At 45.5% G+C, this 70770-nt stretch overlaps 4 protein-coding genes across 10 annotated transcripts in view; 2 read left to right on the top strand and 2 right to left on the bottom strand.

Annotated features, from left to right (window-relative positions):
* nr2f6b (nuclear receptor subfamily 2, group F, member 6b) overlaps nucleotides 1–13723 on the bottom strand; it is an 18403-nt gene extending 4680 nt beyond the window's left edge. For both annotated transcript variants that reach the window (XM_071346409.1, XM_071346410.1), the window contains exons 1-2: nucleotides 10351–13723; nucleotides 819–913 (exon numbers count right to left, since the gene is read on the bottom strand). In XM_071346409.1, the coding sequence (XP_071202510.1) occupies nucleotides 819–913; nucleotides 10351–10616 (361 nt within the window). In that variant the 5' untranslated portion in view covers nucleotides 10617–13723. The remainder of the gene's footprint in view (nucleotides 1–818; nucleotides 914–10350) is intronic.
* Nucleotides 13724–23359: 9636 nt separating this feature from the next.
* On the bottom strand, nucleotides 23360–44959 carry ushbp1 (Usher syndrome 1C binding protein 1). 3 transcript variants are annotated; one of them, XM_071346407.1, is made up of 15 exons: nucleotides 44725–44959; nucleotides 43497–43708; nucleotides 43249–43385; nucleotides 41858–42021; nucleotides 41363–41572; nucleotides 40801–41129; nucleotides 40485–40625; nucleotides 38365–38453; nucleotides 38076–38229; nucleotides 37662–37905; nucleotides 36663–36821; nucleotides 28494–28591; nucleotides 26981–27103; nucleotides 26422–26597; nucleotides 23360–24057 (listed from the first exon to the last, which is right to left on the bottom strand). In XM_071346407.1, the coding sequence occupies exons 1-14, from the start codon at nucleotides 44728–44730 to the stop codon at nucleotides 26432–26434; spliced, it is 2232 nt and encodes a 743-aa protein (XP_071202508.1). In that variant the 5' UTR covers nucleotides 44731–44959; the 3' UTR covers nucleotides 23360–24057; nucleotides 26422–26431. The 3 variants fall into 3 exon arrangements, with proteins under 3 accessions (XP_071202508.1, XP_071202507.1, XP_071202509.1); XM_071346406.1 differs by having other exon boundaries at nucleotides 23360–26597; XM_071346408.1 differs by having other exon boundaries at nucleotides 23360–26597; nucleotides 38100–38229.
* A 919-nt stretch (nucleotides 44960–45878) lies between these two features.
* Nucleotides 45879–58879, top strand: babam1 (BRISC and BRCA1 A complex member 1). Its single transcript, XM_071346404.1, has 9 exons — nucleotides 45879–46012; nucleotides 46807–47238; nucleotides 47420–47478; nucleotides 52002–52122; nucleotides 52288–52366; nucleotides 52482–52506; nucleotides 52855–52984; nucleotides 54594–54680; nucleotides 58007–58879. The coding sequence occupies exons 2-9, from the start codon at nucleotides 46819–46821 to the stop codon at nucleotides 58205–58207; spliced, it is 1122 nt and encodes a 373-aa protein (XP_071202505.1). The 5' UTR covers nucleotides 45879–46012; nucleotides 46807–46818; the 3' UTR covers nucleotides 58208–58879.
* A 3724-nt stretch (nucleotides 58880–62603) lies between these two features.
* plvapb (plasmalemma vesicle associated protein b) lies at nucleotides 62604–68073 on the top strand. Of its 4 annotated transcripts, none has more exons than XM_071346400.1 (6): nucleotides 62604–63801; nucleotides 64093–64198; nucleotides 64349–64770; nucleotides 65162–65458; nucleotides 66035–66586; nucleotides 66824–68073. In XM_071346400.1, the coding sequence occupies exons 1-6, from the start codon at nucleotides 63412–63414 to the stop codon at nucleotides 66878–66880; spliced, it is 1824 nt and encodes a 607-aa protein (XP_071202501.1). In that variant the 5' UTR covers nucleotides 62604–63411; the 3' UTR covers nucleotides 66881–68073. The 4 variants fall into 4 exon arrangements, with proteins under 4 accessions (XP_071202501.1, XP_071202502.1, XP_071202503.1 ...); XM_071346401.1 differs by having other exon boundaries at nucleotides 62605–63801; nucleotides 66819–68073; XM_071346402.1 differs by having other exon boundaries at nucleotides 62606–63801; nucleotides 66095–66586.
* The last annotated feature ends 2697 nt before the right edge of the window (nucleotides 68074–70770 follow it).

The raw sequence follows: 70770 nt of genomic DNA, 5'->3' as shown, positions 1-70770 counted from the left end.
TTAATGCCCATGATTTTGGAATAAGATGTTCGACGATCAGGTGTCCACATACTTTTGGTCATGTAGTGTATTTGTGGCCGTAAACACTATTGTGAGGGAGAGTGTCCAATTTCTTTTTTAGTACAAGGGGAGGGTCATGTCAAAATATTTTTTACGTTGGGGAGGGGGGGGGGCTTTTTTTTAATGACACCTCAAGTTGGACCCACCAAACGGCGAAGGTGATCCAAGCGTTTCCAGGTAATGTGGAAACACTGTGGCCTGGCTGCGTCAGTGCTGTCGTTGGGTCACTCAGACCCCTGCATGAATATCCCTGCTGAATATAGCTCTGGGCTGGTGTCAGCTCAAAACAGAATACAGGCTGGGTTATTCAACCTTCACACTGCCTGGGAAATGCCTCTGGCACCTAGCCCTGAATGATACGTACTACGTAGTGGTACTTAGAGACTAGGGGTCAACAGTGTGTTGGTTAGAGGATAGAGCTAAACTGCTTTACAAATACTTTGCAACATGAATTAAGTATAAAACACGTTTGCATTTATATGAAACTGAGACAGTTTTCCTCACCCATTAACACCTTAAAATAGCTTCAGGGGTTTTAAAATTGAGCTTGATGTAGTTTACAGTGTAAATATGCAAATATTTTGGCCACCTGACAAGAGTTGTGAAATGTCAGCTCTGTTTATAACGGCAGGGGCATGTTTTTGAAAAACGATCTTGATGCAGTCAGTTACGATATATGGAACATTTGGATTGGCCTCTGCTTTAGGCATGGTCTGACTGGCAGAGATGTTGTGCAATAGGTAAGATAGGATAGTTACCTTCTTTGCGCATGCCAACACGGAAGCATTTCTTCAGCCGGCAGTATTGGCACTGGTTGCGGTGATGCTGGTCTATCTGGCATTCTCGATTCGACCTGCACAACAGAACATTAAACATAGAACTTAGAACGTGTTATCATAACGAACTTAGAACATAGAACGTGTTATCATAATGTGATTCTCTACAATTTCTCTCTCTCGCTCTCTTTCTGTCTCTCTCACTCTCTCTCTCTCTCCCTCTCTCTCTCTCTCTCTCTGTCTCTCTCTCTATCCCTGTATAGCTGTGTAGGCCAGTATAGCTGTATCCAGCTGGGCATACACTGGTTGAATCAATATTGTTTGCACATCATTTCAATGAAATTGAAATGAGGGAGGCAAAAGGGGGCTTAGCCCGCACAGTTGAAACTTGTGCCCCCTCAGTTTTAGTTTTATGTCGCTCTATAAAAATAACTAAAAAGTTCAAATGATTGAGTGATAGGTTGGCACAAAATCTGTATCTCCACTGCGCTGTGTCAGCACAATGGACATGGTGTGTGTAGTGGGGTTATGGAAAGCCACTGGGGCGGGTAGGTATGATTCCTTTGGGTTTCCACAAAAAGCGGGGGGAAAAACACTTCTCATCTGTGGTAGGCTAAGTGAATAACGAGGTCGGACTCCGCCTGTAATATTATGATTTTGATTTATATAGGCGTTTTTTTTTAAACGCCATGTAATGTGTCAACGATTGTGGACATTATTGAGTTGCTTGTTTCAAACCAACAACCACTGAGGGAGGCATTGGATGTGACAAACGTGTTCAGTCAGCACAGAAGAAGAAGCTACACCCGAGGGAAAGCTCAACTAATCCCCAACCGGCATCTGACGGGCGATCTTACAAGAAGATTTCGGGGAGAGCATCAAGGACGCTGCAACTCTTCTGAAAAGGTAAGAAACAATCTAGCTGGTTGGTTTTCGATCAACATCTTGCTTTTAGCGTGCAGGATGCTGTCTGTGGTGCTGATAGAGCGCAGGGAGATTTCACGCCATTGAACCTGTCACTTCTAGGTTAATAGCATTTTAACTTTTATGTTTATTGTGTTAATAGCGTGATATAAGCAGAATTCAATATAATTCCAATGCAAGAACCTAAATGACGCTCCTGGGCAGTAGCTACACATCGTTATGTTTCATCATAGAAACACAATCATCCTGGCATCCCGAGTGGTGCTGCGGTCTAAAGAACTGCATCGAGGTGCTAGAGGCGTCACTACAGACCCGGGTTTGATCCCAGGTTGTGTCGCGACGGTGAGGACCCGTGAGGCGGAGCACAATTGGCCCAGTGTCGTCCAGGTTAGGGGAGGGTTTGGCCGGCTGGGATGTCCTTGTCCCATTGCGCTCTAGCGACTCCTTGTGGCGGGCCAGGCGCATGCACGCTGACTTGTGTTGTACAGCGTTTCCTCCGACACAATGGTGCGGCTGGCTTCCGGGTTAAGCTGGCAAGTGTTAAGGAGCGCGGTTTGGCGAGTCATGTTTTGGAGGACGCATGACTTGCCTCTCCAGAGCCCGTTGGGGAGTTGCAGCAATGAGACAAGATCGTAATTGGATATCACGAAATTGGGAAGAAAAAGGGAGTAAAATAAAAATAAATAAAACATTTCATTCATTGTATTATGGTATTCTTGGTACACTGTTTGTTTTCACGGTTGTAAATGGAACTGTGTGCCATATCCCAACATGTTGCTGAAGAGGGCCTATAGGCCTATTTACCTGGCAAGACCGCTGTGCATGTCTAGGCCTGTATAGATGTCTAGGCCTGTATAGCTGTCTAGGCCTGTATAGATGTCTAGGCCTGTATAGCTGTATAGGTCTGTATAGCTGTCTAGGCCTGTATAGCTGTCTAGGCCTGTATAGCTGTCTAGGCCTGTATAGCTGTATAGGTCTGTATAGCTGTCTAGGCCTGTATAGCTGTCTAGGCCTGTATAGCTGTCTAGGCCTGTATAGATGTCTAGGCCTGTATAGCTGTATAGGTCTGTATAGCTGTCTAGGCCTGTATAGCTGTCTAGGCCTGTATAGCTGTATAGGTCTGTATAGCTGTCTAGGCCTGTATAGCTGTCTAGGCCTGTATAGCTGTCTAGGCCTGTATAGCTGTCTAGGCCTGTATAGCTGTATAGGTCTGTATAGCTGTCTAGGCCTGTATAGCTGTATAGGTCTGTATAGCTGTATAGGTCTGTATAGCTGTCTAGGCCTGTATAGCTGTCTAGGCCTGTATAGATGTCTAGGCCTGTATAGCTGTCTAGGCCTGTATAGCTGTCTAGGCCTGTATAGCCGTATAGGCCTGTATAGCTGTCTAGGCCTGTATAGCTGTATAGGTCTGTATAGCTGTCTAGGCCTGTATAGCTGTCTAGGCCTGTATAGCTGTCTAGGCCTGTATAGCTGTATAGGTCTGTATAGCTGTCTAGGCCTGTATAGCTGTCTAGGCCTGTATAGCTGTCTAGGCCTGTATAGATGTCTAGGCCTGTATAGCTGTATAGGTCTGTATAGCTGTCTAGGCCTGTATAGCTGTCTAGGCCTGTATAGCTGTATAGGTCTGTATAGCTGTCTAGGCCTGTATAGCTGTCTAGGCCTGTATAGATGTCTAGGCCTGTATAGCTGTATAGGTCTGTATAGCTGTCTAGGCCTGTATAGCTGTCTAGGCATGTATAGCTGTCTAGGCCTGTATAGCTGTCTAGGCCTGTATAGCTGTCTAGGCCTGTATAGCTGTATAGGCCTGTATAGATGTCTAGGCCTGTATAGATGTATAGGCCTGTATAGCCGTATAGGCCTGTATAGATGTCTAGGCCTGTATAGCTGTCTAGGCCTGTATAGCCGTATAGCCTGTATAATCTTGGTTACCCAGAAATAAAATTATCTTGAGAAAGTTTGTCATTTCATATTTTACTTCTGGGGGGAATGTCCTGTATGATTCAAAATGTAGGAAACAGATTAAGAGCATTTTAACCACTGTGTAGTAGACTGTACAGTAACAGGTCAATGGACAGAGAGAAGGGAAAGTTAACCATAGGAACGTTGTCATTTGGGTAATTTGTAAAATGGCGGTATTCAATCTGAACTGGATAACAAGAAGTAAGCGTACATCTTCTCATGCAGCATTTTTGAGACAATGTGCAGTTGAGCTTATTTTCCCTTCACACTGTAAACATAGAGTAAACATAGAGTAAACATAGAGTAAACACTGTAAACATAGAATAAACACTGTAAACATAGAGTAAACACTGTAAACATAGTGTAAAGAACTGTCAACATAGAGTAAACACTGTCAACATAGTGTAAACATTGTAAAAATAGCGTAAACACTGTAAACATAGAGCAAACACTGTAAACATAGTGTAAACACTGTCAACATAGAGTAAACATAGAGTAAACGCTGTAAACATAGTGTAAACGCTGTAAACATAGTGTAAACACTGTAAACATAGAGTAAACAAAGTGTAAACACTGTAAACATAGTGTAAACATTGTACAAATAGCGTAAACACTGTAAACATAGAGTAAACATAGTGTAAACGCTGTAAACATAGAGTAAACACTGTAAACATAGAGTAAACAAAGTGTAAACACTGTAAACATAGTGTAAACATTGTACAAATAGCGTAAACACTGTAAACATAGCGTAAACACTGTAAACATAGTGTAAACACTGTAAACATAGAGTAAACATAGTGTAAACACTGTAAACATAGTGTAAACACTGTAAACATAGAGTAAACACTGTAAACATAGAGCAAACACTGTCAACATAGTGTCAACACTGCAACCACCAGCTCCATGAATCTAACATGCATTCTTACAGCAAAGGACCAATATGTGTTTATCCCTGACAGCACTGAAACCAGTTTGGCGGCTTTTTAATTGAATATAGCCCTTAGATAGTAAACAATAAACAAAGGGTCATATTCATCAGGAGTGTGATGTGGTAGTGCAGTCAATATATTATTGACTATAAACTAGGTGGGAGTGGGAAAGGCACATTTGTATGGTTCTGATTTAAAAAAATATGTATTTTGCCATGTGTATATTATACACCTGAAAATGTAAAACATAAACCTGAGTTAAAGCTGCAACACAGCCTAGCCCAGAGTGGAATCCCCTAAGGGAAATATGATCTAACAAGTTACAGGTTCTATATTTATTATGTACATATGATTTATACAAAGGGTGTGTCTAATCCTGAATGCTGATTGGTTAAAACCGCATTCCAGCCGGTGTCTATTCTACAAGTTACCACAGGCTAAATCTATGACGTTAAAATGCCTATTTACTCTGTTCCATCTGACTGCGCAATCCACTGTCTCATCATTATTTGAATATGTTGGTAACCCGTTGTATAAAGGTGATAATGCACTCATAGCCGGTGTTTGGAGGATATATTGGTACGGTTTGCAGCACCCGTGCCAATATGTCCTCCAAACACCGGCTTCGAGGGCATTTTCACTTAAATGAACACCATGAGCAGAATATGAATTTTTGAGATCCATTAAAGTACACAGTAACCTTTGACATTAACTTATGACTAGCACACAGCTCAGACACCCATGCGTACCCTACAAGACATGTCCCCAGAGGTGTGTAACAGTGATAACACCAAGTAAAAGTGAAATGATAACTTAAAACACAAAAATTGTGGCACTAGGCGCCATTTAAAAAAAATGATGAGCATGGCCTTATTTGTATTTGTATTGATTATGGATCCCCATTAGCTGCTGCTCTTCCTGGGGTCCGGAAAAATTTAAATAGTTATACAACTTTAAAAACATTACAATACATTCATAATATATTTCACAACACACTAAGTGTGTTCCCTCAGAACCCCTACTCCAATAACACATTCTACTGCTGGCATCAGTTACCAGATGTGGAATAGAGTTCCATGTAGTCATGGCTCTATGTAGTACTGTGTGCCTCCCATAGTCTGTTCTGGATTTGGGGACTGTGAAGAGACCTCTGGGGACATGTCTTGTAGGGTACGCATGGGTGTCTGAGCTGTGTGCTAGTCGTTTAATTAAACAGACAGCTCAGTACTTTCAACATGTCAATACCTCTCACAAATACAAGTAGTGATGAAGTCAATTTCTCCTCTACTTTGAGCCAGGAGAGATTGACATGCATATTATTAATGTTAACTCTCTGTGTACATCCAAGGGCCAGCCGTGCTGCCTGTTCTGAACCAATTGCAATTTTTCTAAGTCCCTCTTTGTAGCACCTGACCACACGACTGAACAGTAGTCCAGGTGCGACAAAACTAGAGCCTGTAGGACCTGCCTTGTTGATAGTGCTGTTAAGAAGGTAGAAACTAGGGCCTGTAGGACCTGCCTTGTTGATCGTGCTGTTAAGAAGGTAGAAACTAGAGCCTGTAGGACCTGCCTTGTTGATAGTGCTGTTAAGAAGGTAGAAACTAGGGCCTGTAGGACCTGCCTTGTTGATAGTGCTGTTAAGAAGGTAGAAACTAGAGCCTGTAGGACCTGCCTTGTTGATAGTGCTGTTAAGAAGGTAGAAACTAGGGCCTGTAGGACCTGCCTTGTTGATAGTGGTGTTAAGAAGGTAGAGACTAGAGCCTGTAGGACCTGCCTTGTTGATAGTGCTGTTAAGAAGGTAGAGAAGCTCTTTATTATGGACAGACTTCTACCCATCTTACTAGTTTTGTATCAATATGTTTTGACCATGACAGTTTACAATCCAGGGTTACTCCAAGCAGTTTAATCACCTCAACTTGCTCAATTTCCACATTATTTATTACAAAATTTAGTTCAGGTTTAGGGTATAGTGAATGATTTGTCTTAAATACAATGCTTTTAGTTTTGGAAATATTTAGGACTAACGTATTCCTTGCCACCCATTCTGAAACTAACTGTAGGTCTTTGTTAAGTGTTGCAGTCATTTCAGTTGCTGTAGTAGCTGATGTGTTTAGTGTTGAGTTATCCGCATACATAGACACACTGGCTTTACTCAAAGCATGTCGTTAGTAAACATTGAAGAAAGTAAGGGGCCTAGACAGCTTCCACAGCTGCCTTGTGGAATTCCTGATTCTACCTGGATTATGTTGGAGAGGCGTCCATTAAAGAACACCCTCTGTGTTCTGTTAGACAGGTAACTCTTTATCCACAATATAGCAGGAGGTGTAAAGCCATAATACATGGGTTTTTCCAGCAGCAGACTATGATCGATAATGTCTAAAGCGACACTGAAGTCTAACAAAACAGTTCCAACAATCTTTTTATCATAAATTTCTCTCAGCCAATCATCAGTCATTTGTGTAAGTGATGTGCTTGTTGAATGTCCTTCCCTATAAGCGTGCTGAAAGTCTGTTGTCAATTTGTTTACTGTAAAATAGCACTGTATCTGGTCAAACACCATTTTCCCCAAAACTTTACTACGGGTTGGTAACAGGCTTATTGGTCGGCTATTTGAGCCAGTAAAGGAGGCTTTACTACTCTAAGGTAGAGGCCTGAGGGCACACACTTTCTAGTACGCTTAAATTGAAGATATGGCCAATAGGAGAGGCAATATCGTCCGCTATTATCCTCAGTAATCTTCCATCCAAGTTGTCAGAACTGGTGGCTTGTCATTGTTGATAGACAACAATACTTTTTTCACCTCTTCCGGACTCACTTTACGGAATTCAAACTTACAATTTTTGTCTTTAATAATTTGGTCATATATACTTGGATGTGTAGTGCCACACAAGCTCACAGAACGGGACCTCCGAGTGCTGAAACGTGTAGCGCATTAAAATAGTCTGTGCTCGGATACAACAAAATGTTCCAAACTGCCTCTGGAAGCAACGTCAATACAAGAACTGTTCGTCGGGAGCTTCATGAAATGGGTTTCCATGGCCGAGCAGCCGCACACAAGCCTAAGATCACCGTGCACAATGCCAAGCGTGAGCTGGAGTGGTGTAAAGCTCGCCGCCATTGGACTCTGGAGCAGTGGAAATCCGTTCTCTGGAGTGATGAGTCATTCTTTACCATCTGGCAGTCCGACGGACGAGTCTGGGCTTGGCGGATGCTAGGAGAACGCTACCTAACCAAATGCATAGTGCCAACTGTAAAGTTTGGTGGAGGAAGAATTATGGTCTGGGGCTGTTTTCATGGTTCGGCCTAGGCCCCTTAGTTCCAGTGAAGGGAAATCTTAACGCTACAGCATACAATGACATTCTAGACAATTCTATGCTTCCAACTTTGCCCTTTCCTGTTTCAGCATGATAATGCCCCCATGCACAAAGCAAGATCCATACAGAAATAGTTTGTCGAGATCGGTGTGCAAGAACTTGACTGGCCTGCACAGAGCCCTGACCTCAACCCCATCGAACACCTTTGGGATGAATTGGAACACCGACTGCGAGCCAGGCCTAATCCCCCAACGCCAGTACCCGACCTCACTAATGCTCTTGTGGCTGAATGGAAGCAAGTTCCCAGAGCAATGTTCCAACATCTAGTGGAAAGCCTTCCCAGAAGAGTGGAGGCTGTTATAGCAGCAAAGGGGGGGGACCAACTCCATAATAATGTCTATGATATTGGAATGAAATGTTTCACGAGCAGGTGTCCACATACTTTTGTAGTGTATCTCTCGCTCTCTCTCTGCTGCTTCTCCTTCATTTTTAAAGAAATGTATTTGTTCAAAGCTGTTCGACTATTGTTTTTCTCTCTCTTTGAGTCAACTACTCACCACATTTTATACAATGCAGTGCTAGCTAGCTGTAGCTTATGCTTTCAGTATTAGATTCATTTTCTGATGATTTGATTGGATGGACAACATGTCAGTTCTTGCTGCAAGAGCTCTGATAGGTTGGAGGACGTACTCCGGAAAATGCAATAATTATTCAATAAGTATATGGAAGGGGGTGAGAACCATGAGCCTCCTAGGTTTTGTATTGAAGTCAATGTACCCAGAGGAGGATGGAAAATAGCTGTTCTCTGGCTACACCATTATGCTACCCAGTGGTGTAAAATACTTCAAAGTACTACTTAAGTCGTTTTTTGGGGTATCTGTACTCTACTTTTACTATTTATTTTTTGGAAAACTTTTACTTCACTACATTCCTAAAGTACAGAATGTACTTTTTACTCCTTACATTTTCCCTGACACCCAAAAGTACTCATTACATTTGGAATGTTAAGCAGGACAGGAAAATGGTCCAATTCACACACTTATCAAGAGAACACGTGGTTATCCCTACTGCCTCTGATATGGCGGACTCACTAAACACAAACGCTTAATTTGTAAATGATGTCTGAGTGTCAGAGTGTGTCCCTGGCTATCCATACATTTTAAAAACAATAAAATGGTGCCATCTGTAAGTGATTTATACTTTTACTTTTGATACTTAAGTATATTTTGGCAATTGATTTACTTTTGATATTGAAGTATACTTAGAACCAAATACTTTTAGACTTTTACTCAAGTAGTATTTTACTGGGTGTATTCAACTTTTGCTTGAGTCACTTTCTTTAATAAGGTAACTATACTTTTACTCAACTATCACAATTGGGTACTTTTTCCACCCATGGTGCTGCCCTACAGAATGCTGTTGAGACTACTGTAGACCTTCGTTGAAAAACAGTGTCTTTTAATAAGTTATTTGGTGACGTGAAAATATTTAGTATAGTTGTATCGAAAAAGGAAAACTTTTTTTATGTTTCACTATTTTTATTTTAATGAAATTCACTGAGTAACATGGTCCTCCTCTTCCTTCTCTGAGGCGCATCCACTGCTGAGCAATATGATTGGCTATTCATTCAAGCACCACTTCGCTCCAGCGAATCACAATTTCTCGAGCACTGAGCAGTACGCTACATAAATTGATAGCTACGTTTACACAGCAAAGGTGAGCTGTCCTTAGCAAAAAGAAGTGCCCATCAATCTACTCGCCGAACTTATTTGATTTAGGGAAAGTGATTTACAAAAGTAAACATTCAATAGTGAACATACCAACAATGTGGTGGCTACTGTTGAAAGAAAAAGAAAAATCACTGTAGCGTTGATCTTGACTAGCCTACTGTAGACAGGTCAGTATCTATTTTGGAACGTCATTGTCTTAAAGGGGCAGCATCCTATTTTAAAATGTAAAAAAGAATACGTCTCAAAATGGCATACTTTAGAAACAAACATGAATGTGATTAATACCATGATATTCTAAAGAATAGAATAATGACTTGCATTGGTAAATTATACGAATCAGCTTTTTATCACAATAGCCAAATGTAGCCTATTAATATCTGAATATAGAGAGGAATCAGGCCAATCTATAGGGCCTGCATGACGCCAATCCATTTAAAAAATACACCATGTCCGCACCAGTAGAAATTCTGTTCGGGCCAGCAGATTTTTTGGCCAACTGGCCCGGTTGGGTTAACTTTGAACCCTGTCATAGCCTACGAATAGGACCCAGAGTTTTACACAAACAGGTCATGAGATCAAGAAAAACTCCAGGCCCCAGAAAAGACATGCACAGATTTTGCCACAGCACTTTTGATCCAGTGGTGCCACCTCTGCCTACCTGCAGGAGTAGTTGAGGTTCCTTCTGATGCTCCTCTTGAAGAAGCTCTTACAGCCCTCGCAGGTGAATACGCCGTAGTGTTTACCACTGGACTTGTCCCCACACACCACGCAGTCCACCACGCACACCTTGTCTTCGTCTCCCACCTCCACATCACTCCCGGCCTGGGGCGAGCCCTCCTCATCCCCACGCAGGTAAGCCTTCTCCCCACCCAGTCCGTTGGTCTCCCGGTTAGGATTGCCCCATCCCCCGCTCACCATGGCCATATCGGAGCTAAACGGCCGACACACACACTCTCTCTTACACACGCCTGTCCACTCACCAAGTGCTCTACTCTTTTCTCTGAAACTCTTCAGCTACAACACTTTAGTTTCTAATCATACAAAAATACATTTTTGAGTTCACTTCCAGGACAAGTAATAGAGTTGACCTCTTTCCCCTTCTGTCTCTGTGAAATGACCCGGAGGTCCTTCTCACTGCTCTACTTCTCTATCGTCGCTCTCCTTTTCTTCTCCTCCTCTCCTCTGTCTTTCCTGTGACCCAAGTCAATGACTCCTCCTAAAAGTTCTGACACAACGAGCGGTTCAGAGTTCAGGAGGGGGAAAAGGGTGCAGCCTGCCCTTTCACAGAAAACAATACATTACACTTAGAGGCTTAGGCTCTCCCTCTCTCTCTGTTTCTCTGTCTCTCTTTCTCTCTCTCTGTCTCTCCCTCTCTCTCTGTTTCTCTGTCTCTCTTTCTCTCTCTCTGTCTCCCTCTATCCCTCTCTCTGTCTCTCTTTCTCTCTCTCTGTCTCTCCCTCTATCCCTCTCTCTTTATCTCTTTCTCTCTCTCTGTCTCTCCCTCTATCCCTCTCTCTTTATCTCTTTCTCTCTCTCTCTATATATATATATATATCCCTCTCTCTTTCTATCCCTCTCTCTCTCTCTCTCTCTCTCTCTCTCTCTCTCTCTCTCTCTCTCTCTCTCTCTCTCTCTCTCTCTCTCTCTCTCTCTCTCTCTCTCTCTCTCTCTCTCTCTCTCTCTATCCCTCTCTCTCTCTGTCCCTCCCAGAGGGAAAAAAAAACACCTCTCCCGTAGGATTACTTTACTACTTACAAACTAGTCAGACCAGTTCTGGGCTGTGTAGAAAGTGCCATCTATCAATCTAACAGGCAGAAGCACAGAACTCATTTCTGTCAAGAACTTCTGATACAAGCCGCTATTCAGAGAATGTTAGAAATGGACTGTTGTCATTCAACCCCCATTAGAAGGTTGATTTACTTTGTCTTTGGTCTGTTGCTAGTAGTCTATGTTTGGTTCACAGTTTACACATGCTCACACCCTCACAAACTTGTATAAACAGCCCTTTTGGTTTCACTAGCTTGGCAGAACTATCCTATCTCCCCAGACAGCCAATACTCAAAGACGATAGACGAATCCAGAGAACAACCAGACTGATTCTATAGGCAGACTATCTATAGGCAGACTGAATCTATAAGCAGACTGAATCTATAGGCAGACTGAATCTATAGGCAGACTGACTCTAATGCAGACTATCTATAGGCAGACTGAATCTATAGGCAGACTGACTCTAATGCAGACTATCTATAGGCAGACTGAACCTATAGGCAGACTGAATCCAATGCAGACTGAATCTAACGCAGACTGAATCTATAGGCAGACTGAATCTATAGGCAGACTGAATCTATAGGCAGACTGAATCTATAGGCAGACTGAATCTAACGCAAACTGAATCTATAGGCAGACTGACTCTATAGGCAGACTGAATCTATAGGCAGACTGAATCTATAAGCAGACTGAATCTATAGGCAGACTGAATCTATAAGCAGACTGAATCTATAGGCAGACTGAATCTATAGGCAGACTGAATCTATAGGCAGACTGGATCTATAGGCAGACTGAATCTATAGGCAGACTGAATCTATAGGCAGACTGAATCTATAAGCAGACTGAATCTATAGGCAGACTGAATCTAATGCAGACTGAATCTATAGGCAGACTGAATCTATAGGCAAACTAAATCTATAGGCAAACTGAATCTATAGGCAGACTGAATCTAATGCAGACTGAATCTAACGCAGACTGAATTTAATGTAGACTGAATCTATAGGCAGACAGAATCTATAGGCAGACTAAATCTATAGGCAAACTGAATCTAACGCAGACTGAATCTATAGGCAGACTGACTCTAATGCAGACTATCTATAGGCAGACTGAACCTATAGGCAGACTGAATCCAATGCAGACTGAATCTAACGCAGACTGAATCTAATGCAGACTGAATCTAACGCAGACTGAATCTATAGGCAGACTGAATCTATAGGCAGACTGAATCTAACGCAGACTGAATCTAACGCAAACTGAATCTATAGGCAGACTGACTCTATAGGCAGACTGACTCTATAGGCAGACTGAATCTATAGGCAGACTGAATCTATAAGCAGACTGAATCTATAGGCATACTGAATCTATAAGCAGACTGAATCTATAGGCAGACTGAATCTATAGGCAGACTGAATCTATAGGCAGACTGGATCTATAAGCAGACTGAATCTATAGGCAGACTGAATCTAATGCAGACTGAATCTATAGGCAGACTGAATCTATAGGCAGACTGAATCTATAAGCAGACTGAATCTATAGGCAGACTGAATCTATAGGCAAACTGAATCTATAGGCAGACTGAATCTATAGGCAGACTGAATCTATAAGCAGACTGAATCTATAAGCAGACTGAATCTATAAGCAGACTGAATCTATAGGCAGACTGAATCTATAGGCAGACTGAATCTATAGGCAGACTGAATCTATAGGCTTGCTATTTAAAACACAGAAATGATAAACAGCTCCTTGTGGTCCTGCTAGTCTGGGAAAGTTCAAAGTGTAGTGACGTCCCCTTGCTCTGTCTGTTGTGAAGCAGCATCTGTTTCGTGTTCCTCTCTTGCTCCCATATATCTGTGGCTTCAATAGTTCAAACCACCAGAACAAACACGGTGAAAACACAGCTGAGAAGAGGAGGAAAAGACTCTCTACTATCCCTTAAACAGAATGCAAGTTCCTCCTAGCAAGTCTCCCCTCGTCTCTCTCTTCTTCTCTCTCTTTCTCTCCCTTGTTTTGTCAGTGCTTGTCCATCCAGCAGTAACGACTTGAGGCCTAAGTCTCTCTGCATTCCCGTAAGCACAGTCACAATCTCCTTCTTACTCCTCTCCTCTGGCCCCGGCTTGAATAAATTAGGCAAACCAGCGGAGGAAAAACACGGTCACAGACGATAGCCAAAGCTAGCCGCTGAGGTGGAGCGCAGTCTAACAGCCTCTTCTGCTGGTCTTCTCTCTCTCTCTCTCCCTCCGTCTCTCCCTCCCTCCTTTCGCCCAGTGAGTGAGTAGGGAGCATGTGTCTGTGTGCTCAAGCCCTCTGGTTGCCATGGCACTCATTGCCTTATAAGGCCATTGGAGTCAAAGAGCAGAGAGTGGGCTGTAGAGGGAGCTACACTGGAGGGCTCTCTCTCTCTCTCTCTCTCTCTCTCTCTCTCTCTCTCTCTCTCTCTCTCTCTCTCTCTCTCTCTCTCTCTCTCTCTCTCTCTCTCTCTCTCTCTCTCTCTCTCTCTCTCTCTCTCTCTCTGTCTCTCTCTCTGTCTCTCTGTCTCTCTCTCTCTCTCTCTCTCTCTCTCTCTCTCTCTCTCTCTCTCTCTCTCTCTCTCTCTCTCTCTGTCTCTCTGTCTCTCTCTCTCTCTCTCTCTCTGTTGCTCTCTCCCTCTCTCTCTCTCTCTCTCTCTCACTACACACACACACACACACACACACACACACACACACACACACACACACACACACACACACACACAAACACACACACACACACACACACACAGAGAGAGAGAGAGAATGCCGCTGCCTGCTCGCCCTTCTCTAACTAAGCCCTGACCCCAGGCTGCCTCCCAGCACTAGAGGAGTTAACCCCGACAGCGCCAGCAGACAAGAGGGGGCCGCTGGCCAGCACACCAGGCGCATGGCAGGGATTTCTTTACTCCAGTTTCATGTGCTTCTCTCCAATCCGCCCGGCTGACTTCCTCTGACTTTGTTGACCCCATAATAACAAGGAAGAGGTTTGTTGTTATGGAGGAACTTGGTTAAAGGTCATACAGTCTATTCTGGAATCTTTGACAGACTTACTTTGACACTGTTTGGGTTGGTGTCTTGTAGGCAGGATATTTAAATTAAAAGGAATGCAAAGAAAGTGTTCCTGGTAACATATGATTTAGTACATATTTATACACTGAGTGGACAAAACATTAGGAACACCTGCTCTTTCCGTGATATAGACTGATCAGGTGAAAGCTGTGATCCCTTATTGATGTCACTTGTTAAATCCACTTCAATCAGTGTATCTGAAGGGGAGGAGACATGTTAAAGAAGGATGTTTAAGTCTTGAGACAATTGAGACCTGGATTGTGTATGTGTGCCATTCAGAGGGTGAATGGACAAGACAAAAAATATTAAAGTGCCATAGAACAGGGTATGGTAGTAGGTGCCAGGCGCACCAGTTTGTGTCAAGAACTGCAACGCGGCTGGGTTTTTCACACTCAACCGTTTCCCGTGTGTATCAAGAATGGTCCACCACCAAAAGGACATCCAGCCAACTTGATACAACTGTGGGAAGCATTGGAGTCCACATGGGCCAGCATCCCAGTGGAACGCTTTTGACACCTTGTAGAATCCATTCCCAGACGAATTGAGGCTGTTCTGAGGGCAAAGCGGGGTTTGCAACTCAATACTAGGAGGGTGTTCCTAATCTTTTGTCGACTCAGTACGTTATAATATATAATATGGTAAGGCTCAATATTGTCCGCATTGTCTTACCAGTAGTTAACTTTCCTTCCTAATCTAGCAACTATGGTTAAGAAATGTGTGTGTGTGCGCACGTGTGCGAGTGAGTGTGTGTGTGTGTTTGTGTGTGTGTGTGTGTGTGCATGCCATGCCAACAGCATTGTCCTTTGAAGGTCTCCTGGAAAAGAGAGGAGAAAATAAACAGAGGGACCCTGCAGCCAAGGAGTCAGATAACAGCCTAAAAACCTGCATGTTACAGAGGCAGAGGAGCAGAGTAGAACAGAGAGGAGCAGAGAGGAGCAGAGTAGAACAGAGAGGAGCAGAGTAGAACAGAGAGGAGCAGAATAAAACAGAGAGGAGCAGAGTAGAACAGAGAGGAGCAGAGTAGAACAGAGAGGAGCAGAGTAGAACAGAGAGGAGCAGAATAAAACAGAGAGGAGCAGAGTAGAACAGAGAGGAGCAGAGTAGAACAGAGAGGAGCAGAGTAGAACAGAGAGGAGCAGAGTAAAACAGAGAGGAGCAGAGTAAAACAGAGAGGAGCAGAGTAGAACAGAGAGGAGCAGAGTAGAACAGAGAGGAGCAGAGTAGAACAGAGAGGAGCAGAATAGAACAGAGAGGAGCAGAGTAGAACAGAGAGGAACAGAGAGGAGCAGAGTAAAACAGAGAGGAGCAGAGTAGAACAGAGAGGAGCAGAGTAGAACAGAGAGGAGCAGAATAGAACAGAGAGGAGCAGAGTAAAACAGAGAGGAGCAGAGTAGAACAGAGAGGAGCAGAGTAGAACAGAGAGGAGCAGAGTAGAACAGAGAGGAGCAGAATAGAACAGAGAGGAACAGAGTAGAACAGAGAGGAGCAGAGTAAAACAGAGAGGAACAGAGTAGAACAGAGAGGGGCAGAGTAGAACAGAGAGGAGCAGAATAAAACAGAGAGGAGCAGAGTAAAACAGAGAGGAACAGAGTAGAACAGAGAGGGGCAGAGTAGAACAGAGAGGAGCAGAATAGAACAGAGAGGAGCAGAGTAAAACAGAGAGGAGCAGAGTAGAACAGAGAGGAGCAGAGTAGAACAGAGAGGAGCAGAGTAGAACAGAGAGGAGCAGAATAGAACAGAGAGGAGCAGAGTAGAACAGAGAGGAACAGAGTAGAACAGAGAGGAGCAGAGTAAAACAGAGAGGAGCAGAGTAGAACAGAGAGGAGCAGAGTAGAACAGAGAGGAGCAGAATAGAACAGAGAGGAGCAGAGTAAAACAGAGAGGAGCAGAGTAGAACAGAGAGGAGCAGAGTAGAACAGAGAGGAGCAGAGTAGAACAGAGAGGAGCAGAATAGAACAGAGAGGAACAGAGTAGAACAGAGAGGAGCAGAGTAAAACAGAGAGGAACAGAGTAGAACAGAGAGGGGCAGAGTAGAACAGAGAGGAGCAGAGTAGAACAGAGAGGAGCAGAATAAAACAGAGAGGAGCAGAGTAGAACAGAGAGGAGCAGAGTAGAGCAGAGAGGAGTAGAGATGAGTAGAGCAGAGTAGAGCAGAGATGAGTAGAGCAGAGTAGAGCAGAGATGAGTAGAGCAGAGATGAGTAGAGCAGAGAGGAGTAGAGCAGAGAGGAGTAGAGCAGAGAGGAGTAGAGCAGAGAGGAGTAGAGCAGAGTAGAGCAGAGAGGAGCAGAGAGGAGTAGAACAGAGATCAGAGTAGAGCAGAGATGAGTAGAGCAGAGATGAGTAGAGCAGAGAGGAGTAGAGCAGAGAGGAGTAGAGATGAGTAGAGCAGAGATTAGCAAAGAGGAGTAGATCTGAGTAGATCAGAGTAGAGCAGAGAGTAGAGATGAGTAGATCAGAGTAGAAAGAGAGGAGTAGATCAGAGTTGATCAGAGTAGAAAGAGAGGAGTAGATCAGAGTAGAGAGGAGTAGAGTAGAGCACAGCAGAGAGGAGTAGACAGCCACACTAAACCAAAAATAGGTTTTGGGTGACTGTCTGAGGGTGGACTATGTGGTTGTGTATTGACCACTTTTTGCAAGAGAATGTGTGCATGTGTGTGCGTGTGTGTGTTCATGTGTGCGATTCTCTGTGTGTGTCCCTTGCTCTTTGAACTGCAGGTCAGGAATGCATCTGTTCTCTGCATGGAGTCTGCTGAGTTCAGGTCTGTACATTCTCAACACGTCCAGAAGCCCATAGCAGAGTAGAACAGAGAGGAGCAGAGTAGAACAGAGAGGAGCAGAGTAGAACAGAGAGGAGCAGAGTAGAACAGAGAGGAGCAGAGTAGAACAGAGAGGAGCAGAGTAGAACAGAGAGGAGCAGAGAGGAGCAGAGTAGAACAGAGAGGAGCAGAGTAGAGCAGAGAGGAGCAGAGTAGAACAGAGAGGAGCAGAGTAGAACAGAGAGGAGCAGAGTAGAACAGAGAGGAGCAGAGTAGAGCAGAGAGGAGCAGAGTAAAACAGAGAGGAGCAGAGTAGAGCAGAGAGGAGCAGAGTAGAACAGAGAGGAGCAGAGTAGAACAGAGAGGAGCAGAGTAGACCAGAGAGGAGCAGAGTAGAACAGAGAGGAGCAGAGTAGAACAGAGAGGAGCAGAGTAGAACAGAGAGGAGCAGAGTAGAGCAGAGAGGAGCAGAGTAGAACAGAGAGGAGCAGAGTAGAACAGAGAGGAGCAGAATAGAACAGAGAGGAGCAGAGAGGAGCAGAGTAGAGCAGAGAGTAGCAGAGTAGAACAGAGTAGAACAGGGAGGAGCAGAGTAGAACAGAGAGGAGCAGAGTAGAACAGAGAGGAGCAGAGTAGAACAGAGAGGAGCAGAGTAGAACAGAGAGGAGCAGAGAGGAGCAGAGTAGAGCAGAGAGGAGCAGAGTAGAACAGAGAGGAGCAGAGTAGAACAGAGAAGAGCAGAGTAGAACAGAGAGGAGCAGAGTAGAACAGAGAGGAGCAGAGTAGAACAGGGAGGAGCAGAGTAGAACAGAGAGGAGCAGAGTAGAACAGAGAGGAGCAGAGTAGAACAGAGAGGAGCAGAGTAGAGCAGAGAGGAGCAGAGTAGAACAGAGAGGAGCAGAGTAGAACAGAGAGGAGCAGAGTAGAACAGGGAGGAGCAGAGTAGAACAGAGAGGAGCAGAGTAGAACAGAGAGGAGCAGAGTAGAACAGAGAGGAGCAGAGTAGAACAGAGAAGAGCAGAGTAGAACAGAGAGGAGCAGAGTAGAACAGAGAGGAGCAGAGTAGAACAGAGAGGAGCAGAGTAGAACAGAGAGGAGCAGAGTAGAACAGAGAGGAGCAGAGTAGAACAGAGAGGAGCAGAGTAGAACAGAGAGCAGCAGAGAGGAGCAGAATAGAACAGAGAGGAGCAGAGTAGAACAGAGAGGAGCAGAATAGAACAGAGAGGAGCAGAGAGGAGCAGAGTAGAACAGAGAGGAGCAGAATAGAACAGAGAGGAGCAGAGTAGAACAGAGAGGAGCAGAATAGAACAGAGAGGAGCAGAGTAGAACAGAGAGGAGTAGAGTAAAACAGAGAGGAGCAGAGTAGAACAGAGAGGAGCAGAGTAGAACAGAGAGGAGCAGAGTAGAACAGAGAGGAGCAGAATAGAACAGAGAGGAGCAGAGTAGAACAGAGAGGAGCAGAGTAGAACAGAGAGGAGCAGAGAGGAGTAGAGTAGAACAGAGAGGAGTAGAGAGGAGTAGAGTAAAACAGAGAGGAGCAGAGTAGAACAGAGAGGAGCAGAGTAGAACAGAGAGGAGCAGAGAGGAGTAGAGTAAAACAGAGAGGAGTAGAGAGGAGTAGAGTAAAACAGAGAGGAGCAGAGTAGAACAGAGAGGAGCAGAGTAGAACAGAGAGGAGCAGAGTAGAACAGAGAGGAGCAGAGTAGAACAGAGAGGAGCAGAGAGGAGTAGAGTAGAACAGAGAGGAGTAGAGAGGAGTAGAGTAAAACAGAGAGGAGCAGAGTAGAACAGAGAGGAGCAGAGTAGAACAGAGAGGAGCAGAGTAGAACAGAGAGGAGCAGAGAGGAGTAGAGTAGAACAGAGAGGAGTAGAGAGGAGTAGAGTAAAACAGAGAGGAGCAGAGTAGAACAGAGAGGAGCAGAGAGGAGTAGAGTAGAACAGAGAGGAGCAGAGAGGAGTAGAGTAAAACAGAGAGGAGCAGAGTAGAACAGAGAGGAGCAGAGTAGAACAGAGAGAAGCAGAGTAGAACAGAGAGGAGCAGAGAGGAGTAGAGTAAAACAGAGAGGAGCAGAGTAGAACAGAGAGGAGCAGAGTAGAACAGAGAGGAGCAGAGAGGAGTAGAGTAAAACAGAGTGGAGTAGAGAGGAGTAGAGTAAAACAGAGAGGAGCAGAGTAGAACAGAGAGGAGCAGAGTAGAACAGAGAGGAGCAGAGTAGAACAGAGAGGAGCAGAGTAGAACAGAGAGGAGCAGAGAGGAGTAGAGTAGAACAGAGAGGAGTAGAGAGGAGTAGAGTAAAACAGAGAGGAGCAGAGTAGAACAGAGAGGAGCAGAGTAGAACAGAGAGGAGCAGAGTAGAACAGAGAGGAGCAGAGTAGAACAGAGAGGAGCAGAGAGGAGTAGAGTAGAACAGAGAGGAGTAGAGAGGAGTAGAGTAAAACAGAGAGGAGCAGAGTAGAACAGAGAGGAGCAGAGAGGAGTAGAGTAGAACAGAGAGGAGCAGAGAGGAGTAGAGTAAAACAGAGAGGAGCAGAGTAGAACAGAGAGGAGCAGAGTAGAACAGAGAGGAGCAGAGTAGAACAGAGAGGAGCAGAGAGGAGTAGAGTAAAACAGAGAGGAGCAGAGTAGAACAGAGAGGAGCAGAGAGGAGTAGAGTAGAACAGAGAGGAGCAGAGAGGAGTAGAGTAGAACAGAGAGGAGCAGAGAGGAGTAGAGTAAAACAGAGAGGAGCAGAGTAGAACAGAGAGGAGCAGAGTAGAACAGAGAGGAGTGTCTCTGTTCTACCACTCTCTCACCCACCCAGGGCCTGTGTCTCTGTTCTACCACTCTCTCACTCACCCAGGGCCTGTGTCTCTGTTCTACCACTCTCTCACTCACCCAGGGCCTGTGTCTCTGTTCTACCACTCTCTCACTCACCCAGGGCCTGTGTCTCTGTTCTACCACTCTCTCACTCACCCAGGGCCTGTGTCTCTGTTCTACCACTCTCTTACCCACCCAGGGCCTGTGTCTCTGTTCTACCACTCTCTCACCCACCCAGGGCCTGTCTCTGTTCTACCACTCTCTCACCCACCCAGGGCCTGTCTCTGTTCTACCACTCTCTCAACCACCCAGGGCCTGTCTCTGTTCTACCACTCTCTCACCCACCCAGGGCCTGTCTCTGTTCTACCACTCTCTCACCCACCCAGGGCCTGGCAGCTTTGACATCACTGGAAACAGAGAGTGAATTGATGTCTTAATCTAATGAACTGTCAAGGTTACCACAAAAACCTACTCACTTTTGTTTCCTTCTCCAATCTTGTCTAAAACTTCCGTTAAAACTTAAAGCAAGCTGCAGCTAAAATAGACAGAAAGAGTCCAAACTAAATGAAGCATACCTCAGTGTTTGTCCCAGTATCTTGACCTACTGAATGTGCTGCGGGTGTGAAGGAATTTGGCCTGTGGGTTTAAAGTTTAACCCTGTTTGTGGACTGACTCTCTGGCTGACTCCCAGCACGCTCACCCATTAGTTCCACTAACCTTTAGCCTACAAGTAATTATCTTTCTCTAAGCTCTCCTTCTGTCTCACTCCTTCTCTCTCTCTCCTTCTCTCTCGCTCCTTCTCTCTCTCTCTCTCTTTCTTTCTCTCTCTCTTCTCTAATTCTGTATTCCATCATTATCTATTTCTATTCTCTCCTCTCCTGCTCTCCTCTCCTGCTCTCCTCTCCTGCTCTCCTCTCCTCCTCTCCTCTCCTGCTCTCTCTCCTCCTCTCCTCTCCTGCTCTCCTCTCCTGCTCTCCTCTCCTGCTCTCCTCTCCTGCTCTCCTCTCCTCCTCTCCTCTCCTGCTCTCCTCTCCTGCTCTCCTCTCCTGCTCTCCTCTCCTGCTCTCCTCTCCTCCTCTCCTGCTCTCCTCTCCTCTCCTGCTCTACTCTCCTGCTCTCCTCTCCTGCTCTCCTCTCCTGCTCTCCTCTCCTGCTCTCCTACTCTCCTCTCCTCTCCTGCTCTCCTCTCCTGCTCTCCTCTCCTGCTCTCCTCTCCTGCTCTCCTCTCCTCCTCTCCTCTCCTGCTCTCCTCTCCTGCTCTCCTCTCCTCTCCTCTCCTGCTCTCCTCTCCTCCTCTCCTCTCCTGCTCTCCTCTCCTGCTCTCCTCTCCTCTCCTGCTCTGCTCTCCTGCTCTCCTCCTCCTCTCCTCTCCTGCTCTCCTCTCCTCTCCTCTCCTCTCCTGCTCTCCTCTCCTCCTCTCCTCTCCTGCTCTCCTCTCCTGCTCTCCTCTCCTGCTCTCCTCTCCTCTCCTGCTCTCCTCTCCTGCTCTCCTCTCCTGCTCTCCTCTCCTCCTCTCCTCTCCTGCTCTCCTCTCCTCTCCTCTCCTGCTCTCCTCTCCACAGAGCCTTTAACCTCTGTAGAACCTCCTCCCTCCTCCTCTAAACACGGCAGTGGAACCTGCCTCAGAACATCATCCTCCCGGCCGCGACCGGGAGACCCATGGGGCGGCGCACCATTGACCTAGCGTCGTCCGGGTTAGGGGAGGGTTTGGCCGGCAGGGATGTCTTTGTCCCATCGCGCTCTAGCGACTCCTGTGGCGGGCCGGACGCAGTGCACGCTGACACGGTCGCCAGGTGTACAGTGTTTCCTCCAACACATTGGTGCGGCTGGCTTCCGGGTTGGGCATTGTGTCAAGAAGCAGTGCGGCTTGGTTGGGTTATGTTTCAGAGGACGCATGGATATCGACCTTCACCTCTCCTGAGTCTGTAGGGGAGTTGCAGCGATGAGACAAGACTGTAACTACCAATTGGAAACCGAAACGAAATTAGGGAGAAAAAGGTGTGTAAAATAAATCGAATAAAAAAAATGAATAACTAAAAGAAGTCAAACGTTACCAGTGTTTCCAATCAACCAAATATTTAGTTCAACAAATCAAACTGATCTACATCCATCTACACAGGTCTATATTTGTTAAAAACATTTGAACACATTAAATAGCGTCATAACAGAAGACTGCTGTCTGCAGTTAAGAAAACACACGTCCCAACACGTTATTTAAAATAACATTGAATCATCATCTTCTAACAAGCTTAACGTTTTAAGGCTAAGCATTACCATAACACCCTGAGGCAGACAGTTTGAACACCGGTGGCCATCTCCATTTCCTGTTAAATCTCCATTTCCAATCTGTTGTTCAGTAGTTACTGTGGACGGATGGAGCGGAAGGCAAGACAGTGGAGAGCGGGTTAGCTGAGGCCAGGCAGACAGAGGCCCTGGCTAACGGGTCTAAGACATCTCAGAGTTAAACTAACTGGATTATCAGCCAGCCCAGCAGACAGGAACCACTCCTCTCCATGGCCTTCACCTCTCCAGACCTTAGTCCCATAATCCCCCTCTTTACAGAGAGGCTGAAGCGCTAAATGACCTTAATTAGGTTGGTTGCTCTCCGTGATGGCCTTATCTGGGACCCGACATGATCAGGGCTTAGGCTCTATCCAAAATGCCACCCTATTCCCAATATAGTGCACCACTTAGTGCCATATGGATCTTGTCAAAAGTAGTGCACAATATAGGGAATAGGGTGCCATTAGGGACAAACATTTGGTTATAAAGCCCTTTAGGTCATTGAATGTAGGCTAAATCCTACTACACCCTACAAAAGCAACTTGTTGTTGTAGGCTGCCCTGTGTCCAGTCCTGTGTGTCTGATAAGGAAGTGTCGAGACCTATTTGTGACTATTATAACGGTCGGCCATTGTGTTTCTGAACAGACGCGTGTCTGTGTGTGTGATTGTGTTGTGGAGTTGCCTGGGTCACCCTATCTGTCTGGGCTCAGGGATGACGGGATCATTTGGCTGTCGGCGATGTGGATTGTCGGGTGTCATTACACGCGTGGGCGAGAGCACAAAGAGGATGTGATAGGTCATTTTAAATTGACGTCAGAGAAAATCTCTGACCCCTCTATAGTGCTCTGCCCTGGCAGGCTGTGTCATCATATCACTAGTCAGGGTATTGTAACGTTACAGGGGGAGAACAGAGAGGGTGCAGGGAGAGAGAGAGAGAAAAAGAGGGATAGCCTGAGAAATAAAGGAGCGGGGAACAGCCGGTGATCTCTTTATACGGCTTAGCAGGACAATTTATTTAAATGAGATACGGATGCAGAGAGTAAATGAGGTGACCTTCAACCCTAGGGTCATTGCCCTCTGTGTGTGTGATTGACAGCCTCTGTCATTGTGTAATAATGGCAGGGGAACTTGTTCCCAGGCATCTACAGATCCCCTGTTCCCCTATCCTCAATCTGTTCACAGATCATTTTTGTACATGGCGGTGGTGTGGAACATTTTTGATATACCCCATATGCAAAGCAAACACACTTCATATCCACATTTCCTGCATTAGATCATTACACCAGGATTATATTAAACTTGTCCTTTTTCAAATTGATTCAATATGTCTTTCAGTAGCATGATGTCATTCCAAACCAAGGAGATAAGTTCATTCAATAATTCAAAACAGTCATTTTGAAACACATTCCAGTTGATGACAATACATGATCATCAGCACGACCCTATCATACAGCAGCTGAATCCTGAGACTGTAGAGAAATCACACATTACTATAATGACATAAGCCCAATGGGTTCTTTCCACATGATGTTTACTGTAACAACACTATAGACATGGGTGAGTGCATCAATATCTCCTTCTCTTTTCCCCTTCTCTTTTCCCCTTCTCTTTTCTCCTTCTCGTGACATCTTTTGCCAGGAAAGCGGAGTCAACCAGAGGTTAGAACCTGGACTGAGACCCTTTGATGAGCAGGAGGCAAACGCACAGCAGTGAGAACGAGACAGAGAGAGACAGAGAGAGACAGAGACAGAGAGGGGGGAGAGAGGGAGACAGAGCGAGAGAGGGAGACAGAGAGAGAGGGCGAGAGAGCGGGAGAGAGAGCGGGGAGAGAGAGAGAGAGAGGGTGGAGAGAGAGGGCGAGAGAGAGAGGGTGGAGAGAGAGTGGGAGAGAGAGAGAGAGAGAAAGAGAGGGCGAGACAGAGAGAGACAGAGGGGAGAGAGAGAGAGAGAGAGAGAGAGAGAGAGAGAGAGAGAGAGAGAGAGAGAGAGAGAGAGAGAGAGAGAGAGAGAGAGAGAGAGAGAGAGAGAGAGAGAGAGAGAGAGAGAGAGAGAGAGAGAGAGAGAGAGCAAAATGGAATGATAATTGTATACTATGTTCTAATAGCAATTATTATAACAATCGTCATTAAGACCCAGGGAGATCCAGGGAGACCTAGGGAGACCCAGGTAGATCCAGGGAGACCCAGGTAGATCCAGGGAGGCCCAGGGAGATCCAGGGAGACCCAGGGAGACCCAGGGAGAGGGGAACAGGGCAGCAGACCCACCCTGATGACCCCTCAGGCAAGAGTCAGGGTAGCAGGGGCTCACCTCCTAGTCTGGCCCCCTGAACCCTCCATTCAGAGGTTGACACAACAGCCAGGCACCGCTGTGACCCGGTGGGTGTGACACTCAACCTTTGCCTTAACCTCCTGACCGCTGGTCACAGCTGCAGCTGGTCGGCCGCCTCAGACAGGGCAGAGGGGGAGAGAGGGAGATGAATGAAGAGAGGGCGGGAGAGTGAGATGGGGAGAGGAGAGAAGGAGATAGTGAATGAGATGGAGGGGGGGCAAGAAGATGGAGAAAGATGAAGAGAGGGAAAAGGAGAGGGAGAGAGGGAAAATGTTAGAGGGAGAGAGCATGAGATAAAGAAAGGATAAAGAAGAGGGAAGAGAGAGATAAAGAAAGAAGAGTGAAGAGAGAGATAAAGAAGCGGGAAGAGAGAGATAAAGAAAGAAGAGGGAAGAGAGAAATAAAGAAAGAAGCGGGAAGAGAGAGATAAAGAAAGAAGCGGGAAGAGAGAGATAAAGGTTGTGAAAAAGCACCAGAAACAAGACAAGCGGTGAGCGGTGAGCGGTGAGCGTGGACACATCAGACCTCATCACCTCTCCACTGTCAGATCAGAGGAGCAGGGCCAGGTTTCATAGAGTCGACACATCAGACCTCATCACCTCTCCACTGTCAGATCAGAGGAGCAGGGCCAGGTTTCATAGAGTCAGGCTGTGTGGGAAAATAACCCATGACCTCAGGGTCAAATCCTAACCAGGCTCAGAGCTTCTGCTTACAGCTCTCTGGATCTGAGCATGTGGATAATGCTGCCATTTTCTTGAATGAAGATAACACATCATCGTCTCTCTATGGCCAGAATGGAGGCAGGGCTGGCAAGAGTAGTTGCCTCTAACCACAGATCAAGGATCAGATTATTTGATCATCAGTCCAATCCTTACTTGGCTTCGTACTACCATCCTGATTTCGCAAGCTTAGTAAAGTAGATTAGTAAAGTAGCTTAGTAAAGTAGCTCTAGTAAAGTAGCTATAGTAAAGTAGCTTAGTAAAGTAGCTCTAGTAAAGTAGCTTAGTAAAGTAAATTAGTAAAGTAGCTTAGTAAAGTAGCTGTAGTAAAGTAGCTTAGTAAAGTAGCTGTAGTAAAGTAGGTGTAGTAAAGTAGCTTAGTAAAGTAGCTGTAGTAAAGTAGCTGTAGTAAAGTAGGTGTAGTAAAGTAGCTGTAGTAAAGTAGGTGTAGTAAAGTAGGTGTAGTAAAGTAGCTGTAGTAAAGTAGGTGTAGTAAAGTAGCTGTAGTAAAGTAGGTAGAGTAAAGTAGCTGTAGTAAAGTAGGTGTAGTAAAGTAGCTTAGTAAAGTAGCTGTAGTAAAGTAGATGTAGTAAAGTAGGTGTAGTAAAGTAGCTGTAGTAAAGTAGGTGTAGTAAAGTAGGTGTAGTAAAGTAGCTGTAGTAAAGTAGGTAGAGTAAAGTAGGTGTAGTAAAGTAGCTGTAGTAAAGTAGGTGTAGTAAAGTAGCTTAGTAAAGTAGCTGTAGTAAAGTAGCTGTAGTAAAGTAGCTGTAGTAAAGTAGGTGTAGTAAAGTAGCTGTAGTAAAGTAGGTGTAGTAAAGTAGGTGTAGTAAAGTAGCTGTAGTAAAGTAGCTGTAGTAAAACATATTTTATGTAAGCTCGCGAGATCAGGATGGTAGTACGAGGCGAATCCTAACTCTCAAATCCCATCCTAACCATTTTGGAGGATAATATCTGACCCTGTAACAGAAGTTAGGACCAATGTCCCCAGAAGCTGACCTCAGCTCAGTCAGAGTACAGTCTCCTCCCTCCTGCACTCCATGGCCTCCAGCGTGGCCTTCAGGGCCCCGATCTGGGTCATGTGACGATCTGACATTGCTGACACCTGACTCTCCAGCCTCCACAGCTTCTCCCTGTACTTCCTGCGAGTGTTCCGGTACGACCCTGTGGCCTTGCTGCAAAACAGAGACAGGTGGCTGTCAGAGACACTCACTAAGTTTATTGATTGAGTGAATTGATTAGCTAATTAAAAGTTACAGGATGCTCTAGCTGGAGACGACATTATAAAAACAGAGAAAGATGGCTGTCAAGAGTCAAGCGAACCCGGATTTAACTCCAGCCCTAATCTAGCTAACATCTGACTCCACGTATCAGCTGCACATCAACACCTTGAATAACTGAATCAGGTGTTTTAGTGTAGAGATACAGCAAGACACCTGCACACCCACTCGCTCTCTGTATGTCAAAGAGATAGTATAGAGGGCGAACTGGAAGTAGTCGTAGAGGTAAGTAGCGGACAGGAAGTGGTCATTAAGTAGGAAGTGTGTTTCCCGGTTACCTGTGAGCTTGTGCGAGCCGAGCCATCTGCTCATCGTTGTCTCTCCTGCGAGAGGCGCTGTCGGAGAGAACCAGGTCCAGAGACTCCCTCACCGCTGACACTCTCCTCTTCAGCACCTGCTCCCTGGGAGACCACAACACAGGGGTGACTTTACTGTTCCACAAAGCTTCGTAGTGGATGTGGTACTTCATTTCCCTCAACATGACGACCCAGCCCCATTACTGCAAGTAAGGCAGGGTGCATTTGTTAAGTATTTGAACAAAGCCTGAGGCACAACAAAACACTCTCTCATTCCACACACACCCAACTTCAAGGACCCTCAGTTCCAATCTGGAAGGTATAACCCCAGGTAAGCCCCAGCAGACAGCCAGTAACAATTTACATCCTCAGTCTGCATTTCTCCTGATAGCGTTCCTAAGCAACTGTCTAACACCCGGCAACAGATGCCCTGAGAGATGGCCTGTATGGGCTGAAGTGATTCTGATCAGCAGAATACCTCTTTGTAACTACACACACACACACACACACACACACACACACACACACACACACACACACACACACACACACACACACACACACACACACACACACACACACACACACACACACACAGTCTTGTACAGCTAACCTTGTGGGGACATACAATTCAGTCCCATTCAAAATCCTATTTTCCCTAACCCCTAACTCTAATCCTAACCCGTACTCTTACCCTAACCCTAACCTTAACCCTAACCCTAACCCTAACCCAAAAACCTAAACTTTATCCTAACCCTAAACCTAACCCTAGCTCCTAACCCTAACCCTACAACTAACCCTAGCTCCTAACCTTAATATTTAACTTAATTCTAACCCTAACACTAATTCTAACCTTAACCCTAAACCCCCTAGAAATAGCATTTGACCTTGTGGGGACTAACAAAATGTCCCCAGCTGGTCAACTTTTTGTTTGTTTACTATTCTTGTAGAAGAATAGTTAAACACGTCCACACACACACACACACACACACACACACACACACACACACACACACACACACACACACACACACACACACACACACACACACACACACACTACAGAAGACCTTTTGTTTAAGATACATGCTCAATGCAAGTAATGCTAGTACCCCATGATGATAAACATGCCTTTAGGGTACAGTCAGTTAAGGACTTATTTTCTCGTTATATGTTCTATATTCAATGTAAAGTACCAAAACTATATGTCTACAAACAGATAGGCCTCCAGGGAAGGTTGTGAGATGGCGGAGAGACACAGCTAGTTTGGATCCCTGAACCCGTCACTGGGAATTGTGTTCCTCAGAGTTCTATTTGTCCTCAGTGTTCTGAGAATGTCCCTTAGAGAACATTCCATTTGGGTAATGTTACTTTGACATTGTTTGGAACATTTCTGGAACTTCACACTTGACTACAAAGTAGTGTCATCTTAATGTTATCCCATAACCTGGAAACCATATGAAAATATTCCCTTATATTTATTTGTGTTTCTGACCGTTGCAGGACAGCCTGTAGCTCTCGAAGGATGGTGCGGTTTTGAGGCCCAGGGATGTCTCCATCGCTGCTTAGCTTATCCTCGTTCTCAGAAGTCCTCTGGAACACACAACAGGCAAATAGATGACAGGTAATTAGATCCTCGTTAGCTCCTAACGTGCTAAGCTGTATATCCCTCTGATGCAATATGGTGTCGTAGGTCGTCTACAATAACAGCGACAGAAACACATTGGGCCTGTGTCATTGAACTCATGACTTCAGTTAAAGTTAAAGGATGCGATTAAGGGGGGATTCCCAGAGCAGGGTTTGAACCAGCTACACAACAGACGCAAAGCATTGGTAAGATGTAGTGATTCTACAGTGGACAGACAGACAGACAGACAGTTACATAGATAGACAGGGAGGGAGGGAGAGAGAGAGAGGCTTCCCGTCTATTATTTATACTTTCTTGGTACGTTGTTTGTTGTTTGAACAATAGAAAACATACACATGTAAACAGCATACAGACGCACACCAACATCAACAACATCACACCTGCACAGACCCACCTGCTCACACCCACCTGCTCACACCCCCATCTCCAGCGCCAGCATCACCCTGCCCAGACCCACCTGCCCAGGCCCACCTGCTCACACCACCATCTCCAGCGCCTGCATCACCCTGCCCAGACCCACCTGCCCAGGCCCACCTGCTCACACCCACCTGCTCACACCCCCATCTCCAGCGCCTGCATCACCCTGCCCAGACCCACCTGCCCAGGCCCACCTGCTCACACCACCATCTCCAGCGCCAGCATCACCCTGCCCAGACCCACCTGCCCAGGCCCACCTGCTCACACCCACCTGCTCACACCCCCATCTCCAGTGCCAGCATCACCCTGCCCAGACCCACCTGCCCAGACCCACCTGCTCACACCACCATCTCCAGCGCCTGCATCACTCTCCGCCACATGACCTCAAACTGCACCATTTTGTGTCTCCGTCACCCACACACTTTCAACATTTAGATAATAAAGCATGTGACCTTTCCGTTGTGTTAACGACGGAGGATTGATTGATTTCCACTTAAGTATACATGTTTTCAAGATGATTGACGAGAAATTCAGATTTTAAATAATCTCTGTATGTCTAATAAATCACTGCGTTTATTTCATGAAAACAAACTCAAAATATATATGTGTTATAATGTATTTTATAATGTATAATGTATTCTAATTTATTTTTGTAGCCTCCTTTTGAAATGCTCAGTCTGATTCTGTGGGTGTTGGTACATTTTCACAACTCTTAGTACAAAACTCATATCAGATCATTAAAAAGGCAGTTGTTTCAAAACTATAAGCATATTTTCAATTGAGTAAGTACAACACACACAATCATAAAGTTACTTTTCTATCAAACGTTATCAACGTTTCATCTAGAAATACACAGTTCACATTACAAGACATATCGAGTAATTATTTAAAGTTATTTCCTTTCGCAATGCTCACATTACTTTTTATATAATTGTCTTGTCATTTGTTCAAATGCATTTGACTATTACTTAATCCCACTGCTCTTAATGAATAATTTAAGCCTATAGATTTTAAACTAGTTTGTCTACTACAGATTGAGAACTACATGTCAAAAGTCTAGGTGATGCGGAGTCAGGCGCAGGACACAGAGATGAGTAATAACTGTAACTTTACTGAAAAACAATATTCCATGAAGGAGACAAATAATCCAGGTCACAAAACAAGACAACTTGACAATAACAAACACGCACAAAACCAAGGGGGAAAACCAGAGGGTTAAATAGGGAGCAATGATATTGGAATGGAAACCAGGTGTGTTTTGCCGAACGCCGAACGCCGCCCGAACAAGGAGAGGGACCAACTTCGGCAGAAGTCGTGACACTACATAATGAAAATGTATGTTTGTAAAGTATAAAGATATTAAGTATGATATATACTCTAATATATTATTATGATATTGACAAGTGATGAGATGCACTGTATGTTACAAATGGCCTGTACAGTAAACATGTATCCAACATGAAGTTGCTGGGGTCTTCTTGATAGAGGGTTTCACACTGCTTTACTAAAATCGCATTGGCCAATACTGTACTGTAACACCATAATATATGTAATCTACATAGCAGACGTCACACTTTATCCAAAGTGATAACATTTTCCTAATTGACCCCAGTGGGAATCGAACCCACAACTTTGGCGTTTCTACTGCTATGCTCTTACTAATTGAGCCAGACAGGTCCACGACAATATACAAGTACATTACAATATGGTAAAATATAAATATAGGATTACTATAGATGTGAAAGGATCATGTTTTCCATCCCCAATGAGCCACCCTCCTTCTGGCCATTGATGAGGCACGCGATGATGACATCAATTCAGACCAATGTCAAGCTTGTATTCGCCATGCCGAAAGGTTTTTCCCCAGCCGCGTGAACAATGAGGACATGTACTGCGATATCGATGAGAACCTACGGCCAAAGGCACAAGACAAGCTTGATGCAAATCAGTGCCTGCTAAATGTTATGTTTCATTTCTTTCATTAAATTAAATTTGATTACAGTACATCTATGTTGTAATGATATCGGAACAGTACATTTACTTTTCGCATTAATGATTGGGAAAGACGTCTTCAAGTATCCCACCTTGGATCACACACGGCATAGAGATGATGGAAATTGGACTTTCAGTCAATGTTGATGGGTAGTGCAGTGTAATTTACAGCACTGTGGCATATTAAATTCAAAGGGCAATTTTGAGACACGTACTGTATCTTGCCTATTGGATTAACTGGTTGTTATATCAACTAAATTGAGACGATATCATTGTTGTGTTTTGGTGATTTACATCAATTTTCTCATAATATTTTACAGTAAACTTGTGTTTTGGATCAATGGTTGTGTAGTGAAAGATGTCTCCAAACAAAATGAATGCACAATAAAAGGCTTTGAATATAAGACTTGCTGCATTACAAGTATTACCAGCCTGGTCTCATAGACTACAAGTAAATCCAGGGGACTGGAATTAGTATGATATATTTTGTTTAGTATGGTCACATGAGACAGATGGTTACTTAAGTAGGGTGGTTGGTCAGGGTTGATGTGTGAGCGTATAACGCAAACCCAAAGGTTAAGAGTTCAAATCTCATCACGGACAACTTTAGCATATTTGGCTAATTAGCAACTTTTCAACTACTTTCTATTTTTTAACTACTTTGCAACTCTTTAGCATGTTAGCTAACCCTTCCCCTAACTGTAACCCTGTTAGCTAACCCTAACCCTGTTAGCTAACCTTAACCCTAACCCTGTTAGCTAACCCTAACCCTAACCCTGTTAGCTAACCCTAACCCTAACCCTGTTAGCTAACCCTAACCCTATTAGCTAACCCTAACCCTGTTAGCTAACCCTAACCCTGTTAGCTAACCCTTCCCCTAACCCTGTTAGCTAACCCTAACCCTGTTAGCTAACCCTTCCCCTAACCCTGTTAGCTAACCCTTCCCCTAACCCTGTTAGCTAACCCTAACCCTGTTAGCTAACCCTAACCCTGTTAGCTAACCCTTCCCCTAACCCTGTTAGCTAACCCTAACTGTAACCCTGTTAGCTAACCCTTCCCCTAACTGTAACCCTGTTAGCTAACCCTTCCCCTAACTGTAACCCTGTTAGCTAACCCTTCCCCTAACCCTAACCCTGTTAGCTAACCCTTCCCCTAACTGTAACCCTGTTAGCTAACCCTTCCCCTAACCCTAACACTGTTAGCTAACCCTTCCCCTAACCCTGTTAGCTAACCCTTCCCCTAACTGTAACCCTGTTAGCTAACCCTAACCCTGTTAGCTAACCCTTCCCCTAACCATAACCCTGTTAGCTAACCCTTCCCCTAACTGTAACCCTGTTAGCTAACCCTAACCCTGTTAGCTAACCCTAACCCTGTTAGCTAACCCTTCCCCTAACTGTAACCCTGTTAGCTAACCCTTCCCCTAACCCTAACCCTGTTAGCTAACCCTTCCCCTAACCCTGTTAGCTAACCCTAACCCTGTTAGCTAACCCTTCCCCTAACCCTGTTAGCTAACCCTTCCCCTAACCCTGTTAGCTAACCCTAACCCTGTTAGCTAACCCTTCCCCTAACCCTGTTAACTAACCCTAACTGTAACCCTGTTAGCTAACCCTAACCCTGACCATGTTAGCTAACCCTTCCCCTAACTGTAACCCTGTTAGCTAACCCTTCCCCTAAACCTTCCCCTAACTGTAACCCTGTTAGCTAACCCTTCCCCTAACCGTAACCCTGTTAGCTAACCCTAACCATGTTAGCTAACCCTTCCCCTAACCCTAACCATGTTAGTTAACCCTTCCCCTAACTGTAACCCTGTTAGCTAACCCTTCCCCTAACCCTAACCCTGTTAGCTAACCCTTCCCCTAACTGTAACCCTGTTAGCTAACCCTTCCCCTAACCCTAACCCTGTTAGCTAACCCTTCCCCTAACCCTAACCCTGTTAGCTAACCCTTCCCCTGACCATGTTAGCTAACCCTTCCCCTAACTGTAACCCTGTTAGCTAACCCTTCCCCTAAACCTAACCCTTCCCCTAACTGTAACCCTGTTAGCTAACCCTTCCCCTAACCGTAACCCTGTTAGCTAACCCTAACCATGTTAGCTAACCCTTCCCCTAACCCTAACCATGTTAGTTAACCCTTCCCCTAACTGTAACCCTGTTAGCTAACCCTTCCCCTAACCCTAACCCTGTTAGCTAACCCTTCCCCTAACCCTAACCCTGTTAGCTAACCCTTCCCCTAACTGTAACCCTGTTAGCTAACCCTTCCCCTAACTGTAACCCTGTTAGCTAACCCTTCCCCTAACCCTAACCCTGTTAGCTAACCCTTCCCCTAACCCTAACCCTGTTAGCTAACCCTCCCCCTAACCTTAACCCTGTCAGCTAACCCTTCCCCTAACCTTAACCCTGTCAGCTAACCCTTCCCCTAACTGTAACCCTGTTAGCTAACCCTTCCCCTAACCTTAACCCTGTTAGCTAACCCTTCCCCTAACCCTTTAAGCTAACTCCAAAACTTAACCCTAACCCCTAGCCTAGCTAACGTCAGCACCTAGCTAGAATTTGTTTCGCAAATTCGTGACATATTGTACATTTAACAAATTCGTAACATATACGAATTGTATTCATCAAGGATCTCTCTCTGTACTTTGCTCCGTTCATCTTTGCCTCGATCCTGACTAGTCTCCCAGTCCCTGACGCTGAAAAATGGTACCAGGCTTCCTCCAGACGTGACGCTTGGCATTCAGGCCAAAGACTTCAATCTTGGTTTCATCAGATGAGAGAATCTTGTTTCTCATGGTCTGAGAGTCCTTTATGTGCCTTTTGGAAAACTCCAAGCGGGCTGTCATGTGCTTTTTACTGAGGAGGGGCTTCAGTATGGCCACTAACCATAAATGCCTAATTGGTGGATTGCTGCAGAGATGGTTGTCCTTCTGGAAGGTTCTCCCATCTCCACAGAGAAACTCTAGAGCTCTGTCAGAGTGACCATTGGGTTCTTGTCTGAGGCCCTTCTCCTCCGATTGCTCAGTTTGGCCGGGAGGCCAGCTCTAGGAAGAGTCTTGGTGGATCCAAACTTCTTCCATTTAAGAATGATGGAGGCCACTGTGTTCTTGGGAACCTTCAATGTTGCAGAAATGTTTTGGTACCTTTCCCCCAGACACAATCCTGTCTCAGAGCTCTACAGACAATTCCTTCGACCTCATGGCTTGGTTTTTGCTCTGACATGCACTGTCAACTGTGGGACATATAGACAGGTGTGTGCCTTTCCAATCAATTGAATTTACCACAGGTGGACTCCAATCAAGTTGTAGAAACATCTCAAGGATGATCAATGGAAACAGGATGCACCTGAGCTCAATTTAGAGTCTCATAACAAAGGATCTGAATACCTTTGTAAATAAGGTAGTTCTGTTATTTGTTTTTAATACATTTACAAACATTTCTAAAAACCTGTTTTCAATTTGTCATTATGGGGTATTGTGTGTAGATTGCTGAGGATAATTTTTTATTTAATCAATTTCAGAATTAGGCTGTAACGTAACAAAATGTGGAAAAAGTCAAGGGTCTGAATACTTTCCCAAGGTACTGTACATACAGATTAATACAAAATGCTCTGAGACCAGGTTGGTATTACCAGTTTGCAGTTTTGTACTAAGAGATTTGAAAATTCACCACATACTTGCGAAAACAGCACCAAAGTTATTGAAAAAAAAACATGAAATATACACTGCTCAAAAAAATAAAGGGAACACTTAAACAACACAATGTAACTCCAAGTCAATCACACTTCTGTGAAATCAAACTGTCCACTTAGGAAGCAACACTGATTGACAATAAATTTCACATGCTGTTGTGCAAATGGAATAGACAACAGGTGGAAATTATAGGCAATTAGCAAGACACCCCCAATAAAGGAGTGGTTCTGCAGGTGGTGACCACAGACCACTTCTCAGTTCCTATGCTTCCTGGCTGATGTTTTGGTCACTTTTGAATGCTGGCGGTGCTTTCACTCTAGTGGTAGCATGAGACGGAGTCTACAACCCACACAAGTGGCTCAGGTAGTGCAGCTCATCCAGGATGGCACATCAATGCGAGCTGTGGCAAGAAGGTTTGCTGTGTCTGTCAGCGTAGTGTCCAGAGCATGGAGGCGCTACCAGGAGACAGGCCAGTACATCAGGAGACGTGGAGGAGGCCGTAGGAGGGCAACAACCCAGCAGCAGGACCGCTACCTCCGCCTTTGAGCAGGAGGAGCACTGCCAGAGCCCTGCAAAATTACCTCCAGCAGGCCACAAATGTGCATGTGTTTGCTCAAACGGTCAGAAACAGACTCCATGAGGGTGGTATGAGGGCCCGACGTCCACAGGTGGGGGTTGTGCTTACAGCCCAACACCGTGCAGGACGTTTGGCATTTGCCAGAGAACACCAAGATTGGCAAATTCGCCACTGGCGCCCTGTGCTCTTCACAGATGAAAGCAGGTTCACACTGAGCACGTGACAGACGTGACAGAGTCTGGAGACGCCGTGGAGAACGTTCTGCTGCCTGCAACATCCTCCAGCATGACCGGTTTGGTGGTGGGTCAGTCATGGTGTGGGGTGGCATTTCTTTGGGGGGCCGCACAGCCCTCCATGTGCTTGCCAGAGGTAGCCTGACTGCCATTAGGTACCGAGATGAGATCCTCAGACCCCTTGTGAGACCATATGCTGGTGCGGTTGGCCCTGGGTTCCTCCTAATGCAAGACAATGCTAGACCTCATGTGGCTGGAGTGTGTCAGCAGTTCCTGCAAGAGGAAGGCATTGATGCTATGGACTGGCCCGCACGTTCCCAAGACCTGAATCCAATTGAGCACATCTGGGACATCATGTCTCGCTCCATCCACCAACGCCACGTTGCACCACAGACTGTCCAGGAGTTGGCGGATGCTTTAGTCCAGGTCTGGGAGGAGATGCCTCAGGAGACCATCCGCCACCTCATCAGGCGCATGCCCAGGCGTTGTAGGGAGGTCATACAGGCACGTGGAGGCCACACACACTACTGAGCCTCATTTTGACTTGTTTTACGGACATTACATAAAAGTTGGATCAGCCTGTAGTGTGGTTTTCCACTTTAATTTTGAATGTGACTCCAAATCCAGACCTCCATGGGTTGATAAATTTGATTTCCATTGATAATTTTTGTGTGATTTTGATGTCGGCACATTCAACTATGTAAAGAAAAAAGTATTTAATAGGAATATTTCATTCATTCAGATCTAGGATGTGTTATTTTAGTGTTCCCTTTATTTTTTTGAGCAGTGTATTTACATACACAGCCCTGATTGGTGGATAGGATCATCTAGAGACTCAAGCACCTACTCTTCCTACCCCTTCAAAGTAGGAGGAAACATATGCAAGTAAAAGATGACTGGTCATTGATCAGAAGAATCAGATCAGATTGTGATGTCCTGCTACCTGCTGTTCTGTCCTGTTCTCTATCTCCTCAGTGAGGCTCTCAGGTGGTTAGGTTAAGGTTAAGTTAAAGTTAGGGTTAGGGTTGCTATCTGCTGTTCTGTCCTCGTCCTTTTTCTCCTCAGCGAGAATCTCAGATGGTTAGGTTAGGTTCAAGTTAAGGTTAGGGTTGTTACCTGCTGTTCTGTCCTCCTGTCCTCTATCTCCTCGGCGAGGCTCTCAGAGATCAGGGCTCCAGCTGCATCCTGGGCCTTCTGGGCCATTAGACTCCAGTCCAGACACCTCCGCTCCTTCTCCGTCAGACGAATTAAACCTCGCAGCTCCGACATCTCCTCCTGTATAATAGATCATATAATAATGTATTCCCTTTCAGCAGACGCTTTTATCCAAAGCGTCTTGTCAGTCAGTCATACATGTTTTACCTATGGGTGGTCCCGGGAATAGAACCCACTATGGTGACAATGCAAGCGTCACACTCTACCAACTGAGATAAAGAGGTTCACAAAGACAAGACATAACCACATAGTCAAGCTCAGACATTTCCTGAAGAACACACTAGTCGTTAGTAAATTATTCCTTTTGGGTCGAGACAAAAAAAAAGTGGGTCGAGGCTATAAATATTGGTTTTGTTTTTTTGTGCATCAGAGGAAGCTTCCAAAGGGCTCACAGCATAAAAAAATGTGTTAAGACAAGCACTAATGTAGACTCAATTGGTCCATCCAGAAATATCTGTCTGGAAATATCTGTTTGGAAATATCTGTCTGGAAATATCTGCCTCTATAAATAGTTTGGCCTCTCCTGGCTATATGCAAATGAGGATGAATTTAGCAGCCCTCTGAATTGAATTATTCTTTTGAAATGATTATTCTGATTCCACACCATGCTTCTGGGCTATGCTCATTACACTATGATTATTATGTTGATATCTTCATCTCTGGATCTTACAGTCTACTACTGTGTAGTTGCTTATTGTAAAACAAAAAAGACAGTCATTGTATCCCTCTTTGGTCAAAACTATACACACCGTGTATATAGCACAGTTAGAGTTATACTGTTGGATAATCAAAGACAGAAATAGTATGTCCATAATTCTAGTATTCAGATTCATATTTCATGAATTGAATGTAAAGCCAAAACAGTACAGTAGAGTGTATAGTACAATATATATCACCCACCCTGACAGTGACCAGGTCATAGAGCAGAACAGCCTTCTCTCTATTGGTACTCTGGGGGTTGGAGGTGTCCTGGCCCCCCTGTCCTCCGCGGCTCCCTCTAAGCCCAGCCAGGGTGCCTGTATCTGGGCTGAGATTCCCCTCTCCCCCAGGCCCTGGCTTAGGGACACACACTGCTGCCCTGTCCTGCTTCAACCGCTCAATACGCTCCCGAATGTCTGCCTCGCACCCCTCTACCTCGGACCCCCTGTAGTGAGAGTAGGTTGTGTTTTATCAGACAATGTTTTGATGTTGTTTCTGTTTTAAATGTTTGTCGATGTTATTGCATGAAGCCAAAGGGAGATGTTCACATGTTGTGGACAGTAACAGTTTTTCTACTATAGTCAGAAGATGCTATTTGATCTGCCACAGACAGACCTGGCTGGATAATAAAGATGGAACCTGGTCTGGATGTGTGTTTCTGTCTCAACAGCACCCCCTGGTGTTGAGAAGGAGGTTGACAACTCCTCAGTTCTTAGACTCCTTAGGGACGGCCTGGGACTGCTGGGCTGCTGACTCTCCATGACCGGGCCTGGGAAGAGGAATTAACTGCTATGAGTGAGTGTGTGTGTGTGTGTGTGTGTGTGTGTGTGTGTGTGTGTGTGTGTGTGTGTGTGTGTGTGTGTGTGTGTGTGTGTGTGTGTGTGTGTGTGTGTGTGTTAGCCACCTGCTATGTGTCTCCAGTGTGGTATGACCTGCTGTGTCCTGCCCTCGTACACAGACAGTAACTCACTGTAGGCCTCCTCACACTCCTCGCTGTCGATCAAACAGGGAAAACGTTTCATCAGTATATATAGCAGCAGCACAACACTCGCAGAGCACAAGGTCATAGAGGAACAGGTGTCACCACGGAATGTATGTACATTTAACACACTAATGTAGGTCGTCACAGTGCTACATAACCTCATCCCCAGGCTCAATTGCTACCACATATGTTCGATAGAGAAAGAGCCGGCTGGTGGATGAGATTAAGTGTTACGACTCCAAACACCATCATCAAGTTCGCTGACGACACGACCGACGGTAGGACTGATCACCGATGACGAAGAGGCAGCCAATAGGGAGGAAGTCAGAGACCTGGAACTGCGCTGCCAGGACAACAACCTCTTCCTCAATGTCAGCAAGACAAAGGAGCTGATGGTGGACTACAGGAAACGTAAGGGGCGAGCACGCCCCTCATCCACATCGATGGTGCTGTGGTGGAGCAGGTCTTACAGATTCGAGTTCCTCGGTGTGTCCACATCACTGAGACATGAACATGCTCCACACAGTTGTGAAGAGGGCACAACAACGCCTCTTCCCCCTCAGGAGGCTGAAAAGATTTGACATGGGCCCTCAGATCCTCAAAAACATAGACAGCTGCACCAATGAGAACATCTTGACGAGCTGCATACCCACTTGGTACGACAACTGCAAGGCGCTACAGAGGGTAGTGCGTACGGCCCAGTACATCACTGGGGACGAGCTCCCTGACATCCAGTACCTCTTTACTAGGCGGTGTCAGAGGAAGGCCCCAAAAATTGTCAAAGACTTCAGCCACCCTAGTCATAGACTGTTCTCTCTGCTACCGCACGGCAAGAGCTACCAGGAACCAACAGGACCCTGAACAGCTTCTACCCCCAAGCCATAAGACTGCTAAACAAGACTGCTAAATAGCTAATCTATTGGCTACCAGGACTCTCTTGCACTGACTCTATATACACCCACTGGACTCTACCCACACACTGTCACACACTGGACTCTACCCACACACTGTCACATACTGGACTCTACCCACACACTGACACACACTGGACTCTACCCACACACTGGACTCTACCCACACACTGACACACACTGGACTCTACCCACACACTGGACTCTACCCACACACTGACACACACACACACACACACACTCACACACACACACACACACTCACACATACATACACTCACACACACTTTCACCCTCACCACATACACTGCTGCTACTGTTTATTATCTATCTTGTTGCCTAGTCATGTTCATAGCTACCTAAATTACCTCACCTCCCCCTGCACATGGACTCGATTTTTCTGCTTCCTGTATATAGCCATGTTCATTTCTACTTCCTGTATATAGCCATGTTATTTTCTACTTCCTGTATATAGCCATGTTATGTTCTACTTCCTGTATATAGCCATGTTATTGTCTACTCCCTGTATATAGCCATGTTATTGTCTACTCCCTGTATATAGCCATGTTATTGTCTACTTCCTGTATATAGCCATGTTATTGTCTACTCCCTGTATATAGCCATGTTATTGTCTACTTCCTGTATATAGCCATGTTATGTTCTACTTCCTGTATATAGCATTGTTATTTTCTACTCCCTGTATATAGCCATGTTATTTTCCACTCCCATTATATAGCCATGTTATGTTCTACTTCCTGTATATAGCCATGTTATTTTCCACTCCCTGTATATAGCCATGTTATTTTCCACTCCCTGTATATAGCCATGTTATGTTCTACTTCCTGTATATAGCCATGTTATTTTCTACTCCCTGTATATAGCCATGTTATTTTCCACTCCCATTATATAGCCATGTTATGTTCTACTTCCTGTATATAGCCATGTTATTTTCCACTCCCTGTATATAGCCATGTTATGTTCTACTTCCTGTATATAGCCATGTTATTTTCTACTCCCTGTATATAGCCATGTTATTTTCCACTCCCATTATATAGCCATGTTATGTTCTACTTCCTGTATATAGCCATGTTATTTTCCACTCCCTGTATATAGCCATGTGTGTGTCTGTACCAGTATTGGAGAGCCATCTGCAGGGCTGTGCTGTCAGCTTCGTGTCTGCTGAGCGTCATACTGATCTGCTCAGACTCTCCCTTTCTCCTGTCCAGAGCTGCAGTCAGACGCTCGTTCCGGGCCTTCAGCCTTTCTATACACCTGTGGGGGTCAGCGAGGGAGGTCAGGGCCACGACACACAACACAACACACACCACACAACACACAACACACCACACAACACACCACACAACACACCACTTGGGAAACACTGACCCACACCAGCAGATCTGGGATCTATTCCATGTTGTAATTTAACCCTCTCAGTTGTACGTACCTCTGTAGTCTGTCTGTCTCACCCTCCAGGCTGACGCTGGGGCTGGGGCTATGACAGGGGCTGCCTTGTGGAACACTCCCAGGCCAGGGCGAGGGTGATGGAGAGGCCGAGGAGGATATGTCCCCCCCAGTTGAGAGGGCCGGGAAGATCCCCATGGCGATGGGTCTCCTGAGGAACAGAGGTGACCCGGGGAAGGGAGGAGAGCCAAGGAATGAAGGGGAACCAGGGGAGGCCCAGCCAGGACTCAGAACCACACCACTGGAGCTCCCTGAGGAGCTGTAGGGAGGAGAGAGGCTGCCTGATCGCCACGCCTTATGGAGACCCAGTAACTGGCACCAGACCCATAGACAGAGAGAGTTTAGCCATTCGTCAGCAGACAGACATAGTTTGACCATTGTGGTTTCAACCAAAGCATTATGATGCTAGATCAGAAAGATACAGTAAGGTCATAGCTCTCCCTAGCTCTCTGATTGGCTAGTTTGTGGAGTTTTCACTAAATTGATTACACAAATCCTTTTAGATCTAGGATTACTGAGATGTAGCCTGTTGCACTTCCACCTACCCTCTCATGTAGACTGTTCCTCTCAACCTCTATGTCTCCCACCGTGACCTTTGCCCCCTCCAGTTCTTCCTGTCTGCTTTGCAGGCTGCTGCGCAGGTCACAGTTCCGCTGGTGAAGTGCCAGGATGTCCTTCTGGTATTGCTGACGCTCCTCAGGGGGCAGACCAGATGGGTATGAGATCCCAAACTCTCTCTCCATCTCCTCTAAGACCTGAGGAGAAGTTTGAGGTCACACATAAGTTAATTAGTTAGGCATGATTCCAGGGTAATTAGGTTTTGAGGCCCACGTGGTAATTAGCCTACATAGGTCACTCAACTGGTAGTTAACAGCACTGTAGCCTGTGTTTCGAAAATATCCTGTTAGTGTGTAAAAATAAAGTTACAAGTTTAAATATAGTTCACGTTGATAAAGCGTTATTCCAACTAGCTTGTTACATGGTAATAAAAAATGATGTCACATCATTCCTTATCACCTGAGATTGTGACCGTGTCTCACCTGTGTGACTTGTACCCAGCTGTCCCTGGCGGCTGTGAGGTGTTCCGTCGGTCCGTCCCGGCCACAGGCAGTGTGAGAGGCAGCCCAGGCCCTCCTGGTGTTGATGGAACCCTCCAGAACAGACATGACTCCCTGGAGTTCTGACCATGCTTCACCACTACCCTCTGCAGGACAACACAGAGCAGACAAGCTATTACGGTCATCATTAAAGATCTGTACACCATTTAGAAAGTCTATATATTCTATTCATTATAAATGTTGTGAAAGGATGTGGTTAACGTACTGATTGTCTACTCTTTGTAGTCAGCTGCTAACATTTGGATATTGGTAATCCCGTCCCCAGCCAGCTCTGCAGTAGCAAACAACTGAGCCTGGGGATGAGGTGAGGATATGGGTAAACTGAGCCTGGGGATGAGGTTAGGATATGGGTAAACTGAGCCTGGGGATGAGGTTAGGATATGGGTAAACTGAGCCTGGGGATGAGGTTAGGATATGGGTAAACTGAGCCTGGGGATGAGGTTAGGATATGGGTAAACTGAGCCTGGGGATGAGGTTAGGATATAGGTAAACTGAGCCTGGGGATGAGGTTAGGATATGGGTAAACTGAGCCTGGGGATGAGGTTAGGATATGGGTAAACTGAGCCTGCGGATGAGGTTAGGATATGGGTAAACTGAGCCTGGGGATGAGGTTAGGATATGGGTAAACTGAGCCTGGGGATGAGGTTAGGATATGGGTAAACTGAGCCTGGGGATGAGGTTAGGATATGGGTAAACTGAGCCTGGGGATGAGGTTAGGATATGGGTAAACTGAGCCTGGGGATGAGGTTAGGATATGGGTAAACTGAGCCTGGGGATGAGGTTAGGATATGGGTAAACTGAGACTGGGGATGAGGTTAGGATATGGGTAAACTGAGACTGGGGATGAGGTTAGGATATGGGTAAACTGAGACTGGGGATGAGGTGAGGATATGGGTAAACTGAGACTGGGGATGAGGTGAGGATATGGGTAAACTGAGACTGGGGATGAGGTGAGGATATGGGTAAACTGAGTCTGGGGATGAGGTTAGGATATGGGTAAACTGAGACAAGTATGAACGCGTTCTACTGTTTCTAAACGAGCATTCAGAAGATCGTGACCAAGAAACAAAAACAGGCGGATTACCAAGAAAATGAAAACCTCACAAATGATAGAGGCTGTTCTTTTCTTTGGACACACAAATAGATTATGTTTGGTCTGGCACAGTAGCCAGAAGTACAACCATCATCCCTTTCTGCTCAATGCCACATAGCACAGCACACAGAGAGAGAGAGAGAGAGAGAGAGAGAGAGAGAGATGGATGGATGTGTGGGTATTGTGAATTGTGAAGTCATGCCATGGAGCCTATGCCAACCTCTGTTGGTTACTGGTGCTTTAGATGCGGTGCCAGTGTGTTTCTCTGGGTTGCAGAGGGATGGAGGAGGGCTGGACAGGGAGGCTGGAGCCGGAGGGAGGATGACTGGCTCCTGTGGTTTAAGGTCATCTGGATCACTGAAGAGGAAAGAAGTACATCGTTCTATGAACCAGCAGCTCAGGGTAAGTCTAGTGATATGTTACAGCTCCATGAAGAATGTTCTCTCTCTCTCTTTCTCTAACACACACCTTGGTGCTTGTAATGCGCCCATTTTCCTGTTGAGTTCAGCAATGATGCTGAGTAGATTCCCGACCTCCGCCTCACACTGAGCCAGCTCTGCCTGGGAGGGCTCAGAGTTCACCTCGGGGTCAGGGGTCATTGTGGTTACCAGGGTAACCGGGGTCATCTCCTCTTCCTCTGACTGTATGTCCAGGGTATCAGATCTCCCTCGTTTGAACTCCTGTGTGGAAATAATGGACATTTTTTCTGACTACATTTTGTTTCATAAAATATATTGGACCTGAGTCAATTCAATGACCTTTGTTTGTTACTGTAAACAAACACTAAGAATTTGATATGACCTTTGTTTTTTCCCGTAAACAAACACTAATGATTTGATATGAACGTTGTTCTTTACTGTAAACAAACACTAATGATTTGATATGACCTTTGTTTTTTACTGTAAACAAACACTAATGATTTGATATGACCTTTGTTTGTTACTGTAAACAAACACTAAGGATTTGATATGACCTTTCCATAGAGCTCTCCATTAAATGACTGACAGCTGCTGTGCTCGTGACACGGAGGTTATTGTTGTTCTCTTTGGACAACCATTGTTTTGAGAAGCGGACGTGTAGGAAACAGAAGCATCCTGCAGAACCACTTCCTGCTCAGAAATATGTAGCCCAAAAAACACCTATAAGTCATGCCAAACTCAAAACAACATCACTCTTTTACAACTACTTGCTTTAATTCTGATAGTGTATAAAATGTACAAATCAACCTACTTGAACTGTTAAACACAGTTGTCTTTTAAGCAACGTATAAGGAACATTAGTGACTGTGGTAACTGTACAACACACAGTAAACAGAAGGATGTGGAAAGTTAGAGTTTGAACCACAGATGATATCAACCTCTCAACGACAATCATACAACCAGATAGATACACAGACAGACTTCAAAGTAATAAAAGAAGCTGGTCCCTGCATTATCTGACACACGAAAGTGTCCAATGAAAGACATCAATGGTGTGAGATCATTGCAACATGTGGGTTACTGTACAGGTACACGTAGCCTTCACGGTAAAAAAGCACTGCAGTATGACTGTTAGGAAGGCTACCCCTCAAATGTTTTCGTGCCAGCAGTCAGCACCTTTGAACGTGTGTCATGCTTGGTTTGGTACAAGATCAAATTGACAACCCCCCCCCCCCCCAAAAAAAAATCTGTTAGCAAAGAGGACATGATAGACTTACCTCCATGGCTGCTGTATCAGAAGTTCACTGTGATTCTCCTGCTTCTATCGTTGTCCACTAACTGCCATTAAACACTTGAGAACTGAGCTAACCTCTGTGGTGCTACTGCAGCCAGACACTGCTATCCTGTTGCCTGTAGTTTTGTATAATTATACCTTCCAATGGTTCCTCCGTTTCTCTCTGTTGTAAAACTTCTGCCTGCCTGTGTGCTGCCTACCCTGCTTGACTGGGAGCCCCCCCCCATATCTCTCTCTCTCTCTCTCTCTCTCTCTCTCTCTCTCTCTCTCTCTCTCTCTCTCTCTCTCTCTCTCTCTCTCTCTCTCAGACGCTCACCATTTCTCTCTCTCTTTCTATTTCTCTATTTCTGTATCTCTCTATCTGTGTGAAGCCTCTGGTGTATTGGTATTTTAGTTTTAGGAGTTCAGTGACATCACTCTGTCTGTTCCAGCTCCATCTCAGCTTCAGGATATCACAACACACAGATAAAGGCGTTTTGCCATCTAGTAGCAAATGGGGAAAAAAGTCAGATAGTGATCCCAACCCAACCCTTGTTCTCCCTTGCATTGGATCTCTTCCTGTCTGTCTCTGATTTTATACTGTGTTTCTATCTCAGTTGAGATGCCCACTTTCAGAAGCTAAGCATTTGAGTGACGATATGGTTGGTAATCCTTCTTAATGCGCTTCCAAGTCCACTTCATGTTTATGAACACTCCAGTGTTTAATTGCTAAGTTGTATTTATTTTGTCACTATGGCCTATTTATTGCCTTACCTCCCTAATCTTACTACATTTGTACACACTGTATATAGATTTTTCTATTGTCTTATTGACTGTACGTTTGTTTATACCATGTGTAACTCTGTGTTGTTTGTGTCGCACTGCTTTGCTTTATCTTGGCCAGGTCGCAGTTGTAAATGAGAAGTTGTTCTCAACTGGCCTACCTGGTTAAATAAAAAATATTAACTAATAAACTTCAAGTTGCTTCATTATTTACTTGAATTGTGTCATCATATAAAGGGGAAGTTACTTGTTTGCTGAAAATAAGTGGACCCATTGACATAATATTAGCAACAATGTATCTGATTACATACAGTATTATATGATTTTACAGGACAATTTAATATTTGGACTACAATAACCACAATTCCCCGCTGCCGGAATTCCTGATTGACATCCTTCCGGCCAGGAAGATGGCCGTACACAACAAATAGTTAGCGAAATATGAACTATATTTCATTCGTTTTCTTCGTTTTATAGACGTATAGCCGAGGTATTTCCTGGAAAAAAATGTAAGTTGGCGTTTTAAATCTAACTATGTTTACGCATATCTATGCTTTAGTTTCGATGCTGAGATTGCTAACGTTAGCTAGCCAGCCAGCTGCCTGAGCCGGTGTCTTGATTGTGTTCATTTACATCGCTAGTTCCAGTATTTAGCTAGCTGGTTTGCTAGCTATGGATTCATCTTGATTCATCCCCTGTATGTGTTCAATATGCAGCCTCTCGCGCTGTTTTTGAGATTAGGCTCACATTTTGCCCTGTCCGGAAACGGTTGTACAGGGAAAAGGGAACTGCTATTTGATTCACTGTTGCTTTCGAGAGGCTGGCTGCTGCGTCACTGACTGCCTGCTCCTGGCATCTTTGCTCCTGGCATCGTTTTTTTCTTCTTTTTCTGGGGGGATTCATTTGGCCCCCTGACAGCCGAGAGGATTTCTGAGAAATGGTTGTGGACGTCTAGACTAGAGGATGCGCCCTGGTTCCCGACACTCGCACTAGGGCCACAGGCCAAATATATAACCTCTCCCCCCAGCACCAAATCCAGTAGCAGGCCAGCCACTGCATCACTCGGATTAATGTCTAAACAGTTTCCTTGGGACGTCACCCCATTGAAGTTGACATTTTAAAACGATTAGAGTAGGAGTTAGGCTTTAGGGACGTCTCAAGGATCCCGGAGAGCACTAACCCACACGGATGCATCACACGTGTCATTCATTGTGTCCATATTTTAAGCTAATCTGTTTCCATCAAATAACCTTTCAAATAAATGAATAACTGAAATATGTGATGTGATGATATATCCCCGCAGCAACCAGTATCCATGGAGACCCCACAGCCCGGCCCAGCAGACGGAGAGGAGCGACCAGTGGAGCTGCGGCCCAGAACACGCTCAAACCCGGAGGGTGCAGAGGACAGGCGCAGCAGCACTGGTAGCCTAGGCAACAGCAACCCCAGCACCCCGCAGCCTGCAGTGGGCAGCCGAGTGGAGGGAGAGGGGGAGGCCTCGACCAGCGACAGTCCTCCTAGCTCCACCACCACCACAATCTCTGCCACCACAGCCCAGACCGTAGCCCCTATAGTGGCAGCTACGGTCAATGCCATAGTAGGCCTGCCCACCCCCACGCCAGTGGCCAAGGACAGGCCCAAACCCACCCAGGCTCCTCCCCCTCTGGTGCCCCCCATCCCTCCCACGGCAGAGTTCCAGCTACGAGCACCCCGCGTCAACTGTCCAGAGAAAGTGGTGCGTGATCCTGTATTGTTGATGACTAGAAACGGAATGAGATCAAAGGGATGTCATTGTGAGAGATATTAGGCTAAGGAAGTTCACTCCTGGGATTTAGGCTAGATGAAAGGACGTGCAAAGGGATTGGCTCAGACCATGTTGTTATAAGATTGTAATCCTATATTTTTTATCATGACAGATCATCTGTTTGGATCTCTCTGAAGAGATGTCATCACAAAAGCTGGAGTCCTTCAATGGGTGAGTTCTACTTCTGGTCTTGTTGGCATATTTACATTTTTAATTTAACCTTTATTTAACTAGGCAAGTCAGTTAAGAACAAATTTTTATTTACAATGACAGCCTAGGAACAGTGGGTTAACTGCCTTGTTCAGGGGCAGAACGACAGATTTTTACCTTGTCAGCTCGGGGATTCGATCAAGCAACTTGTCGGTTACTGGCCCAACGCTCTAACCACTAGGCTACCTGCCCAACGCTCTAACCACTAGGCTACCTGCCCAACGCTCTAACCACTAGGCTACCTGCCCAACGCTCTAACCACTAGGCTACCTGCCCAACGCTCTAACCACTAGGCTACCTGCCCAACGCTCTAACCACTAGGCTACCTGCCCAACGCTCTAACCACTAGGCTACCTGCCCAACGCTCTAACCACTAGGCTACCTACCCAACGCTCTAACCACTAGGCTACCTACCCAACGCTCTAACCACTAGGCTACCTGCCCAACGCTCTAACCACTAGGCTACCTGCCCAACGTTCTAACCACTAGGCTACCTGCCCAACGCTCTAACCATTAGGCTACCTGCCCAACGCTCTAACCACTAGGCTACCTACCCAACGCTCTAACCACTAGGTTACCTGCCCAATGCTCTAACCACTAGGCTACCTGCCCAACGCTCTAACCATTAGGCTACCTGCCCAACGCTCTAACCACTAGGCTACCTACCCAACGCTCTAACCACTAGGCTACCTGCCCAACGCTCTAACCACTAGGCTACCTGCCCAACGCTCTAACCACTAGGCTACCTGCCCAACGCTCTAACCACTAGGCTACCTGCCCAACGCTCTAATCACTAGGCTACCTGCCCAACGCTCTAACCACTAGGCTACCTGCCCAACGCTCTAACCACTAGGCTACCTGCCCAACGCTCTAATCACTAGGCTACCTGCCCAACGCTCTAATCACTAGGCTACCTGCCCAACGCTCTAACCACTAGGCTACCTGCCCAACGCTCTAACCACTAGGCTACCTGCCGCACCATATCTCTATCTGCTTGACGACACGTGAAGTGGCCACTCTCTAAAGTTCTGAATCCTCTCCCTTCAGATCCAAGACCAACGCTCTAACCACTAGGCTACCTGCCCAATGCTCTAACCACTAGGCTACCTGCCGCACCATATCTCTATCTGCTTGACGACACGTGAAGTGGCCACTCTCTAAAGTTCTGAATCCTCTCCCTTCAGATCCAAAACCAACGCTCTAACCACTAGGCTACCTGCCGCACCATATCTCTATCTGCTTGACGACACGTGAAGTGGCCACTCTCTAAAGTTCTGAATCCTTTCCCTTCAGATCCAAGACCAACGCTCTAACCACTAGGCTACCTGCCGCACCATATCTCTTATCTGCTTGACGACACGTGAAGTGGCCACTCTCTAAAGTTCTGAATCCTCTCCCTTCAGATCCAAGACCAACGCTCTAACCACTAGGCTACCTGCCGCACCATATCTCTATCTGCTTGACGACACGTGAAGTGGCCACTCTCTAAAGTTCTGAATCCTCTCCCTTCAGATCCAAGACCAACGCTCTAACCACTAGGCTACCTGCCGCACCATATCTCTATCTGCTTGACGACACGTGAAGTGGCCACTCTCTAAAGTTCTGAATCCTCTCCCTTCAGATCCAAGACCAACGCTCTAACCACTAGGCTACCTGCCGCACCATATCTCTTATCTGCTTGACGACACGTGAAGTGGCCACTCTCTAAAGTTCTGAATCCTCTCCCTTCAGATCCAAAACCAACGCTCTAACCACTAGGCTACCTGCCGCACCATATCTCTATCTGCTTGACGACACGTGAAGTGGCCACTCTCTAAAGTTCTGAATCCTTTCCCTTCAGATCCAAGACCAACGCTCTAACCACTAGGCTACCTGCCGCACCATATCTCTTATCTGCTTGACGACACGTGAAGTGGCCACTCTCTAAAGTTCTGAATCCTCTCCCTTCAGATCCAAGACCAACGCTCTAACCACTAGGCTACCTGCCGCACCATATCTCTATCTGCTTGACGACACGTGAAGTGGCCACTCTCTAAAGTTCTGAATCCTCTCCCTTCAGATCCAAGACCAACGCTCTAACCACTAGGCTACCTGCCGCACCATATCTCTTATCTGCTTGACGACACGTGAAGTGGCCACTCTCTAAAGTTCTGAATCCTCTCCCTTCAGATCCAAGACCAACGCTCTAACCACTAGGCTACCTGCCGCACCATATCTCTATCTGCTTGACGACACGTGAAGTGGCCACTCTCTAAAGTTCTGAATCCTTTCCCTCTCCCTTCAGATCCAAGACCAACGCTCTAACCACTAGGCTACCTGCCGCACCATATCTCTTATCTGCTTGACGACACGTGAAGTGGCCACTCTCTAAAGTTCTGAATCCTCTCCCTTCAGATCCAAGACCAACGCTCTAACCACTAGGCTACCTGCCGCACCATATCTCTTATCTGCTTGACGACACGTGAAGTGGCCACTCTCTAAAGTTCTGAATCCTTTCCCTTCAGATCCAAGACCAACGCTCTAACCACTAGGCTACCTGCCGCACCATATCTCTTATCTGCTTGACGACACGTGAAGTGGCCACTCTCTAAAGTTCTGAATCCTCTCCCTTCAGATCCAAGACCAACGCTCTAACCACTAGGCTACCTGCCGCACCATATCTCTTATCTGCTTGACGACACGTGAAGTGGCCACTCTCTAAAGTTCTGAATCCTCTCCCTTCAGATCCAAGACCAACGCTCTAACCACTAGGCTACCTGCCGCACCATATCTCTTATCTGCTTGACGACACGTGAAGTGGCCACTCTCTAAAGTTCTGAATCCTCTCCCTTCAGATCCAAAACCAACGCTCTAACCACTAGGCTACCTGCCGCACCATATCTCTATCTGCTTGACGACACGTGAAGTGGCCACTCTCTAAAGTTCTGAATCCTTTCCCCTCTCCCTTCAGATCCAAGACCAACGCTCTAACCACTAGGCTACCTGCCGCACCATATCTCTTATCTGCTTGACGACACGTGAAGTGGCCACTCTCTAAAGTTCTGAATCCTTTCCCTTCAGATCCAAGACCAACGCTCTAACCACTAGGCTACCTGCCGCACCATATCTCTTATCTGCTTGACGACACGTGAAGTGGCCACTCTCTAAAGTTCTGAATCCTCTCCCTTCAGATCCAAAACCAACGCTCTAACCACTAGGCTACCTGCCGCACCATATCTCTATCTGCTTGACGACACGTGAAGTGGCCACTCTCTAAAGTTCTGAATCCTCTCCCTTCAGATCCAAAACCAACGCTCTAACCACTAGGCTACCTGCCGCACCATATCTCTTATCTGCTTGACGACACGTGAAGTGGCCACTCTCTAAAGTTCTGAATCCTCTCCCTTCAGATCCAAGACCAACGCTCTAACCACTAGGCTACCTGCCGCACCATATCTCTATCTGCTTGACGACACGTGAAGTGGCCACTCTCTAAAGTTCTGAATCCTTTCCCTTCAGATCCAAGACCAACGCTCTAACCACTAGGCTACCTGCCGCACCATATCTCTTATCTGCTTGACGACACGTGAAGTGGCCACTCTCTAAAGTTCTGAATCCTCTCCCTTCAGATCCAAAACCAACGCTCTAACCACTAGGCTACCTGCCGCACCATATCTCTATCTGCTTGACGACACGTGAAGTGGCCACTCTCTAAAGTTCTGAATCCTCTCCCTTCAGATCCAAAACCAACGCTCTAACCACTAGGCTACCTGCCGCACCATATCTCTTATCTGCTTGACGACACGTGAAGTGGCCACTCTCTAAAGTTCTGAATCCTCTCCCTTCAGATCCAAGACCAACGCTCTAACCACTAGGCTACCTGCCGCACCATATCTCTTATCTGCTTGACGACACGTGAAGTGGCCACTCTCTAAAGTTCTGAATCCTCTCCCTTCAGATCCAAAACCAACGCTCTAACCACTAGGCTACCTGCCGCACCATATCTCTATCTGCTTGACGACACGTGAAGTGGCCACTCTCTAAAGTTCTGAATCCTCTCCCTTCAGATCCAAAACCAACGCTCTAACCACTAGGCTACCTGCCGCACCATATCTCTTATCTGCTTGACGACACGTGAAGTGGCCACTCTCTAAAGTTCTGAATCCTCTCCCTTCAGATCCAAGACCAACGCTCTAACCACTAGGCTACCTGCCGCACCATATCTCTTATCTGCTTGACGACACGTGAAGTGGCCACTCTCTAAAGTTCTGAATCCTCTCCCTTCAGATCCAAAACCAACGCTCTAACCACTAGGCTACCTGCCGCACCATATCTCTATCTGCTTGACGACACGTGAAGTGGCCACTCTCTAAAGTTCTGAATCCTTTCCCTTCAGATCCAAGACCAACGCTCTAACCACTAGGCTACCTGCCGCACCATATCTCTATCTGCTTGACGACACGTGAAGTGGCCACTCTCTAAAGTTCTGAATCCTCTCCCTTCAGATCCAAAACCAACGCTCTCAATATTTCCCAGAAGATGATTGAGATGTTTGTGAGAACAAAACACAAGATTGACAAGCGCCATGAGTTTGCCCTGGTGGTTGTTAATGACGATGCCTTGTGGGTGAGTCTTGTTGGCCCATTCACTTTAAGTAAATGTATTTTTCCTGAAGGCCACAACCAAACCGTTGTTATTATGCTCAGTTATCACATGGTGCTGTATTTCCAATTTGAGTCTAATTCTATTCCATCCTTTCCGTATGCATGTGTGTGTGTCGCTCTCTCTTAGCTGTCAGGTTTCACCTCTGACCCCAGGGAACTGTGCAGCTGTCTCTATGACCTGGACACCAACGTGTGTGAAACCTTCAGTATCCTTCCTCTGTCACAACAACAACAAGCCATTGAGCCTGTAGTCTAGTGTGGTATTGTATTACTGTTGGGGATAAACATACAGGAAGTTGTCTCCTTAATGTCCTTCACCAGATCTACAGGATCTTCTTAGTGTTATGTAAGTTACATCACTTCCTCCTTTATTCACTTCTCTACTTTTCCCTTCTGCTGTGGTTAACTGTTGTCCTGTATCCTCTGCTGTGGTCGTAACTGTTGTCCTGTATCCTCTGCTGTGGTCGTAACTGTTGTCCTGTATCCTCTGCTGTGGTCGTAACTGTTGTCCTGTATCCTCTGCTGTGGTCGTAACTGTTGTCCTGTATCCTCTGCTGTGGTCGTAACTGTTGTCCTGTATCCTCTGCTGTGGTTGTAACTGTTGTCCTGTATCCTCTGCTGTGGTCGTAACTGTTGTCCTGTATCCTCTGCTGTGGTCGTAACTGTTGTCCTGTATCCTCTGCTGTCCGTGTAGCCGTCAGAAGATAGATCTTCCTCTCATGGACAACATCCAGACCATCCCCCCTCCGTTTGTAGTCAGGACTCTCCTCATCTACAGTAGACACGCTGGACAGCTGCAGTTCAGTCCCTCAGACGCTGTCAATGTAAGGGACAATACTGGACCACCACTGTATCAGCCTACTACTGTCTACTGTTAACTCTACTACTCTACCAACACTGTCAACTGTTAACTCTACTACTCTACCAACACTATCAGCCTACTAGTCTACTGTTAACTCTACTACTATACCAACACTGTCAACCTACTACTGTCTACTGTTAACTCTACTACTATACCAACACTGTCAAACTACTAAATCAAATTTTCAAATCAAATGTGTTTATAAAGCCCTTCGTACATCAGCTGATATCTCAAAGTGCTGTACAGAAACCCAGCCTAAAACCCCAAACAGCAAGCAATGCAGGTGTAGAAGCATGGTGGCTAGGAAAAACTCCCTAGAAAGGCCAAAACCTAGGAAGAAACCTAGAGAGGAACCAGGCTATGAGGGGTGGCCAGTCCTCTTCTGGCTGTGTCGGGTGGAGATTATAACAGAACATGGCCAAGATGTTCAAATGTTCATAAATGACCAGCATGGTCAAATAATAATAATCACAGTGGTTGTCGAGGGTGCAGCAAGTCAGCACCTCATTTGTAAGTCGCTCTGGATAAGAGCGTCTGCTAAATGACTTAAATGTAAATGAGTAAATGTCAGTTGGCTTTTCATAGCCGATCATTAAGAGTATCTCTACCGCTCCTGCTGTCTCTAGAGAGTTGAAAACAGCAGGTCTGGGACAGGTAGCACGTCCGGTGAACAGGTCAGGGTTCCATAGCCGCAGGCAGAACAGTTGAAACTGGAGCAGCAGCAGAAAGCCCTGCCTCCAGCTGTTTGCTTAGAAATTCTAGGGACAATTAGGAGGCCTGCGTCTTGTGACCGTAGTGTACGTGTAGGTATGTACGGCAGGGCCAAATCGGAAAGATAGGTAGGAGCAAGCCCATGTAATGCTTTGTAGGTTAACAGTAAAACCTTGAAATCAGCCCTTGCCTTAACAGGAAGCCAGTGTAGGGAGGCTAGCACTGGAGTAATATGATCACATTTTTGGGTTCTAGTCAGGATTCTACTACAGTCTACTGTTAACTCTACTACTATACCAACACTGTCTACTGTTAACTCTACTACTATACCAACACTGTCAACCTACTACAGTCTACTGTTAACTCTACTACTATACCAACACTGTCTACTGTTAACTCTACTACTCTACCAACACTGTCTACTGTTAACTCTACTACTCTACCAACACTGTCTACTGTTAACTCTACTACTATACCAACACTGTCTACTGTTAACTCTACTACTCTACCAACACTGTCTACTGTTAACTCTACTACTCTACCAACACTGTCTACTGTTAACTCTACTACTCTACCAACACTGTCTACTGTTAACTCTACTACTCTACTAACACTGTCATTCTACTGTTAACTCTACTACTCTACCAACACTGTATCAATGACCTTATCAGACGTCTACTGCTCTGACTCTTCACTGAATACTATTATGTACAGCTGTGTGTATCACGTGTGTTACACTGATGCTGGGCGATAAAAAAATAAAAAATAAAATTGATTATATCTGTGGTGAGACCTAACTCTTTCAGTGTTTGTGGTATTATTTGAACAGAGACACTAACTGTCCTTGTCTCATCCTGTAGAGCATGCTGCTGTCTCCCTACTTCTTCTTTGATGTGGTTTACCTTCACAACGGGGCTGAGGAGCAGGGGGATGAGGCCAGCTGGAGGGTGAGTGGTCGAGAAGAGGGAGGGAGGGATTCAAGGAGAACAGCGGCACAGACATTCGTCCGAGCTCTGAAATGTTACTATGTGAGATTGTGATGCCTGCTGAAAAACTCCATTCCGTCTTATAGCGGCACCTTACAGCTCATGTACACTACATGACCAAAAGTAAGTGGACACCTGCTCGTCGAACATCTCATTCCAAAATCATGGCCATTAATATGGAGTTGGTCCCCCCCCTTTGCTGCTCTAACAGCCTCCACTCTTCTGGGAAGGCTTTCCACTAGATGTTGGAACGTTGCTGAGGGGAGTTACTTGCATTCAGCCAGAAGAGCATTAGTGAGGTCGGGCACTGATGCTGGGCGATTAGGCCTGGCTCACAGTTGGTGTTCCAATTCATCCCAATTCATCCCAAAGGTGCTCGATGGGGTTGAGGTCAGGGCTCTGTGCAGGCCAGTCAAGTTCTTCCACACCGATCTTGACAAACCATTTCTGTATGGACCTCGCTTTGTGCACGGGGGCAATGTCATGCTGAAACAGGAAAAGGGCCTTCCCCAAACTGTTGCCACAAAGTTGTAGGCACAGAGTTGTCTATAATGTAGCGTTAAGATTTCCCTTCACTGGAATTAAAGGGCCTAGGCCAAACCATGAAAAACAGCCCCAGACATTATTAATCATCCACCAAACTTTACAGTTGGCAGTGCTATGCATTGGAGCAGGTAGGGTTCTCCTGGCATCCACCAAACCCAGATTCGTCTGTTGGACTGCCAGATGTTGACGCGTGATCCATCAAATCAAATGTTATTAGTTGCATGCGCCGAATACAACAACAGTGAAATGCTGACTTACGAGCTCCTAACCAACAATGCAGTTTAAAATCTATAAAAAGGTCATATGTACATGTAGGTAGAGTTATTAAAGTGACTGCATAGATGATGATGATAACAGAGAGTAGCAGCGGTGTAAAAGGGGGGGACAATGCAAATAGTCTGGGTAGCCATTTGATTAGATGTTCAGGAGTCTTATGGCTTGGGGGTAGAAGCTGTTTAGAAGCCTCTTGGACCTAGACTTGGCGCTCCGGTACCGCTTGCCGTGCGGTAGCAGAGAGAACAGTCTATGACTAGGGTGGCTGGAGTCTTTGACAATTTTTAGGGCCTTCCTCTGACACCGCCTGGTATAAAGGTCCTGGATGGCAGGAAGCTTGGCCCCAGTGATGTACTGGGTCGTACGCACTACCCGCTGTAGTGCCTTGCGGTCGGAGGCCGAGCAGTTTCCATACCAAGCAGTGATGCAACCAGTCGGGATGGTCTCGATGGTGCAGCTGTAGAACCTTTTGAGGATCTGAGGACCCATGCCAAATCTTTTCAGTCTCCTGAGAGGGAATAGGTTTTGTCGTGCCCTCTTCACAACTGTCTTGGTGTGCTTGGACCATGTAAGTTTGTTGGTGATGTGGACACCAACGAACTTGAAGCTCTCAACTTGCTCCACTACAGCCCCGTCGATGAGAATGTGCTTGGTCCTCTTTTTCCTCTAGTCCATAATCATCTCCTTTGTCTTGATCACATTGAGGGATTCATCATTAAAGAGAACGCGTTTCCACTGTTCCAGAGTCCAATGGCGGCGAGCTTTACACCACGCTAGCCGACGCGTGGCATTGCGCATGGTGATCTTAGGGTTGTGTGCGGCTACTCAGCCATGGAAACAAATTTCATGAAGCTCCCGGCGAACAGTTCTTGTGCTGATGTTGCTTCCAGAGGCAGTTTGGAACTCTGTCGTGAGTATTGCAACCGAGGACAGACGATTTTTCAGCACTCGGTGGTCCCGTTCTGTGCGCTTGTGTGGCCTACCACTATGCGGCTGAGCCGTTGTTGCTCCTAGACATTTCCACTTCACAATAACAGCACTTACAGTTGACTGGGACGGCTTGAGCAGGACAGAAATTTGACGAACTGACTAGTTGGAAAGGTGGCATCCTATGACGGTGCCGTGTTGAAAGTCACTGAGCTTCTCAGTAAGGCCATTCTACTGCCAATGTTTGTCTATGGAGATTGCATGGCTGTGTGCTCGATTTTATATACCTGTCAACAATGGGTGTGGCTGAAATAGCCAAATCCACAAATTTGAAGGGGTGTCCACATACTTTTGAATGTACGGTGTATTCGGAAAGTATTCAGACCCCTTGACTTTTTCCACATTTTGTTACGTTACAGCAGTTTTCTAAAATTGATTTAAATTGTTTTTTCCCTCATCAATCTACACACAATTCCCCATAATGACAAAGCAAAAACAGGTTTTTAGACATTTTTGCAAATGAATAAATAAATAACATTGCTGCACAGCTTTTTCCAGGTCTCTTCAGAGATGTTCTAGTCCGGGCTCTGGCTGGTCCACTCATGGAAATTCAGAGAATTGTCCTGAAGCCATTCCTGCTTTGTCTTGGCTGTGTGCTTAGGGTCATGAGCGCTCTGGAGCAGGTTTTCATTCAAGGATCTCTCTGTACTTTCATCCGTTTATCTTTCCCTCGATCCTGACTAGTCACCCAGTCCCTGCTGCTGAAAAACATCCCCACAGCATGATGCTGCCACCACCATGCTTCACCGTAGGGATGGTGCCAGGTTTCCTCCAGACGTGACACTTAGCATTCAGACCAAAAAGTTCAATCTTGGTTTCATCAGACCAGAGAATCTTGTTTCTCATGGTCTGTGAGTCCTTTAGGTGCCTTTTGGCAAACTCCGAGTGGGCTGTCGTGCCTTTTACTGAAGAGTGGCTTCCACTCTACCATAAAGGCCTGATTGGTGGAGTGCTGCAGAAATGGTTGTCCTTCTGGAAGGTTCTCCCATCTGTCAGAGTGACCATTGGGTTCTTGGTCACCTCCCTGACTGAGGCCCTTCTCCCCCGATTGCTCAGTTTGGACGGGTGACCAGCTCTCAGAAGAGTCTTGGTGGTTCCAAACTTCTTCCATTTAAGAATGAGGGAGGACACTGTGCTTTGGGGGGCCTTCAATGCTGCAGAAATGTTTTGGTACACTTGCCCTAGATTGTGCCTCAACACAATCACCTGAGCTCAATTTTGAGTCTCATAGCAAAGGGTCTGAATACTTATGTAAATAAGGTATTTCTATTTTTAATTTTTTTATAACATCAAACATTTTCTTTTTTTTTTATCTATTTTAGAATAATTCCGTAACGTAACAAAAATGAAAAAGTCAAGGGTTCTGAATACTTTCCGACTTCACTTCCTGTTCTATCACTGAAACCTGAACAACTGTTTCACTTAGAGGAGATATCCTTTCACTTAAACTGTAATTTCTTGCGTGTGTTTTCTCTCTGTAGGACATCTACACATCGTTCTGTAACCTGGACTCTAAAGGCACCTGTTACCACTTCGAGGTATCTCTGTGTGGGCCGGCCATCGAGCTCCACAACTGCATGGCCAAGCTGCTGTCCCACCCCCTCCAGAGACCCTTCCAGAGCCATGCGTCCTACAGCCTGCTAGAGGGAGATGACCCCCAGGACGTAGAGGCCACCGTCTAACTGGAGGTGCCTGGTCGAGCGACGGACCCCCAGGGGAGGCCAGTGTTTAACTCGGGGGTCTTCAGAGTACCCTGGTCCTGGAGAGTTACAGGGTCTGCAGTGCAGGGATGGAGCAAAAACCTGTTGAGTCAAGTGTGTTAGTGGCCGGCGCTGGACTAAACGTCTGCACACGCTGTAACTCTCCAGAACCAGGCTTGGAGAACACTGCTCTAACTGGACAAGGAGATGGGTTGCTAGGAGATGGGTTGCTAGGAGATAGGTTGCTTGGAGATGACAATGGGGAAATTAGGAAGCATGTGTGTATGTATTTCATTTAGTTTTAAACCTGATTTGGGGACAGTGTTTTCCCTACAAGTCTTAAAGAGTGAAATCCATGGCGGCACTTCTATGCCTACACAATAGATGTCACCCATTTCCATGGCTGGCTTGTGGAAAACGTACATTGAAATAACTAAATATAGCTAATATACACGGTCAGGAGCAAGGTTGTTGTAATGGGCTGTTTGAGAAGGGTTGTAAACTGATTCATTTTCTTGTTTTTACATCCGTACACCCTCTGATGGGTACGTTTGTCTTGTCAGTCAGCTGTTTATATTCCCACTTATGTTTGTTTTGTCAATTGTAGTTTCGTTGATCTGTATCTGATGATTAAAAGATAAATGTTAGGTTTAATCTACATGTTGTTTTTGTGTCCCAGACCCAGTATGTCTTTTCACCACTAGGTGGTAGTATATGTATATGTGTCCTTTAGGAAGTTTAGTCAAGCAATGGTTGACAACCCTGTACTCGTGGGGCTACAGTCTCTTTTTAATGTTTCACTAGTAATATACTGCTTTGGAAGGGGTATCTATTGAGATTAGAGATCCAGGTATAATTAAATATTTCATTTAAAAGGCAAGGATAAACGTCCCTCAAGGACCAGTCTTATTTTAGAGTTACGGAGCCAAAGGCATCTTTGACTGTTTTTGTTTCAGAGATGTCAGTCCCTCTGACCTGTGTCTCATAACACTTCAAAATATATCGTGTTTTTATAAGCATCTCCTATCTTGAGAGGTTATGGCTTCAACAAAAAACAACATCACAAATCACAGCCTCTCTAAAAATGGATTTAAGAACAGAAATCAAATATGTCAGTAGCCACCCGCTGGGCACACCCTGGTTCAATTATTGTAATTTGTCAACGTATTATGACGTGGAATCAGGGCCTAAAACAAACTTTTTTGTTTTCCAGGCACTGGCAGGTAGATTTTTTTTTTGTTATCTACCAGCCACTATAATCTACCGGCCACTATAATCTACCAGACACTATAATCTACCAGACACTATAATCTACCGGCCACTATAATCTACCGGCCACTATAATCTACCAGCCACTATAATCTACCAGACACTATAATCTACCGGCCACTATAATCTACCAGACACTATAATCTACCAGCCACTATAATCTACTGGCCACTAATCTACCAGACACTATAATCTACCAGCCACTATAATCTACCAGACACTATAATCTACCGGCCACTATAATCTACCGGCCACTATAATCTACCAGCCACTATAATCTACCAGACACTATAATCTACCGGCCACTATAATCTACCAGACACTATAATCTACCAGCCACTATAATCTACTGGCCACTAATCTACCAGACACTATAATCTACCAGCCACTATAATCTACCGGCCACTATAATCTACCAGACACTATAATCTACTGGCCACTAATCTACCAGACACGATAATCTACCGGCCAATAATCTACCGGCCACTAATCTACCAGACACTATAATCTACCAGCCACTATAATCTACCAGACACTAATCTACCAGACACTATAATCTACCGGCCACTAATCTACCAGACACTATAATCTACCGGCCACTAATCTACCAGACACTAATCTACCGGCCACTAATCTACCAGACACTATAATCTACCGGCCACTAATCTACCAGACACTATAATCTACCAGCCACTATAATCTACCAGACACTATAATCTACCGGCCACTAATCTACCAGACACTATAATCTACCGGCCACTATAATCTACCAGACACTATAATCTACCAGCCAAAATATTTGTTTCCACCATAATTACACCAAAAAATAGATGAGCACGCTTAGCAATGTTTCTAAAACATGAAATGTATTACTAGTAAGAAGTGATGTGGTATATTGCTCGATTTAATCTAATATTCTGTGATCTGAGTCTTCTAACCAAAATATCACAGACAAAATGTTTCGGCTGCTGCTTTGAGCCAGCAGTATACCGCCCTGCACCCCACTGCTGGCTGGCCTCTGAAGCTAAGGTTGGCCCTGGATGGGAGACCAGATGCTGCTGGAAGTGGTGTTGGAGGCACTATTTCTTTCCTCTGGTCTAAAACAAATGCCCCAGGGCAGTGATTTGGGACATTGCCCTGTGTAGGGTGCTGTCTTTCGGATTAGACGTTAAACAGGTGTCCTGACTCTGTGGTCACTAAAGATCCCATGGCACTTATTGTAAGAGTAGGGGTGTTAACCCCGGTGTCCTGGCTAAATTCCCAAATCTGTCCTTCATACCATCACGGTCACCTAATAATCCCCAGGTTACAATTGGCTGATTCATCCCCCCTCCTCCCCCCCGTAACTATTCCCCAGGTCGTTGCTGTAAAATGAGAATGTGTTCTCAGTCAACTTTACCTGGTTAAATAAAAAAATGAAGGTTACCTTGGTAACAGGGCCACTGGAGTCATCCAGTGAGTCTCACTAGTAGAGGTCTCTCAAGCATTGATTTGTTCTCAAGCTAGGTTGCTTTTCAATGTAAATAGCCAAGAAACACAAGAACAAAGTCTCACTTTAGTAGACTTTCGAGTATATTAGACCCAAGTTTTATGCCTGTACGCAATTCTTCTAAAAATACATCTTTCAGCCCTTCACTCAGTGCTCACAGCAGCCCCCCAGACACACAAATGCTCTTCAATCATCTTGAAATAACATATACTTAAACACTAGAAATCAACCAATCAACCAAAGGTCAAATGCTTTATTATCTAAATGTTGAAAGTGCGTGGGCAACAGAGAGAAACACAATTGTGCAGTTTGAGGCTATTTGGCAGAGAGGAGATGGGGGGTGTGAGTAGGTGGGTCTGGGCAGGGTTATGTAGGTGTGCATCTGTATGTTGTAGTTTGTATGTGTATGTTTTATATTGTAAAATATTTTAACAATCGTACAAAAATATATTACAAAACAGAAATTCCAGTAACTTCTGAATAAATATAGAAAATCACATTTCGGAGTAAAACGCCATGCTATCATGCTAAACAACCCACATGCCAAATTCCTAATCACATCATTCCATCCACAAATTAATGAACAATGTGATCCACACATGCAGATGCTATTTCCTGTTCCCCAGGCAGCACACAGACGCAGAGGCAGCAACGATAGAGGAGTTAACAGAACAACAATAAGGAACTGTCCTCCTCTCAGGGATCATAAAATAACAACTATTCCCCACAGTGCTGCACGGGCCATGTCCACATCTGGTGTCTGGGAGGGGTGAGAGAGGTCTGACTGGGAGGGGTGAGAGAGGTCTGACTGTGAGAAGCCTGGGCTGGTGTCTAGGAGGGATGAGAGAGGTCTGACTGTGAGAAGCCTGGGCTGGTGTCTGGGAGGGATGAGAGAGGTCTGACTGTGAGAAGCCTTGGCTGGTGTCTGGGAGGGGTGAGAGAGGTCTGACTGTGAGAAGCCTTGGCTGGTGTCTGGGAGGGGTGAGAGGTCTGACTGTGAGAAGCCTTGGCTGGTGTCTGGGAGGGGTGAGAGAGGTCTGACTGTGAGAAGCCTTGGCTGGTGTCTGGGAGGGGTGAGAGAGGTCTGACTGTGAGAAGCCTGGGCTGGTGTCTGGGAGGGGTGAGAGAGGTCTGACTGTGAGAAGCCTTGGCTGGTGTCTGGGAGGGGTGAGAGAGGTCTGACTGTGAGAAGCCTTGGCTGGTGTCTGGGAGGGGTGAGAGGTCTGACTGTGAGAAGCCTTGGCTGGTGTCTGGGAGGGGTGAGAGAGGTCTGACTGTGAGAAGCCTGGGCTGGTGTCTGGGAGGGATGAGAGAGGTCTGACTGTGAGAAGCCTTGGCTGGTGTCTGGGAGGGGTGAGAGAGGTCTGACTGTGAGAAGCCTTGGCTGGTGTCTGGGAGGGGTGAGAGAGGTCTGACTGTGAGAAGCCTTGGCTGGTGTCTGGGAGGGGTGAGAGGTCTGACTGTGAGAAGCCTGGGCTGGTGTCTGGGAGGGGTGAGAGAGGTCTGACTGTGAGAATCCTGGGCTGGTGTCTAGGAGGGATGAGAGAGGTCTGACTGTGAAGCCTGGGCTGGTGTCTAGGAGGGATGAGAGAGATCTGACTGTGAGAAGCCTGGGCTGGTGTCTAGGAAGGGTGAGAGAGGTCTGACTGTGAGAATCCTGGGCTGGTGTCTAGGAAGGGTGAGAGAGGTCTGACTGTGAGAATCCTGGGCTGGTGTCTGGGAGGCAACGTATCTCCCAACATGATATCTCAACCTCATTTCTAATATTTTTTTTGTAATGCTTTTTATTTTCAAATTAAACGACGGGTATCTCAGCTCCTATTGGGTTGACATTATAAAACAATAAGATAGATGTTCACACTAACATACCAAGATGGATCAGTCCTTCAGACATGCTCCATCTGCAAATAACTCATGACATTACTCTATGGATTTGCTATGTCTATGTACATTGTCGTTTTATTTCAATATATTTGATATGTTATTCTGTGATGATAGTCTCTGACAGTTGTAGGAGGGCTGTGCAGTGAAAGCGATGTGAAAGCGATGTCAGCCCAGACGTCCCTGCTGACCGCAGCGCAGGGTGAAGTTATGCTAACCTCTGGAGCGGTACGCTAGCTGGGCCGGGCTACCCAGGGGCCAGGGGAGGGCCAGGAAGGAGTCACAGCGTAGGAAGTGTGCCTCAGCGTTTATAAACATGGTCCTCAGGGTCACCCTTTACATAGATACAGGACTACTGACAAAGAGAATTTGACTCTGGTTCGTTTTAAACTTTAGTAACCTAAGAGATTACTCGTTTTGAGGCTTCAGCACTTTGTGAGAGAGCACCAAGAGAGCTTTTGAGGGAGGGAAATTCCCCTGAGAAACCAAAGAGACCTCCATTGACTTGTCAATACCCTCGTCTTGACCACACCGACATCCAGCAGAGATGTACAGCAGCAACAGCTACTCACAGGCCAAGTTTGGCCTGGAGGCCAAGGACATCCACAAGCCAAAGGGAAAGAGCTGCGGCTATTACATGAGGGTGGTCTTCTTCTTCTCCTCTCTGATCCAGTCCCTCATCATCGTGAGCCTGGTGCTGTTCCTGGTCTACGGCCAGCCAGAGAAGTCTGCTGAAGAGAGGAGAGTAGAGGAGCTGGAGCAGAGTTTGAACAGGATCAGCGAGAACAACATTAACCTGAGGAAGGATAAATCTGACCTGGGAGCTGCGCTGGGGGCCAGGAAGGCTGAGAAGACAGCCCTGGAGGGAGAGGTGGCCGTGCTGAAGAAAGCAGCTAATGCCTCCGGGGAGCAGATCAAAGCCCTCATACTGAAAGCGGTGAGGAGATGGGACTGTAACATTATGATGCAATATAAATAGATACTAGCTCATCTTTTGTTCATTTTGAAATTGTGAGCCGACGTACAGCACTAGAAGCATTTAGTGTGCAGGAATTATTTTGGCATTAAATCTGAGAAATAATTAATACAGAGAAAATGCACTTACATGACTATAATGCAAGGATATCTACACACTAACGTTTCTCCCAAAAAGTGACAGTTTACTTCAATTAGAGGAGCATAGCTAACATTAATGAAGACCAAACCTGACACTTTCTTTCCTCCACAGAGCCAGTGTGAAGCAGACAAGAAGAAAATAGAGATGAGCCGTGCTACCCATGTCCGGGTTCCCACCACCTCTTTTCAAAACCCTTTCATCGTCGCCACTGCTAACAGTACGTTACTATTGTCCCTTTGTCACTCAGGCTTAGGCAGTGCGTTCTATTCTAATACTGTGATAGAGACATGACACAGTACCTTGACCCAAACATTTCAATCTAATAACAACAAGTAACACTTTCTGCTGTAATATCTTTTCTCCTCAGCTGAGGTAAAAACCCTCCAGTCTCTGAACTCCCAGCAGGCAGCAATGATCAAACTGATCAAAGCCAACTTCACCCAGACCAGCCAGTACATCCGCATCGAGAGGGACAATGCCATCAAGGACCGTGACGCCCACAACCTTGAGACCATCTCTTTGCGGAGGGAGAACAACAACCTGAAGGAACACCTGACACTCTACACCCAGAAGTGTAAAGAGGACTTTGCCAAGTCTCTGGAGGGGATCCAAATGGTGACCAGTAACTTCCTGGTGCGCATCGACAACCTGTTCCCCCACTCCATGACCTTTCACCTGACCTGTGAGAAGCAGACAGAGCAGATGTTGAACATCAGGGCCAGATGCTCCAACCTGTCTAAAGAGGTTGAGGACAAGTTCCAGAAATACCTGGACAACGTGGGGAACAAGGTATGTAGAGTACACCAGACCTGGGTCAAATATATATGTAACATACTTTGAAAGTATTGGTATGTTCAATTTAGCTTGGAGTTTACAGGTTAGCCAGTGTCCCAGTCTGTTTCTGCTTTACCCAACTGCCTACAGTATCAATCAATTAATCAATAAAAGTATATTTGCATATCGCTTTCTACAAACAAACATACAGCAACCTGGCTCTGTAGAGCATCTTAATTAAACATAATATAGTGACCTTAAGCCAACACCTAGCGACCTTGTCAAGAGGTTCGGACCTCTTAGCGTAACAGTTAAGGTGTTGGCTTGACGGTCGATGGACCCGGGTTCAAGTCCCGGTTGGGGATACCCCAAGAATTTGCTACAATATGTTATCATCTTCATCCAGGTGGCAAACATCCAGGCCCAGTCCAGTAGCCTGGAGGTCCAGAACAGCCATCTGACCCTTGACCTCCAGCAGTGTCGTCAAAACCGCAGCGTGACAGCGGCGGAGGGCAGCAGGCTGCTGCTAGAGATCCGGGAGAACCACGACAGGCAGGTAGAGACCCTGCTGAAGGAACAGAACCGGTTGAGGGAGGAGAAGAGCCTGCAGGGAGAGAGACTGGTTCTGAAGGAGGCTGAGGTCAAAACACTCAACGGGAATGTCGAGTCACTCACCAGCGCTCTGACCAACTGTAACCCAAAGGTAAGAGAATAATAATTGCGCACACTATCAGAACTGTAAATAACTTTAGATAGCAAGCAGATCCAACCAAAGAAGCGTGTTATCAGTGGGGACCCTATGGTATGAGTGAACTACATTACCAGCACACTACAACCCCACGTTAGCAGTTGAGCAATGTAACCCAAGGAAACACTGTGACCCTACCAACCTCTGGAATGTGATTTGTGGCCTTCAATAATGGTTGTCCCGGTGCATAGCTGAGGAGAAAGACTCAGTCAGCATAATAGTGGTGTCGGGGGGGAACACAGGAAGAGACAGACAGACTAGATAAATGAAGGGATGGATGGACAATAACAGCCAAGTCAGGAGGAGGAAGCAAAGTTTGACCGATGGTTTGTCGGTAGCTACGGGCTACGGAGGTCTCATGCCGATAAAGAAATTCACTGTTTCAAGTGTGTGTGTGCATTTTTTTATATATTTTTGGCTACATCACAAGTATTATGACGAGTCCATAAAGTGTTGGGGATCAGGAGGATCTGCTATAAAACTCAATCCATTTGTGATGTTTTGTCTGTAATGCAACTCGCCGGCCCAAAGCCTACTGGACTGATGGCAGCCTTGAAGGGGGGGGAATCAATGCAGCTCGCCGACCCAAAGCCTACTGGACTGATGTCAGCCTTTAAGGGGGGGCCATCAATGCAGCTCGCCGACCCAAAGCCTACTGGACTGATGTCAGCCTTGAAGGGGGGGCCATCAATGCAGCTCGCCGACCCAAAGCCTACTGGACTGATGTCAGCCGTGAAGGGGGGGCCATCAATGCAGCTCGCCGGCCCAAAGCCTACTGGACTGATGTCAGCCTTGAAGGGGGGGCCATCAATGCAACTCGCCGGCTCAAAGCCTACTGGACTGATGTCAGCCTTGAAGGGGGGGCCATCAATGGAACTCGCCGGCCCAAAGCCTACTGGACTGATGTCAGCCTTGAAGGGGGGGCCATCAATGGAACTCGCCGGCCCAAAGCCTACTGGACTGATGTCAGCCTTGAAGGGGGGGCCATCAATGCAACTCGCCGGCCCAAAGCCTACTGGACTGATGTCAGCCGTGAAGGGGGGGCCATCCATTGCAGCACCAGTGATCAGTAAACCCCACCTGGTACATACAGACCCCTGACTCTCATCGTCCCTGGTGTTACACTCACTGTCAACTGCAGAAATAAAGGGTCAATAAATAATTCATTACATGTTCAAAAGATCAGTTTGAGCTGATACTGATCTCCTAATGCTAGACGTTAGTAACGATAAACCCAGTTTAGGTATTAACATGGAATCAATCGGACACCACATTGTAATCATGTTACTGATGGAGGCTATGTTTGTTCCTTCAGGTGAGGTGAGGAGAGGAGAGACGGGTGTGAGGAAGATGCCCCACTCACACAGCTCTACCTAGGCCATGACAGAGTGAGACAATGAAAGCACTTACTGTTATGGTCCCTGGAGAATTGGGCGTGGTGCCTTTCAGTGATCAATGTGTGCTCTTAGACCTTAAAATGTCCATGTGTAAATACTGCAGACACACTATAGGTTGTATCTACTGTTCTACATCATGTACACTGAACAAAAATATCCTTGCAACATGTGAAGGTGTTGGTGCCATTTTTCATGAGCTGAAATAAAAGATCTCAGAAATGTTCCATATGCACAAAAATATATATTTCTCTCAAATTGCGCACAAATTTGTTTACATCCGTGTTAGTGAGCATTTCTCATTTGCCAAAATAATCCATACAACTGACAGGTGTGGCATATCAAGAAGTTGATTAAAACAACATGATCATTACACAGGTGCACCTTGTGCTGTGGACAATAAAAGGCCACTCTCCACGCTGAGGAGTATTTCTGTGGGGAAAACCCATTCTGATTGGCCTGGCTCCCCAGTGAGTGGACCTGTCTTCCAAATGGGTGGGCCTATGCCCTCCCAGGCCGACCTATGGCTGTGCCCTTGCCCAGTCATGAAATCCATAGATTAGGGCCTAATGAATATTCCTTCTATGAAGTGTAACTCAGTAAAATCGTAGAAATTGTTGCATGTTGCGGTTATATTTTTGTTCAGTCTAAAAACTGTATCTACAAATGTACACTGAGTGGACAAAATATTATGAACACCTGCTCTTTCCATGACGTAGACTGACCAGGTGAATCCAGGTGAAAGCTATGATTCCTTATTGATGTCACTTGTTAAATCCACTTCAATCAATGTAGATGAAGGGGAGGAGACATGTTACCTTCAACTCAATATCAGGACGGTGTCCTTAATGTTTTGTACACTGTGTATACAGTACATATCGCTTTTAAATGTAATTCATTTAATAATTAATTTAATAGGGTTGACTTTATCCTTGTAATTCCACTTGTATTTGATTGCTGAGTTTAGGATGGGAATTCACCGTCTACTGCGAAAAGCGTTTGTGTTCTCCTTTTACTTTATACTCAGGTTAAAGAAAAATAAATGTGTACAAATAAAGTTAATGTGATTATATGTAAATAATTTTTCCTAAGACGCAATTCAATGTTTATTAAATGTTTCTGAAAGTGTGTTGGTTTTGAGAAAATAAAAGTTTGAATTTGCAGTTCTTCAAAAAATATTCCTCCTCTTTGAATGTGAGTGATCTTTGTGATACAAGTGTAATCCTCACCACCAGTTTAGGAACCGCAGCAGTTTCCACTAACGTTGGGTCCTTTGTGAAAGACATATTATTATTTTTTTGTTGCAAATTTCAAAGAATAGTGGAAGAATTGGAGAGAAAATAATGTCTATAGCCTTGTTATGCAATATGAAGTCTGTAAATAGCTCCACATGGGAAAACTGTTATCACAGCTAGTATAACAGAGGTGAAATCCCAGGATGGCTATGTCTATACACACATCCGTAAATCCATACATAATGTACCTACATCCTGGTCTGGGGTGTCTATATATCCATACATAATGTACCTACATCCTGGTCTGGGGTGTCTATATATCCATACATAATGTATCTACATCCTGGTCTGGGGTGTCTATATATCCATACATAATGTATCTACATCCTGGTCTGGGGTGTCTATATATCCATAGATAATGTATCTACATCCTGGTCTGGGGTGTCTATATATCCATATATGTATCTACATCCTGGTCTGGGGTGTCTATATATCCATACATAATGTATCTGCATCCTGGTCTGGGGTGGCAATATATCCATACATAATGTATCTGCATCCTGGTCTGGGGTGTCTATATATCCATACATAATGTACTCCATGTTGTCCTACTTTAGCTACTCCATGTTGTGCTACTTTAGCTACCCCATGCTGTCCTACCTTAGCTACTCCATGTTGTTCTACTTTAGCTACCCCATGCTGTCCTACTTTAGCTACTCCATGTTGTCCTACTTTAGCTACCTCATGCTGTCCTACTTTAGCTACTCCATGTTGTACTACTTTAGCTACCCCATGCTGTCCTACTTTAGCTACCCCATGCTGTCCTACTTTAGCTACTCCATGTTGTTCTACTTTAGCTACCCCATGCTGTCCTACTTTAGCTACTCCATGTTGTTCTACTTCAGCTATCCCATGCTGTTCTACTTTAGCTACCCCATGTTGTTCTATTTTAGCTACTCCATGCTGTGCTACTTTAGCTACACTGTGCTGTTCTACTTTAGCTACTCCATGCTGTGCTACTTTAGCTACACTGTGCTGGTCTACTTTAGCTAGCTAGGGTTGGTATAGCGGGACAACAACAAAAAATACAAATTAAAACACAATATTGGCAACTTTTTCATGTATTTGATGCACCAGTACATACTTTGTACATATACATCAGAATTCGGCAAAGTGCATTATTTATGGAAGTTTTATAACTTTAACATCAAAACAGGAAAAAAACTTTGTGCTTGGGGGGTAGCTTCCTGTTTGAAGCTTGCTCTGCCGCCCTCTTATGATGATGCAAACATGAAGTGATGTGATTTTGATCATGTGGATTGTCTGCAAGGGCTTAGTAACATACAGCCACTCTATAGCCTAATAACATAGAACCACTCTATAGCCTAATAACATAGAACCACTCTATAGCCTAATAACATAGAACCACTCTATAGCCTAATAACATAGAACCACTCTATAGCCTAATAACATACAGCCACTCTATAGCCTAATAACATAGAACCACTCTATAGCCTAATAACATAGAACCACTCTATAGCCTAATAACATAGAACCACTCTATAGCCTAATAACATAGAACCACTCTATAGCCTAATAACATAGAACCACTCTATAGCCTAATAACATAGAACCACTCTATAGCCTAATAACATAGAACCACTCTATAGCCTAATAACATAGAACCACTCTATAGCCTAATAACATAGAACCACTCTATAGCCTAATAACATAGAACCACTCTATAGCCTAATAACATAGAACCACTCTATAGCCTAATAACATACAGCCACTCTATAGCCTAATAACATAGAACCACTCTATAGCCTAATAACATACAGCCACTCTATAGCCTAATAACATAGAACCACTCTATAGCCTAATAACATAGAACCACTCTATAGCCTAATAACATAGAACCACTCTATAGCCTAATAACATAGAACCGCTCTATAGCCTAATAACATAGAACCACTCTATAGCCTAATAACATAGAACCACTCTATAGCCTAATAACATAGAACCACTCTATAGCCTAATAACATAGAACCACTCTATAGCCTAATAACATAGAACCACTCTATAAGCTAATAACATAGAACCACTCTATAGCCTAATAACATAGAACCACTCTATAGCCTAATAACATACAGCCACCCTATAGCCTAATAACATAGAACCACTCTATAGCCTAATAACATAGAACCGCTCTATAGCCTAATAACATAGAACCACTCTATAGCCTAATAACATAGAACCGCTCTATAGCCTAATAACATAGAACCACTCTATAGCCTAATAACATAGAACCACTCTATAGCCTAATAACATACAGCCACTCTTGGAGGAGAATAATAGTTCAACTAAAAAGTGATTGTTTATAAGATACATCTTGCTGGGACTGCGTCTGTTCATCATGCATGACAGAACTACAGGTGAAGGAGCCTCTACTGTTCTCAGGAAATCCTTTGTTTAAGGACTGTTCCCCCCCCCCCGTGCGGTCGGTCAAACACACACACACAGACAGTCTGTCTTACCCTGGGTCAACCAGGGGGAGTGCGCACACAGAGCACATCTGTGAACGCGAACCCGAATGCCCCCTAATTACACTCCATAGTCACCCTGTTCCTCACAACAC

This window comes from Salvelinus alpinus, chromosome 16 (genome assembly GCF_045679555.1).
Source record: "Salvelinus alpinus chromosome 16, SLU_Salpinus.1, whole genome shotgun sequence".
In the NCBI taxonomy this organism is placed as follows: domain Eukaryota; kingdom Metazoa; phylum Chordata; class Actinopteri; order Salmoniformes; family Salmonidae; genus Salvelinus; species Salvelinus alpinus.
Note: the sequence above shows the minus strand (reverse complement) of the source record. Positions and strands in the feature narration are given on the sequence as shown.

Bases quoted from the DNA above. Each gene is read 5' to 3' on its own strand.
- ushbp1 (XM_071346406.1), bottom strand. The intron at 41,573-41,857 runs GTGAGACACGGT...ACTTCTCCTCAG, and splicing joins GCTGGGTACAAGTCACACAG to GTCTTAGAGGAGATGGAGAG. The intron at 36,822-37,661 runs GTGGGTGATATA...TCTATTATACAG, and splicing joins ATGACCTGGTCACTGTCAGG to GAGGAGATGTCGGAGCTGCG.
- babam1 (XM_071346404.1), top strand. From the start codon at position 46,819: ATGGAGACCCCACAGCCCGGCCCAGCAGACGGAGAGGAGCGACCAGTG. The intron at 52,123-52,287 runs GTGAGTCTTGTT...GCTCTCTCTTAG, and splicing joins TTAATGACGATGCCTTGTGG to CTGTCAGGTTTCACCTCTGA. The intron at 54,681-58,006 runs GTGAGTGGTCGA...TTCTCTCTGTAG, and splicing joins GGGATGAGGCCAGCTGGAGG to GACATCTACACATCGTTCTG.
- plvapb (XM_071346400.1), top strand. From the start codon at position 63,412: ATGTACAGCAGCAACAGCTACTCACAGGCCAAGTTTGGCCTGGAGGCC. The intron at 63,802-64,092 runs GTGAGGAGATGG...TTTCCTCCACAG, and splicing joins AAGCCCTCATACTGAAAGCG to AGCCAGTGTGAAGCAGACAA. The intron at 64,771-65,161 runs GTATGTAGAGTA...ATCTTCATCCAG, and splicing joins TGGACAACGTGGGGAACAAG to GTGGCAAACATCCAGGCCCA.